Source organism: Protopterus annectens, chromosome 5.part1 (assembly GCF_019279795.1).
Source record: "Protopterus annectens isolate FY-2018-M chromosome 5.part1, PAN1.0, whole genome shotgun sequence".
In the NCBI taxonomy this organism is placed as follows: domain Eukaryota; kingdom Metazoa; phylum Chordata; order Ceratodontiformes; family Protopteridae; genus Protopterus; species Protopterus annectens.
In genome coordinates, this window is record NC_056736.1 from 504063063 (window position 1) to 504135151 (window position 72089).

Below are 72089 nucleotides of genomic sequence, written 5' to 3' on the forward strand. Positions count from 1 at the left end.
CCTTGCTCAACATTTCCTAGAATTTATAAACTCAAATGCCCTGGATCAACTGGTCAACACTCCCACCAGAGGTGACAACATATTGGACCTGGTCATCACCAACATGGGCGACCGGTGTTCTACACCAGAGGTCAACCCCTTGCTGGTTAGATCTGACCATAAACAAATTACTTTGGATATCCACATTCCACCCCCACCCCTGGACAAGGAAACCACCATGAAAAACCTTTCAAAAGCAAACTTCACTTTACTTACGACTGAGGTGGAAAGTTTCAAAGCCTGCATGCTAAAGGATAATGCTGTCCAAGCTGCAAAATCTTTTACTAATGCATTCTATGGGCACCTACAAGAATGCATGGATCATGCTATCCCAAGCAAAACCAAGACTCACTCCTCCAAGAAAAGGAAACGAGTCTGGTGGACCCCTGCCATAAACAAGCTAAACAATAGAAGGAGGAAACTAGTACAGAAAAAGAGTAAAATCCCAAGATGGGAAGACATCACTGATCAGAATCAGCAAGAAACTATGATCCCTCATAAAACCATCCAAGGCAAGCTTCAAAAGAAAAATTGCCAAGGACTCCAAAGATAACCACAAGGCATTCTTTAGCTATGTCAAGAATCTAAGTGGCAATGCTCAGATCTGCTCAGAGTTAGTGCAGAATGGCACAAAATACACTGAACCAACTAATATCACCAACATCCTGGCAGACAGGTTCAGTGAAAACTTCACAACCCTCTCACCCCAAAAAGGGCCCATAACCATACCAGAAGAATGTAGAGCCCCTGAAATCACAGGCACTCAGGTTAAAACAGCCCTCCAAAGCCAAAAACACAGCATCAATGGGACTGAACAGTGTCCCAGGCTACATCCAACATGAGCTCAAAGATGAACTAACCCCTCACCTAAACACATTGTTCAAACTCAGCCTCTCCACAATCTACATACCCATAGAGTGGCATACAGCAACAGTTATTCCACTCCACAAAGGTGGAGCCATAACAGAGCCCAGGAACTATTGCCCTATAAGCCTGGCTAGCTTAGTCTGCAAGGTTATGGAGTGCATCATCATGGAACTCATTAACAGAGACATTGGGAACCTCCAAACACTGGACCCTACCCAGTTCGGCTTTGTTAAGAGCAGATCATGTCTCCTAAACCTGGTGTACTTCTTTGTGACAGTTACCAAGGCTATAGACAAGGGAAAGGTGGTACACACAGCCTACCTAGACCTCACAAAGGCCTTCAACACCATTCCCCATTCTGGTATTACAGACAAGCTCACCAGCCTGAACATAAACCCCTACATCACAAGATGGGTTGCCAGCTGCCTCATGGACAGCACCCACATGGTGAGAGTTACAGGAGCTAGGTCCGACTCTAAACCGGTTACAAGTGGCATTTCCCAGGGCTCAGTCCTAAGACCCCTCTTGTTCAGCATATACTTCTCAGAGGTACAGGCAAGCACATGATAACTATGACTGACCAAGTTCACAGATGACTGCAAACTAGGGGCTATAATTGCCTCTCTGGCTGACACAGACATCCTCCAAAAGGGTCTCACTGAGATGGATACCTGGTGTCAAAATCATGGCCTCAAGCTAAATGTGAAAAAGTGCATAGTCATTCCCTTCAGAAAAAACAAAGTACCCACAAACTACCACATAGGTGGTAGTCCCCTAAATATGGAAAATGTAATAAGGGATCTGGGGTCCCAAGTAGATAGTAATCTCTCCTATCACATTGCCAAAGTGGTTAGAACATCCTTCTATGTGGCCCACCTAATCACAAAAGGGTTCTCATTCAGATCAAAAGAGGTCATTGTGCCCCTCTACTCATCACTCATCAGACCCATCATAGAGTACAACGACCCATTTGGGATGTACCTTACAAGACACCTGCAATAGCTGGAAAGACCACAGGAGTACCTCACCAAGAGGATCACTAGCCTCAAACAGATGCCCTATGCTGCTCGACTGAAGACACTCCAGCTGTACTTGGTTGCATACCATCTACTCAGAGGTGATCTCTGCCTGACATACAAGGCCATGTCCAACCCAGAATTGATGGACATGCTCCAGCTAAACAAAACCTTATCCCCTTGAGGCACATGCTCTAGGGATCTAAACCTCACCACAACAATAAATAGGACATGCTGGAAGGATAGATTCCTGTCCCAGAGACTTCCCATGCTTTGTAACAAGATCCCAATCTATATTAGGCAGAGCTCCTCACTAACACTCTTCAAGAGAAACCTTGACGAGTGGATGGGAAACAGAAAGTTTACCCCGGAGATCACTTCAGTGGCTCTGCTGGACAGAGGCACAGGGAACTAATCTAAGGGGGCGGTGAAAGCCAATACATTCTGGTTAGGCTTATAAATGCCCTCAGGCAGATAGCCTAGTACTTACCTATGAACCTATGAACCTATTTGTTGAATATGACCAGTGTCGAATTGCAGGGTGTGCTGATTATGAACTGCTGCAAAGAAATGTCTTTATGTACAAATGTCATCATACCTAGGCAATATCTATATTTTAACAAAACATCCAAGCTGTTGTAGGCAGATGCAACACCAATGTTGAACTGAAGGGCATGACACATAGCCTGCAGGCAGCAGTGCAAACACTGACACAGCAGACGTCCATATATAGGTTCATAGGTGCTTACAAGACTAACAACCAGAATGCCTTTTTTAAGCCTAGCCATGCATCCCAAATTTTTGACAAGTTCTGGTACCCTTGATAAGTGCAAACAGGGGCTTCTGAGATGAAACACCCCCAAGCAAGGGTCTGGGAAATGAACCATTTATAGGTTGCCTGTGTCAATTAGAGACATAGGTGCCAAACCAGGGATGAATCTCCTGTCCCCATCCAATTGTACAAGTCTTTCTCTTTACTTTCCCACTGTAGGATCCACAGTACAAGCCACAATGTCTCCACAGAGGGAATCTGTCAGTAGTATGCTAATGACTACATTTCTGCTAGTGACTATGTTTCACACATGTCATTGCTGCTAATCTTGTTGTTGTCCTCCATTAGTACTGTGTCTATTTTCCCAGTCCAAAGCCAGTCTGCATCATTTTCATCAAGTCCACAGTGGTATGTGTATGTCAAACCTTCTGTATGTTTTAACTGTGTTCACATGGTTAATGATGGCAATGATGTGATCAGTAATGCTGCCTTTTTTCCGTATAATAGTTGAAGTTCATTCCTCAACAACAATAACATCTTCGCATGACGAGTTGTTCAACAAATGTAAAATAAATAAAATAAAAATAAATATGTGTTTTGTGCACCCCTGGATGTGTCCAGACATCTGAACTTAGCTTTCAGTATGACAAATACATGGTCTGTGGTGTTTCTGGTTGTTGTGTGTGCTCTATTGTAGGCCTCCTGTGCAGGGTCAAATAGTTCATGGTACAGTGTCATTCATGGTATAGTGTCATTAGCCTACTGCCCAAGTGGATAACCGCAGTCACCTGTTGTGGAGAATGAAAACACATTTGGTCAGAATGGATATTGTTGTGAGGAGCATCCTTAGCTTACATCCTAGCTGTGCTCCTGTACTTACCTAGTAGCATTCCCTCATGCATTTCATCTTGCTGGAATGTAGTCTTCAGTCCACTTTCCATCCATATGACAGCCACATGGACACTTTCAGGTTGTATTGATATGATGTTTGTTATACCTGCCATCTGCAGAGCACAGCACACAGCAGTTGATGTGTGTCCAGCCCTTTCTGTTTATGTATACTCTGCTTCAGAATGTACTGGTGTCTTGACAGGTATATGTGTGAAATCTACTGCACTGAGTACATGGGGGAAGTTTGTGATGCTGTAAAACTAGTGCATTACTCTTCTATACTCTGTGGGGGGTAGATGGGAAGTATATGTAGTCATCCATCTTGCTGCAAATTACTTCCAAGTATTTTGTCAGGATATGGCTGGCAGTTGTCTGTGACACTTACACAGCATCCCCATGTGTCTCTGGAATGTTCCAGATGCAAGTGCAACAAGACTGAGGTACACTTTGGTTTCAGGGGGATTTTCCTTGCAGGGTCTGCACATTTGTGTGGGACACAAATGTTGCAGACAGCCTGTAAAAGTTGTCTGTCTAGCCGATACCTATCAATTATTTGTTGGTCTGACAAATGCTTTGATTGCAGCCTTGGCTTGACTCTAGCTGGCTGCCTTTTAAGACACACAGCCACAGCCTCATTTATGGTTTGTATTACTGCAGCCTGTTACAATTCATTAACAGCAAGATGCAATTTTATGTATTTATTTGTTCTTTTGCTTTGGAATTTGGCAAACTCCATAGTATTAACTTTTATTCCTCGGAGTCCATAAAGTATATGTGAAGGATTACAAAAACAGAGTTGGCATGGCAGTTTGTTGCATTTAAGTTGTGTTGTGTGCAGCCAGTGTGTTTTGGAATCAGACATGCAAGCATGGCATCTGTAATTATCCGTAATTATCCTTAATTATCCAGCTCTGAATAGCTAAGTACTCAGACTGCCTTCAGTATGTCTTCTGAAATTGCATCCACAGCATGTGCACTTTTATCTGTTTATTTGAAAGAAAATACATTTTCTTCAGGCTTTGTGGTTTGACAATTTTGTATTGAATAAATCATTAATATTATTTTACATTCCTGAGAATTTTTAGCTAAATAATGAAAACTGTGAACTATTATGGTCTATTTTGGCTATGACAAGAAAAAAATACAACCAAAAAGATGAAAGAAATCCTCATTACCAACATTTGAAGAATGCCAGACATTTCTACAAGAGGTAGCTCTGATATAGATCTCTATCAGTAAAAAACAGGATATTTCCCAAACCTCTCAAAATATTTCCATGGATTAAAGTTATTTTGTTGACTGAGAAATATCTAAATTTTGACTCCGCTATGAATTGTAAAATGTATTATCAGCTGTAACACACTGAGTATGTATGGAAACATTTTGGTTTTAATTTCATACTTGTGTTGTATCACCTCGCATGCTTTGTATATATTTTATATAGTTAACTTACATGCTCTTTGAAATACCTGTAAATTTTCAAAATTTTTAGAAAAATCCTCAAGCAAAAAAATAAATAAATAACATAAAGAGGTCCCAACATTCCTAAAAATGAAAGGGAATACCAGGGGAACAATGGGATAAAACATTCCATATAGAAGAGAATTAGTAGAATAGAGGGAAACAGTACCTACAGATCAAAACTCAGGTAGGTTTCAGTAGAGGTGCTATAAAAGTGAAATCATGTATGAGATAAACAACTGTGTGTCTTACACGTATGGTTTTTGGCCCTGGAAAGAACTGCACAGAATGAACAGGCTGATAGAAAACTTGTGCTAGATTTGTGATAAGGGGAATTAGGGTAAAAACATATGTCCATCTCCTGGTGTTTTTCCAAGACATTCAGTGTATATGGAAAGTGATTGTGAGGAAAATCCTGATGAATCATTGCTTTGTATTTCAAGTGTCATCAAGGCTAGTGAAGATGTCAAGAAGGTGAAATCTGAGTAATCAGACCTTGAAAAATGCTTAGAAGGGATAATTAGAAGAGTTAGATGGAAAAATTAAAATAATGTATGCATTTATTATTTATTTATTGGCATTTGTTTACCAGGAAAGTCCTCTGGGCTGAACAGAACCCATTTTCAGTGGAGGCCTAGGGAGAAAAACTACAATGCACAATACAACAAGTTAGTTACAAGACAAAGTAACAATACAATATTTTCAAAAGATGGTTACAATATTTATAGGAGTCATTGCAATGCACAGATGACAGTGAGATGATACAATAAAACAAAAAAAAAGCAAATTCAAACAATGTAAAAATATACAGATTCAAGCATTAATGAAAGTAGCTGGAGAATCCAGTTAGACTGAGCAAAATACATCGATTTGAGTGAAGAGCAGCTATAGATTTTGTAGAGTCTAGGGAAAGGGGAGTTAGGTGATAGCATTAGACAGTGTAGAGCAGTTGCAAATCCAGTTGGAGAGAATGTGCTTATGTAGGGCAGTTTTAAATTTAACTGGGTGCTGTTCAGTACAGACGGAGGAGGGGAGATTGTTCCACAATCTAGCAATAGTCCAGGAGTATAAGAGTTTACCTGCAGGGTGATTAAGTTTGTGAACTTGTAGTAGGTTTTGGTTTCCTGATCGTAATGATCTACTAGGGGTATAGGGGGAAAATGAGCTGAGTGCAGGACAATCTTGGGGTTTGAAAATTAGTCTATGCAAGGTAGATAGTTGAAGGTGTTTTTAGTAGTGTGGGAACTCAAGCCATTGGAGATTTCTAAGGGCAATACAATGATGGGTTGAATGATGGCAGTTAGAGACAAATTTGGCAATCTTATTATAGCAAGACTCTAATTTTAGTTGGAAGGAAGACTGAAGATTGATGAGTAGTGGAGCACCATAGGTTAGAGAAGGAAGTAAACTGGAGATGGCTACTGCTGGTTTTGTTGATGGGGAGAGGAAATTGTTATGCCTGTATAGAAGTCCAAGTTTTTGTGGGCTTTTGAGATATTAGATCGGATATTTAAATCAAATTTGAGATTGTCATCAATTATGACTCTTAAGACTTTGGTACAAGCTACGATTTCTATTTGTATTAAATTGAGTGACAGAATGTTAAAGTCTTATGAAATTGATAGAGGTAGTTTTTTTGGGCGTAAACCACATAAGTTTGCTTTTTTTTTTTTTTGACATTTAAGGAAAGATGATTTTTGTGATGTCATGATTCAACAGTGGAAAAGGCTATTTGGGTCTTTTGTTGAAGGATGCTAGGGTTGGGTGCATAGTATAGTTGAGTTGTCTGCATATTGTACTAGGGAGGATTGTGGTAAAGCTTGGTGAAGGTTGTTTATGAATATGTTAAATAGAAGGGGTCCAAGGATTGAACCTTGTGGGACACCAGTAGGGTTGTGGAGGAAAGGAGAGGTGGAGTTTTTCCATTTGACAGCATGTTGCCTGTTATAGATATAGCTTTTCAACCAGTTGAGAGACTGAGAAGGCAGGCCTAGAGATGAGAGTTGAGAGAGAAGGATATAATGAGATATTGTATCAAATGCTTTAGACATATCTAAAAATAGAGTGGATGCTATATAGCCAGAGTCACGGATTTTGTTTATGATATCTAAGAAGGAAATTAATGTAGTAGAGGTACTATGCCCAGGCCAAAATCCATGTTGAGTTGGGGAGATGATGTTATTGTTTTGGAGGTACTGGACTAGTTGTTTTTGTTTACATTATTTGAGTATTTTAGATATAGGGGATAGAAGAACAATGGGTCAGAAATCTGAGATTTCAGAGGAAAGACCCTCTTAATGGAGGGGAGGAATGATGGCTGTTTTCCAAAGAGAGGGAACATAGGATTCTTGGATTGATCTGTTGATTAGAATGCTAATAAGATAGGCTACTGCATCAGCAGCAATCTTAAGGAATTTGGCGGGAATATCATCAGATGCGTTAGAACAAGGTTTTAGCTTTAGCAAGAGTTTTTTATACATGAAGTTGGAATAGGGAGAGGTTGAATTCAGTTTGGGAGGGAGGTTTGTCACAGTTTTTCATGGATGCATTTAAGGGTGTGATATTGGGAGGTAGATGAACAGAAAAGGAAGGATTGAGGTGATGCATATTAGGTGAATGGGGAGAAGGAGAGGAGAAATTGAAGTGATGATTTCTAGGTAGAGGGATGGAAAAGAAGGCTGCAAGATTGGCTATTGTGTCAGTGAAATGTGAGTTACATTTGGAGGCTATAAGGTCAGGTGACATATTAGGGAAGGGACAGGGGATGGTTTCAGTGCCAGGGTTCAAGAGATTATTGATGGAAGGCCAGAAGAGTTTGGGGTTGTTTTTCCTATTTGCTTGCAGGTGTCAGAAGTATTATTAAAATTTCTCTTTATGGATAAGTTTTTTTTTAAAGTTTGTGTAGTTGTTTATACTGGATGAGGTTGGCAGGATTATCAGAATTCAGCCATTGCTTCCAGGCTTTGTCCCTATTTCTCAAAATTTGTTTAGTCGAATTAAAAAGCCAAGGGGTATGATTGGATTGAACTCTAATCAATCTAGTAGGTGCCAGGCTATGGAGAGTTTTAAGAAAGCAGTTGTTGAACTAAAGAAGGGCATCATCTAAAGGTAAAGTTTAAGACAGTTTCAGTTGAAGCTGCTAAGGATAGTATTAAATTTATGAGGACAGAATTTTGATAAATTTTGTGTAATCCTAATGTTATGGACTTTTGAGAGAAATTTGTAATTGCATATGGTGTAGGCTGGGAGATGATCACTAATGGAGTTTGGAAGGGTGCTGGAAATTGTATATTTAGAGGGGTCTGAGACTAAGATCTGGTCTAGAATTGAGCCTTTATTAGTTTTGAGGTTACATCTGGTAGTAGAGTTGATTAAATATGTAAAGTGGAACAGATTTACACTATTAGGGGATCTGGTAGTAGAGTTGATTAAATATGTAAAGTGGAACAGATTTACACTATTAGGGGATTGGGTAGGGGAGGCAGTAGCCCAGTCAATGTTCGTGTCACCTAATATAATAGTTTCATTTTTTATCGTATGGAATATCCAGGAAAGAATGTCTTCTAGAACATGGATGTTATTTCCTGGTGTAACATAGATGACTATAATGCAGAGTTTTTTGGAATTGTTAATGCCAAGGAAGGAAATTAAGATCTTGGCATTAAGGAACTGTGGGATTGAGTTTGGAAAGATGGCTAAATTAAAGGAATTATGGTAAATTAAGGCAACACCACCTCCTTTTTTATGTTGTCTGTCGGCCCTAAGTAAATTAAAATTAGGAGGAAGGAATTCAGAATCTTGGAAGTTTGGTTTTAGCCAGGTTTCAGTAGTAGTTAGGATGTGTGTTTTATTTAGGGTTAGCCAAGCATGGAACTCGGAGGTTTTGTTGAAGATGCTTTGAAAGTTAATGGTAGTTAAGTGGAGGTTTTAGAGAAGGAGGGACCTGGGTTAGGATGGATATCTCCTGAACATGGAAGGAAGAAAAAGAGTAAAGTAACTTTGTGAAGAGACTCTTTCAGCAAGGAGAGGAGGATATGAGGAAGCTACACCGGCTGTTGTGATTGTACAGTAAGGTATAATTACAAGAGAGTATAAGGGATTTGCTATATAGTTGTGGAGATAATGGACAGACACTAGCAGTGATATGTAAGTAGGATTGTTCACTTGAATTTGATTGTGAGTGTGATAGGCTAAAGGAAGAGGTTAGGGAGTACTGGCTTAGTGCTGTCAGGTTAGTGATCAGGAGGAGATAAGTGGTGAAAGGAGTAGGAATGTTAAATGTGTAGTTAGGGAAGACATTGTAGGGGTCAGACTAAGATGAGAAGAGACTGGAAGTATGTAAGGAGGGAGAAGGAGAAAGTAATAGGGAGTTACATTTGAATGGAGGTAGGAAAATAGACTTGTGTGTGAACTGGAAAGAATGGAAGGGAATGTGACTGTAAAGGAGAGGATATGGAAGTGGTAAGGAGAGGAAGTGGGAGTGGTACTGAGAGGAAGCGGGAGCGGTGCTGATAGAAAGTGGGAGTGGCAAGGAGACAATAAATGTAATTTATGTGGGGTGGGTGGGAATGGGGGTAGGGTAGAGGAGCGGAGTGATCCCAGTGTGAAGCAGAGGGTGAATGGATTGGGATGCACCCAGTCCCAAATAAGGGTGGAATATTACCTGAGGGAAAAGAAAAACTATCTCCACAATTAGTGACAAGGTAATTTAGAAAGAAAGTGGCCAAACATAACTAAAAACTATAAAGTAAACCAGATACAGGGAGTATAGAGACAGGGTACATAAATCAGCCTAGAGAAGCATGAATAAAATTAATAGAGATATGCTCATTCTTTGGAGATTGTCTGCAAGCTAATCAGGATTACAAAGTATGGTTTAGCAGAGGTAACCTGGGGCAGAAAGTGCAGAAAGAGTAGTTGAGGGGCTGGCAGGATGAAAAAAGGAAGGTTGAGTGGAGCTGGGGACAAACTACAGGGAAAGATTAAGAAGTGCTTAGCGGGGGGAGCAGACATGGATTAACTAGAGGAAAAATAAGGGGAAAAAAGAAGAAAAACTCTATACAGGTAACTGAGAGTGAGCTCTAGGAGGGTGCTCCCAAAAGTAACAGCTAGGGTTATATGGAAGTTAATCACTAATTACTACAGAGGCAAAATTACATACTCTAACCTTATTAAATGTGGCAAAGTAAGTGGGAAGAGAATGTGCCCGAAGTATGCAGGAAACCTTGTTGTGTTAGAGGCATGGCAGTAGCTTCCAGAGGGGATGATGTCAGTATAAACCATCAGGTTACAGGGCTAGAGAGATTTACAAAATGAGAATAAAGTAAGAAGCTGAATAAAACAAGCATAGCCAGAATACAAAGGTACAATTTAATGCATTATGTATGTCTAAAGCAGTATTCACTTAACATCGCATCTTTATAGTACTTAAAGCATTAAAACACAATGTATGTTTAAAAAACAAATGCACTTAACATCAATGTTAAACAGGTAAAATAAAGCAATGTTTTTGTACTCTAACATTCACTAGCAGTCTAGCATTATAAGATAAAGAGTACAGAAGCTGAATTTGAATTTAAGGTGAGGGAAAATTCAAAGGTTAGAAGTGACAGATATGGCCATTCATTGAGAAGCGTGCCAATAGCACAACGTACCTCTAAGGCAAAATAGCAATGAGCTTTCCCCTTTATTTTTATATTTTGCATTTGAAAACAAGATTTAACAAATAGAATGAGACAGTATTAGAGTAATTTACCATGCTTTAGCAGTCTAATACTATGGCGAAACAGAAAACAAGACTCTATTATATTGTTGCAATAATACAATCTGCAGGGATTAAAAATGTCAGATATGGCCGTTGGGGAAGTAACACTTTTACAGTAGTACTAGAAATGCAAACAACTAGAAATAGAATTTGCTCTCAAATAGGCTGACACAGAGTATCTCAGAAACATTATAGGTAAATTAAGGCCAAGGGGCTGAATGCCGGAATGACCATTAATGAAAAAAAAGCATTAAGTGCAGCACTGAAAATGTGATACAAAGTAATGGCTACAAATACAAAATGTGTGCCGAAAAACAATAAAACTAGTGCAATTAAGTAAAGTAGTAGCATGGGTTGTAAGTGCGTATAAGGTGTGTTAAAGAAACACACATGCCGTTTAAGCAAAGAGAGAGGCATTTTCCTTAATGCAGTTTGGTGCACAACTAATAGGATCTGGTTCGAGATATGTTTCCAAGATGTGTAGTAGCTAGGGAGTCTCAATTAAAAATGTTAAAAACAGTACAGAGTGACTCAAACATCAAGTACAGCACTACTCCTGACAGTAGCATCTACAGAACAACCATTAGGTATTATATGTACAAATAAAGCTACAGTTCAATACATTTCACTATGTAATGAATGAATGCACATTTCTCATCTTGACAGAAAATAAGGCAAGAAATATATTACACTATAATGTCCTTTTCAATTCTCATTTTTCCCATGTAGTAAAAATCTAATACAGCATAAAGAAAGAAAATAAACATGCAAGGGAGCACGCTGCTGGGAGAATGCCCAGTACCTGATCAGTGGGATTTTAAAAATGGTGCCCAACAGATACCACAGGCTAAATATACTCAGATGGGGAACAGAGTCACGTGAGCTAGCAAAGGGGCAGTCTGTTGGATGGGGTATGATGTACAACCCCTTTGGACTTGGGCTTAGTCCCAAATAAGGGCAGAACATTTCCTGAGGGAAAATAAAAACTATCTCCACAATTAGTGACAAGGTAAGTAAGAAAGAAAGTGGCCAAAGATAACTATAAATTATAAAGTAGACTAGATACAGGGAGTATAGAGACAGGGTACAGAGAGCAGCCTAGAGGAGTGTGAATGCAATTAATAGAGCTATGCTCGTTCTTTGGAGATTGTCTCCAAGCTAAGCAGGATTGCCAAGTATGGTTTAGGAAAGGAAACCGGGGGGGGGGGGTGCAGAAAGATTAGTTGAGGGCTGGCAGGATGAAAAAAGAAAGGTTGAGTGGAGTTGGGGAAAAACCACAGGGAAAGATTAAGAAGTGCTTAATGGGGGGGGGGGGGGTAGATGCAGATTAACTAGAGAAAAATAAGGGAAAAAAAGAAGAAAACCACTATACAGGTAACCGAGAGTGAGCTGTAGTAGGGTGCTCCCAAAAGTAACAGCTATGGTTATATGGAATAAAGAAAGGTAATCTATGAAGTAAAGTGAATCTTTTGTAAGGTTATGTGGGAGAATATAACTCTTGGGGGACTCAAGAAGGTACCATGACATATGCACCTCAGTATAGTGCAGTTCAAAGGTACTAAGAGGGTTTACGAAGGCACTGTAATCAGAAGAATAGTGGCAGGATATCATTTTAAAACTAGTAAGAGAAGAGTTTTTGAACAATGTAAATCCAATAAATCCCACTGAATGTGCTGTAGCAAGAGGGATTGTGGGTAAATGTAGCTGGATAAGGGCAGTTAGAATCATCCCCACTTTATTAGCAGGAAACCTGTTGAGTTACTTGATAACTATTGAATCATGCTTTACACTCATTGTTGCTTTGCCCTGTTCTCTGAGGTTGTGCAATATGGTGTATGGTGATACAAGCTGGGGTGTGGGTAGAAACTTCCACTAAAGCAAGTGCTAGCTTTCTTACTTTTAAGTAAAAAAGATTATTTTGATAACTTTCTGTTGTGATAAGTTGAGCCCCTGATTATTCATTAAGAAGCCCTACTACTGACATGGCATTGTCCCATATGGTCATGAACTTTGGGAATGATGAAAGACAGGCTGTTTTTTATGCAGTAAAATCTGTAAGAGAAGCAGTACAAGTAATGCTCCCCCACAAGAATTGCGAGAATTAGCACTCTGTTAGTATTTTTTGAAAAATCCTGTTTCCTCACTGACTCCCATTGCAGAATGTAATTATATGGCCACTATGGTAATAACTCTTATAAAAATTTTCAGTGTAATTCCAGCCATGTCTTCATTAGGTGTCAATCAGTTATGCATAATCTGTATGCAAGGCTTGTCTTGTTTACCTTGAAAACTGACTCCTGCTTTTCTTCCAGAAGGATGAGCACAATAACATTGAAAGCATATTACATTCCATTAAGGAAAGGTGGATTTCTTGAAGTATTGTAGCTAGAGACTCTTGCCACAATCACCTGTGCAACTTTGCTTGCTTAACAAAATGCTACCATTCACATTAACACTGATAAATCTAACAAAAATTGAAAGGTATCCTCCATTTTAACATAGAATTGTGAGGGCTTCTATGCTGTCTTTGAGGCCATGGCATGTTCTTCTTACACTTCCCAAAATATTTCCCCTTTCCCCAGGCAATTGAAAATAGTAAACACAGAGCAGGAGAAGACTACACCTACATAGAGAATAGGAAAAAGGTAGTTATGAAAGCAAAACATTCCACACATATTGTGTTAGTAATAAGAAAACCATTACTATATACATGACTACTATCAAGCCTCACAAATTAATGAGTGTGATACAGCCTCATCCACAAATGTATCAGAAACAAATGTAAAAACTTAGAAAAAAAAAACAAGTCCAAAGGAGTTGGCAGATGCCACAGAAGATTAAGGCTAGTAAAGAGTTGCACCCTTAAGACCAAGGTTTGATTCCTTCATTCTCTGTTTGTTAACACTGTGACACTGAGCAAGGCACGAAACTAGACTGTGGTTTGGGAAACTGTAAAATATGGTTAGTTCTTGAACTGCATGTCTAGTAACTATTTAAAGATATCTAAAAGTCAAAATATGCTTCAATGTATGATTAAAATGCTTGAGTTAAGATTTAGTTTATTATAGTAAGTTTATTTAAGATAAACATTCTGTAGCCTACAAGCTTTGCCTGATATTACAACAAGAATCCAAACAGCCATTATGAGTGCCAGTTGACAAAGGCTTATAGAGTAGACTGATATCCTATATTGGTAACAGAAAGAGGCAATAAACCAAATTTTATGGGATCGAGTGTTTACAAAATGTCTGACTGAAAAAAATAAGTCATAATCAGTAGTGCACAATAATATAACTCTGCAGTACTAATGCAGTAAGAGTTAATTGCTATTAGTGTCTGAGCCACAGAATCAGAGACTGCCCTTGTAATATCAAAGGTTAGCCTACAGCATTAAGTAGCATCTGCATAATTTCTGTTATAGTCAACAAACCTCAGTAAGTTTCAGCAATTAGCAGGCTTTAAGTGTAGCATTCATTAAGAAGCCACTTCATAGCATTAGAAATAACACTCCGACTGATGCAGAAAAACTTCTGAGAAAGTCAAACTTAAAAAAGCAGGTACAGAGTTAATAAAGTAGATGCTTTGAAAAAAACATCAGAAGATAGAAGGAGAAATAAAGTTAAAACCCAGAAGTTGTTCACAGACAAGGGACAATATGTTGACCACACTTGAGAATAGGTAATCATATCTGTGCAACTGCAAATCAGTGCTGCAATTTTAATCACAACTGAAGAGGCAGGAGTCAAGGATTAGAGATGTCCATTCAAGAGCAGAAGTGATAAGGCTGGAGAAATAGATACTAGGGTAATTTTCATTATTGATAGGTAGAGTAAGATAAAAATAGATATCCAGAAGGCTGAGGTTAGAGTAAAATTCAATTTAATAGTAGTATAAAACAGCAATGAGAATTGGTCAGCGCTTTCGTGGCAAATCCGCTTTTTCAGACCATGACTAAAATCACATTCATTGAAAACCTAATATACAAATGACCAGACATCCAGATAAAATATATCAAATCACATGATGTCAATTAGTGATGCAAGCCTCTTTTCTTTAAGGCAGGTTTTAAAGACACAGCATTATTAAGACCTGGGTATACATTAGCCCTCATGTCTAGTATCCATCTTAGCTCTATATACACTGTTTCATTGACTATATCACCTTCTCTAATATTAGTGCCAACTTTATGCAAGACCAGAAACTTAAATCGGTGGATGTCAATAAAGTCAATCACATGTTTGGCCAGTGCATTACTTACTTTCTTATTATGGATATCATTAATGTGTTCAACCACTCTTTCTTTTAGTTTATGATTGTTTTTTCCAATACAGAACCCTTCACATGCTGTGCACTGTGCCCAATAAACTATATTGTTATCAGTGCAATCAGCATAGAAGTGAAACTCAATATTTTTCATAGACCTAGGATGCATAACTGAGGTAGCTGTCCATATATCTCTGCAGGTACTACAGGATCTACATGCATATGTGCCTCTGCGCTCAGAGTATGTCATACTATGATAGTTTTGTTTATAGCATAAATGTTGCTTCAAGGTTTTATTATTTTTAAAGGTAAATCGTGCATGGGGGCCAACTACACTGCTTACACTTGGGTCTGTTATAAGTATTGGCCAACTCTTTTTCACTACTTCACAGATAACATTAATATTATTTGAATAAGTTAAAATGACCTCACTTATGCTACCTTCATGGAATCATGTGTCCATTACTTGTTGGTCTAAGGGGTCAGAAAAGTAAGGTTTAATTTTACTCCAATTAGAGGTCCTAGCTTCATTAATAGCCTTATGTATAACCCATATTCTACAGCCATGCTCTAACAGTTCTACTCGTAAGATATCTAATGCCACATAAAGTGAGGTCTCGTTAGTTTGCGATCTCATTACTCTGAGCACTTGATTTTTAACTACATTCTTTGGAATGTGCCTTGAGTGCATACTAGTGTTGTGAAGGATGTTGTTCTTGCTGCAAGATTTCCTGTACATGCTAGTTGACAAGTTACCTAATTCATCCTTATTAACTGTAGCATCAAGGAAGTCTATAGTCTCAGCAGAATAGTGCATAGTGAATGAAAGAAAAGTGGTTGTATTCTCTAAATAATCAACAAATTCCAACAATAAATCCATTGGTCCTTGTCATATAAAAAACACATTGCCCACAAAACATTTATAGAATTTCACATGTTTTAAATCGATTATCAGTGAAAATAGATTGCTTCTCCCAGTATGCCAATACAATATTGGCATATGAATTGGCACATGCCATGCCCATTACTACTCCCAATTTCTGTAAGAAATATTCTGATTCAAAAATGAAAACATTGTTCTCTAGTATCAATTCTAAGAGTACACATAATATCCCCACTTTCAAATTACAAAAGATACTACCTGATGTCAAAAACAACAATTCCTGTATCATTTGGAATGACCGTAAAAAGTGAATTGACTTCAAGTGTCACAAACAATACACTTTTCATATCGAGAAAACCCTTTGACCATTGGTATAGGTCTTGCAGACATTGTTTGGTATCTTTCAAAACAGTAGTAATAGTATCTAAAAATCAATCAATGTTGCTTTTCAACATATATAGAAATAGGCTTCGTTAACCACCCTCTCCCTGAAACAATAGGTTGAAAAGGGGAGTTAGCAGCATCTTTATGTATTTTCAGCAAACCGTAAATAATAGGGATCCTAGGATGGTCAGCTGTAAAATAGGTATATAGGCCGTAGTCAATTTGGTTAGTCATCAGCAAGTCATACAGGTAAAAGTTAACTCTATTAACAATTCCAGTAACCTGAAATCTAAGTAGCTTAATAACAACCTGTTCATTATTTAACATACTGGACATTCTTTCAATGTATAGACTCTTCTAATATGACTATGCCCCCTCCCTTGTCAGCTGGTCTAATCATTAGTTGTTGTGCCTTAGTCAATCACTTAAAGCTGCCATTTCTTTAAGTCAAATTATAATAAGTTGCGCCATTCCACTTGTCTGCAGAGCATTTCCTTAAGTCATTCTCGCACATATTTAAAAATGCTTCTAAGGCTGGTGAAAACTCAGGGGTAAAAACACTAGGTTTCATAAAGGTATCATGTGACAAACCTTTGTCCGGAAATATCACATTTAACATGACATTCCTAGCAAATAATTTCAAGTCCAAAAAAAACTTTTGTTAAATCGGTTTCGACTGCTGGTACAAAAGACAGTCATTTATTTAATATTGCAATCTGTTCCTCAATTAAATTAAATGAAGATAAATTAAAAACTAAGTCACCTTCTGCCAGCCTCTCTTGTCTGTTTTCCTCTGTTTCACTGAACTGTCTGACTGTCCTGGGTCTTAGCTGTTGGCTGTGTGAGCGTTCCTTCTGTTTCTCCTGCCTTATAGGCACCGCTGTCTCTAAAAAAATGGAATGCAGGGAATGAGGGCATGTTGGAGTTGAGGCATTTTCTGTAGCCTCATCTTTTTTGGCTGCTCATCGTACTTTGGGTTTCACCACCAAAGCCTGTTAATTCACCGACATATTATTGTCGGATATACATACTGCAGTTGATGTAATGTGTCCTTCAACATTTGGCTGATTTAGGGTGTGCTGATTGAAAGTATTATCATCAGGAACTGGCTCTGTAGATATTTGGGTACTTCCCAAACCAAATATATCCTAGTTACTGCTGCCAGGGTTTGCAGACTCCTTCCTGTGATGTTCTTCTGCCTGGGAGTTCCCTCCCTGGCTCAGCATTCTCACTACAGGTTGGCTGCAGCTGTTACAACCACCCTCATCATGCCTGGTATGTGCATTCTCCCTGGACCAGGAGAGAACATAGCCACTTCGAAAATCTGATGAGTCCCTTTTAACTTCCTTAATTTATCACTCTACAATTTATGCTCATATAGCGAGATATTACACAGCAGTTCTTCAGTCAGTTCAGCATATATTTCACCCTTATAGATGATCCGCAGTTTGATAAGCATCTCATTGATCTCTTTAGCAAGTGATTCTTCTTCGGGATGAAAGAACTTGCTAAGTAGGTGCATATAATTAAAACTAAGCTGCAAATTCAGTCTATTTTACATGCCAAAATATGGTATAACCAGATGTGTTGTTGCAAATCTCACTAAATAACACCAAAGAACACATGGTCACAATACCTCACTGTAGGCATGTAAGCCGATCTAATTGTTATCACAAAGTATTATTGTTGTCCTCACCCCCACCCAGGGGTGAGAGTGTCCAAACCTACCTCCAAACGCAGTGTATATACACAGCTGTTGCTGTAGAAGAAATGGCCATCTGTGGACCTTCCCGTCAGCCTTCCTGCACATCCCTGGATATTTCCCCTACTATCTGTCCCACTTCTTGCCCCATTAACACCACTTACCTATCAACCCCTTTTTCATTACTATTAATGTTCACAGTTACAAGTAGGTGACACCCTCTTCCCCAACTATATTGGCAGAATCTGGAACCCCCTACCCACATGTATTACCTCAGCTATCCCACACGACACATGTAAATAACACATGAAGGAACACCTCAAGCACACTTGGATCAGCACATGCTCACCACCTGGTGAGATCCCCCCCCAACTTACACTCTATACCCCTACATCAACTAGTGAAACCGACACCTCCTGTCCTGCCTCGCATACAAATCCCAACATCCTTCAAACCTTCCCTGTTGCTCCCCACTACCAATCATTCCAACAGCCTACTATACAGTTACAATGTTCCCCCTCTACCTACCTACCTACTCCTTTACTATTCTCTTCTACTCTACCACACAAGTATACCATAACTAAACCTAACCCGAATACCTGAGTGTAACCTATCCAGAACTGTTAAACTGGAATCTAACTTCGCCTTAAACTGACCTTTGTCAACAGTCATACCTGACATGTAAACCTGACTGAAGCATGTATAATACCGACATGTTAATGTAAACTAAGCATGAAGAATGAGGTATGTACCTATTTTAAGTCTGTTACACTCTGTGAATGTGAACACCTCTGTATTACTTGTAATGAGTAGCTGGGTTTACTGTGGAGCTCCACTCCCGGGCCACCACTGACAATGGAGAAGCATCCAGTCGAATTGTCCCAGTCAACAAATGTGAACTAAATACATGAAGGAGCGCAGGGGTATGTGGGAGCAAGCGGGTTTAACCAGATTGGGTGGCGGTAAGCAATGCCCACACCGGTTAAGCAATGTAGAGGCCAACTCAGAGTAAGATGCCATAACCGGAGGTCAGCAATGGTGAGCCTCGTGCAAACCAGCGCATACCCATCTACACTTCCTCTACAGTGCCTTAGGCACTCTGTATCCAACAGCTCTCATCGTGCCCATTAACAAAATAATCTGCACTCCCAGGTTGCAACCCCCTTGACCATGCACACTATAGTCTAAGTGAGTTACCACTAAGGCATGGCAGATACACATTCAGATGCTGTTATCACAAACATATCATCCAACACAGTCATTCAACAGTATAGGAAATGTATGTAAGTATGTAGACTAATACCAGCAAACATGTGTACATTGCTCAACCACAGTATTCTGAGCAGTCTATGTGCATCAGAGAACAGTGCCTGTCCAATCATACTGTGAGAACAGTAGTCTTGCATAATACTGAAGAGAATAATGAAAAATAGTGCAAGCCATGGTGGCGTGTGGGTGTGCTTTATGCACAGAATGTCACACCTGGGGCATCAGTTTCGCGGAACCAGGAGATGAGGCTGGCCCGGTGTGTGAGCAAACCGCTGTTTCTCAAACCCCTGGCAGGATGCTACCAGTGGGAGAAACAGTGTAGACCAGCTAAGTCTAATGATAATAAAATGAGTTGGCCAAAGTTTAAAATACGGATAAATAATATATATATTTTTATGACATATATATTTTTATAATAATGAACTTGATAATCAAAGTACAGTATGATTATATATGTATAGACATAGGTATTATGCAGGTGTGAATTGCATCTAATGCGTTTTTTAATAATAATAATAATAATAAAGTAGCCATAAGGGTGTATAACGCTTGTGCAATTCGTTGTGGTATAATGCTTCTGCAACTTGATGTTGCATTAGTATTTGATGTCAAGGCTTTTAATAATAAATAGTAAAATTCATTTTATTTATTTTGTTTTTAAATAGCAGTGTCTATAAATTGTTCATATCAGCTGAGGAAAGATACATAAGTATGAACTAATACTTTTGAACTTGAACCCACATTTCAATGTTTTTAACAAAGAAAATTTTGCTTATATAAGATAATTGAGTTAGATAATTGAATAATTAATTGGTGAACGAATGAATATATAAAGACAGGATGTTAGAGTTGTTTTTTGTCTGATGAAGTTGGGGCACTGACCCCTTCGAAAATGCTCATAAAATTGGAACTTTAACATTTTAATTACCTGCTGAGTTACCTTTCTTTGGATTACACTTGCCTTTTGTGTGTTTTTTCACTAGTTTATTCTGCCAGTTTTGTAAGCCAAGTCTACTCTTGACAGGTCCGTCCCTGGCGGGATGAACCAAAAATTGTGAGTCACATAGATGTTTCCACCAGTATCAGAGGAGGATCAAGGGAAGGCTTGTATGTACATGGAATAAATGGATGAAGAGCGTGCAGAAGCTTGGGTTGAGACAGTATAATGGAGGAGTACTGACACGTGCATTGACGGAAATGTGTGGAGGTGTGGTATGGCTGGGCTAGCAACTAGAGAATGGATGGATGCTGTGTACGTGGAGCACAGGGGCCGGGGGGGAAGGAAACATGGGTATTACATAGATCGTAGAAATATGCAAATGAAGCAGAACAGCAATAGTGTAGTGGGTAGAGCATCTGACCAATGAGCAGGCATTCCCGGTTCAAGTCCCACTGTAGCACAGTTTATTTCACATGGCAAAGCAAGTAATAACCAATATTTTTGTTCCAAAACCCACTAAATAGCTTATATATATATATATAAACTAGAGTACCACAAGAAATGCACATGTGACGTATCAGTGTCAGATGAAATAAGGCACTAGTAAGCAGGTGTAAGCACAAATAAGCAATAGTAAGCATATGTATGCACTAGTAACCGAGCTTCAAGCCTTAAAACTGCTTTAAAGTGCCTTAATCACTCCATATCCAATGAGATTTTGTCAGCCCAGCAACAAAATAAACAGCCATGCAGGTCATGAACCCAGGAGACTATACACCATTGTGCCAGTAGCTATCCACCAAGCCGTAACAGAAGTACAGAAAAATGGGGTAGTAGTAGTCATGTCCTCACCATAGTATAACCAAATTGAACCTGTGAAAGGCATCAGTATATAGTCATATGTGCCATAACTGACTACAGAACATACATATGTGAACTGGAGTGCTGCAGTAAGTCCAGATGTGAGGTGTTATTGTAATTAAGTATAGAAGTTCCCAGGACCCCATACAGTGTACGTACACATGTGTCAAGGATACATGACACATATATAACATGTGATGAAGGGGAAATCAATACCAAAAGGCAAATATCATGAAAATCTAATAATACGCACCACTAAGAGTAGCACAGCACTGGCTCCCAGACTACTGGCAGGATACTACCAGTGGGAGAAGTAACATACCATGCCTCAAAGGATAGCAAAGATGGTAACGTATGTTCGCGGACTAAATGTGTGGGAAGCCAGAAGATCCCCCGAGAAGTGGAGAGTAGGCAATGTGTAGTGGTGTGGTTAGATTTGGCTGGAACCTGTAGGAAGAATGACTGATGTTGAGGGGGAATGAGGGGGAGGGGTGATGGATACAACATTATGGACCGAGGCGTGCCGGGGTTGGATGAACCCGTTCTAATGGGACCGACCCGTGGATGTCAGCGAGAAAGGAGGGGGGAGACACAGGGAAGGTACTGGGACATACCATTTCCCATGGCAAGCCACATTATGGGTAATATGTATGTTGCATAACACACGGAATAACATATATATATATATATATATATATATATATATATATATATATATGAACTGGAGTACTGCGGCCACGAAATAATATATATACACACACATATATATATATATATATATATATATATATAGATATAGATATAGATATATCTATATAAACAAAAGTACTGCAGGAAATGCACATGTGAGGTGTCAGCAGTAGTTAGGTTAAGCAGCAATAAGCTGTTGTAAGCATATGTCAGCATTACTAAGCAAGTTTACGTTTACAGGCTCAGCAAATCTGATGCAAACTATCTGTAGGCATATGTAACCAGAGGTTTGTGTTGGCATGATGATGAGCACTGCGTACACAAAGTAAGCAATTTTGAGGCTAACCTGGTGTAACTGGATGTTGCCTGCAGTTGGCAATGGTTACCATTGTGCAAACTGCTTACAAGTGCCTTAATCACACTGTATCCCACCACCCTTGTTCAACCCTGCAACATAATTGACAGCCACTGTATGGCCCGAACCCAGGACCCTGCATACCACAATCATAGTGAATTAACACTACACCATGATGGATATACATACATCCCATGTATTCCCAGATATATCATGCAACACAGTCAATCTGCATAAGGGGAATTGTACTAATATCATAACACTCATCCTCTTATTGCAAACATTCTGGACACAGTGTGACAAAAGTGGGGTACAAATTGGGATAAATGTGAAATATTGTTCATATACATGTAAAATGTCGCTAGTTAAACAGTTATCTGTTGTAATACACATAATCTGAACAACATGACATCTGCAACTGTAATGTATCGACATTCCTGACTGACCACATGCCTGACATCATCCACGTCAATTGGCCAGACAAATGTGGGACAGGCCAATATTGTGAGCCGATAATGCATGGACAGATGGACAGTTATAGATCTGTAAATGTAGAGAGATGCACAGGTACATATAAATGTATGACTCACACATTCATCATATCACATCACTGGTATATAAGTAGATGGATAAATATGTCCACATATATTTAGATATATATATATAGATATAGATATGCGCATATATATATATATATATATATATATATATATATATATATATATATATATATACGGATAGATTTGTGAACTGCAGCACCAAATAGGAATAACAACCAGAACTTCCACCACAAAATAACTGTCCTTATGCACAGTTAATGGGGGTGGGGGCTCAAATGAGGGGTACCTGGTGATGACTGCTATGCCCACCTCCCCACCACAGCCATAACAGATATGCTGTGCAATGCAATATCCAACACATGCAGTTCTTGACCCCAGGACCCTCCGCAACAAAGGGTCTAACAGTAAGCCACTACAACTGTATAAAGTCAGGGCAATATCTGAAACATATCATCCATTCCAGTCATGCAACTGTACAGAGAATGTATACCATCATCTAGATGTATCTGTGTGTAAATATATTAATATCTACACTGATACAACATATCTATATATGTATATATATATATATATATATATATATATATAGCTTTCTAACACTATATACATATATATTACTATATATGAACAGATATACATGCTAATGCCTACATCGACACATATATGTGTCTACACCTGGATGTCTACATATACACAGCAAGTTTCATATGTGTATGCAGATACACATCTATGTAGGTATATACAGACATAGTATTATATATGTCAGCAGATCTATATATCTATATCTGTATAGATCATATATCTGTAGAGATCAATTGGCAGATAAACAAACACACATATGTCCACATGCACCATTACTGGGGTTGAGAGGCCCCACACACTATATGTCTTGTACAACTAGGCATCCCCCCCACTACGGCCAAACACATCTGCCCCACAATACACTACCAAGTGTTGCAGATCCTGTAACCAGGACCTGACATGACATGGGCCCAGGAAGTTAACAGTACAACATCTCACCTGTATGATGTCAGGCTGGTATTGTTGACATATCATGCAGTACAGTCTGCCTCCCATAGGTAATGTAAAATGTGGTAGCCATCAACATCCCCAGGATACAGATACACAGATATGCAGACACATATATGCTTATGTACATATATGTACAGATATATATATATATATATATATATATATATATATATATATATATATATATACATATATATGGATATACATGTGACTACACATACACACGCAGATATATGTACAGTAAGATACATATTTAGAAGGTGCACACAATATAAAACAGCCACTATGCCTACAGTTAACTCCTGAAAAACTGGACACCGTATGGGCCACCCATACAAATGACAATCGTTGCCTGCAATATATACCCACAGAGAGGTCATAGGGAAAATACCACACGCAGGTTTGCAGACATGGAATACCTTTCATTGTGTACTATTACAGTGCTACATGCCATGTCATATAGCTTTTCAGACACTGACATCCATATAAACAGAGGAATGCAACCGTGAAACAAGTATACTAACAGTAGCCTGGGAAGGTTCACAACTGTCACTGTCCAGGCCAAGCCCTTAAAATTGTACAATAGTGAGGACAGACTGGGCCACAGGATGCCAAACCATCAACAGTATGTAATGCAAGTGCATAGTTCAGCAGCCTCTATCTACACTCTGTACAACAGCAGTGAGTTGTAAACATGTCATGTGACCAAATGGGTTGTAACTGTTACATAACAAGGCATAACTGACACCATCACATGTATACTGACAAAGAGAACAGTCTGTCTGACAGGAGGCAGTAGGCTTGCAGTAACCAAATATATGTAAGTAATGTAAATATAGGTGAAGTATACGGCACTTTACATCCAGATACCTTAAGGCAGCTCACCCCTGATACCCCCACATATTTAACAGTGTAGGTCATTTATGTTGCCCCCTCCCAGACTCAATAATACAGGGCCATATACCACTGTTACATACACTGGCCTCTGGAGTGCATAAGAGCACACATGTATTGTGTAGGTGACACCCACACATATATGGCCCCAGCCCCACCATATGTGTGGGGGTACAACAGAAGGGGACGAATGGCAGCACTGGCAGTGTGATATACTCACAGCCCACTAAGGAACATCCCCCCACAGCATGTCATATGTGCAAAGCTTGATATGTAGGTCATGTACTGATAGCATTCAACACACACACTGCCAGTGGAATATCTGACACAGGACCTGTGTGGTGGACAGACAACACATGATAGGCACACCTCTGGCCACCAAGAAGATAGGCCCACAGTTGAGCGCTATGCAGACAGACTGCATTCCAATGTAAAGCAGTATGTACACACATACCCTGTAACACCAGTACTATACAAAGCATAATACAACTCTACTCACAGTCTGTCTTTAGTTCTTGAACCTCCTACAAATATGTAGCTGACCTGACTGTGCCAGTTCTCCTGTAAGAGGTATTGTTACCTGCTGTCTGTAACACTGATGCCCACACACACATAGGATTGTACAAACATCCACAGAATGTCCAGGTTATGTCATCAAATATAACCTCTACTGAACATAATATGTGAAGCGGTTTGATATCTCACTGGCTTGTTAGCGGATATGATGACACTAATTATGGTGTACAGCACATACGCACCACATCATGCATGACATATGTACAAAGGTTGGCAGAGTTGTGGATGGCAGGACATACACAGGGCCAATAATGACATGTTGCTGTGATAACCTCATACTTTTACTGTTGTAACAGGGTTTGTGGCAACATATGTCCTATGAGGGATAAGAAGCCAGTAACTGTCACGGCTTTCACCATCTACAGACTGCAATCCTCACACTACCGTCTGCAGTCCACAGATAGATGCTACATTGGTAACACATGAAACCAAGGGCACAACACACTGCCCTGTCTGCAGATGACCCTGCAGATGGGGATTCCACATAAACATGGAACTGACATGGCAGGTATGGAGACACATAGGAAAGACTTATCCACACACACACTGTTAAACCAACAGTTTGCCACATGCAGTATAGAAGCACTTACAGTCTGTAGGCAGGTCAGGCACATCCTCCTCCTGTGTGTTGCCCTGTTTCCACAGTGTATGTTATTAGAGGTAAATTCCCAATCCATCTCAGATGCTGGTTGCCAGCTAACAGATCTAGTTCCTGCTCACAGTGAATGACAAGGGCCAACACCAACATGATGTTCCTAGATATCGGAGTGTGTTTCTATTCAATTAGCTATGGGAATGTTACTGCAGCTGTTCCACATGCAATCAGCTAGGGGAGGGCTGCGATTTGTGCAGAGGCCATCAGCTGATCATGAGCATCAGTTAAAATACACATGCTGCTGCCTAAGCAAAGCAGGTGTAGATCTCCACATCCACCAGAGAGGGAGTGGTAGAGGCAGACAGAGGCAAAGACATGTCAGGAAGGGGTGGGAGAGTAAAACTGCAGCTTGTTTGTGTCATACACCTACCAGCAGAGGGTGTTAAACCCCCTGACAACTATTCACTGCTATTACATTTCGATGCAGTTATTGGATGCACCACATGGGTTACTTGTTGTAGAGCACTCAGAACATATCTGTGATGGTGAGTGACATTTGCAACAGGGATACGGTAGCGATACATTTGGTGATGTACACATGTCTGTTCGCATGATCAGGTGCCAGCGTCAACACAGCCACACTCTCACATTGACAGGCACACATTGATACACTTGGCAGGGCCAGAAGTACAACTCATCTGTAGCAGGATTGCCACAACACATCACTGTGCAGGTATCACATGCACCACATGGGTCATATGGAGGTTTAATGGGCAAAGGGTATGAGGAGTTGTCTGACATCAGACAGCATGCTTTAGTATGCCCATGAGGGTTGTAGTGAGTGTGGATTTGAACATACGCACCATGCAACACACAGACAAACACACAGGGTGCCAGTACTGACATGCATAGGTGCATGTCTGCACAGGTGTGTGGTGGTCAACTGTGGCAGCAGGCTATACAAGGGTAGGCGATGGGTATACCTTGGCATCAGGCCACATGACAATGGTCTGCACTGTGTCTCAGGGATGTAGTTTCAGCACTTGCCCACACAGGTGGGTACTGTATCCCCCATCCAGTCACCTGGGTGACTATTGTTTGTGGCCAATGCTGTGCATCACTTGCCATGTATGTGTTCCTTAGTCCATGACATGGATGGTGTCTAGGATGTGCACACCTCCCACATGCATGTACAGTGACATGCGGAACTTTACCTGGGGTGTCTGGCCCATGTTGTGAACGCAGATTACCATCATATGTGCCAGTCTTGCCCACCTGTGGTGGGGACCAGTAATGGGCACCAGGTTTACTCTGCACCTACATTGATAGCATGCTAACATCATTTCCTGGTGTCAGTGGCATCTGTCCATACAGGTAATGTTGTTAGGCATGGTATGTCCGGGGAACATGGGGGAGGTGCACTGTCAGCATGTACGTGCATATTGGACAGAGTGACATGCCCCCTGTAGCCCACTGCTATCACTCCATAGTTACTATGAGTGGCCAATATGCAGTGTACTACCCACATATTAGCTGTTGCCTAGGCATGTATGTGTGTATGAGACATGGGTTGAGAGTGTGGTCTAGGTAATACTGGGGTTGCTAAATGTGATTGCCTGGCCTTGATGTCACATGTATGGGTATGGCTTTGCACCCCAGCCTCTCAGCCATTTCACATCTGTTATCCCTGTACAGTGGACATAGGAGAAATATGCAAAACCCACTCCACATTGGCCACAGGTGTCAGACGCTCATAACCACCTCTACGCAGGATATGAGTTACGAACACAGACACACACACCTGTCATGTCTGGGAGTAGAACCCCTACCTAACTAGTTTATTACACCAGAGCACTATGCAGCTATAGTACTTGCCATGCACATTACTAAAGTACTCCTTCCCCAAAGGTGTATTTCACAATGAATGACATCAGCAGGACTGCCAAAGTAGGCCATTGAAATGTACTGCTGGTGACTAGCCTAAAATGCATTGCTTCCTACACAGACAATGAGACACACACAAAACATCCACAACCAACATGTGTGGGTATAGAACTCCTGACAGAAGTCTATATCGCACTACAGCTGTTATAGGATGCACCACGGAGATTACTAGAGAACTCCTTTCCCAAAGCTGTATTTCACAATGAATGACATCAGCAGGATTGCCAAAGTGGGCCATTTGAAATGTACTGCGTGTGATTAGCCTATAATGCATTGCTCCGTATATAGACATTGACACACACAAAACATCCAGATCTGCCATGGGTGGGGATGGAACCCTACCACAGTTCTAAATCACAATCCAGCAGTACACAGCTATAGGACACGCTATGGAGATTACTGGGCTACAATCTTCCCAGAGGTGTATTTCTAGGTGAGTGACATCAGCAGCCTTGCCAAAGTCAAATATATGAATTGTAAGGAGTAGCTACCCCAAAAAGCATTGCTCTCTACACAGACAGACACACACACACACAGTTGCCACATCTGAGGTTAGAACACCTAATTAGCTACTTTATCACACTGCAGTTACAGGACATGCTATGGAGATTACTGGTCTACAACCTTTCAGCGGTGTATTTCTAGGTGCGTGACATCAGCAGCTTTGCCAAAGTTGAGTATAGGAATTGCAAGTAGTGTGGCTACCCTAAAAAGCATTGCTATCTCCACAGACAGACATGCACACTAACACACACACCTGCCAAGTCTGGGGTGAGAACACCTACCTAGCTACTTTATCACACTACAGCAGTACGCTGTTACAGGATGTACTACAGAGATTAGTGGGCTACACTTTTCCCAAGGGTGAATTTCAAAGTGAATGACCTCAGCAGGATTGTCATAGTAGGGCTATGGGGAGGGCACTGTGTGTGTATGGGCCATAACCCATTCATCTAGAGGTTGACACACCACATGCGGTGCGGGCACACGCAGGGTTATATTCCACAGGTACACATATACAGCTGCTAGATGACTATTTCCCTGTACAGTCATGTTACACAGCTAGCACTTGCACCACATAGTCTGTAATGCTGACAGATACTGGTGGCTACCGGTGGCTAATGTCTACAGTGAGTGACATCTAAGTCTCATGTGGTTGCAGCCAATTGGCTGTGTGCTGGGTGGGACAAGCATCATAATGGTTGGCTCCTTGTCACAGTCACTCTCTTCCACACATCTATGTATGTCTATGTTTGGCTTATTATAGTGTACTGTCCTTGGATATATGCCTATATTCCTGTCCACTGTGTGTGCAAAGCATGAGTGGTGCATACTGAGAAGTGTCTAAACTAACATCTGCAACTGCCAGATATGTCCAGTCCACTGTTGTTTGCAGATATGGGCTTCATTTGTTCAAGTGTGTGAGCATGCCCAGTATGATCTTTCAGTATGTTGTTGACTGACATACCCTTAATTTCTCTGTGTGTGAGCATGCCCGGTATGCCCTTCTGTATAGAATGTGTGGATCAATTCCAGGTAGTTTGCACTCCAGTGCAGACCTTTGCATTGTACGTCTACAGGTAGCAAAGTGTTTCTGCAGGGTATCCGTCGATCATATGGCAATATGGGGATAAACTGTGCAGGGGATAGTGTGTACTGTAGGTGATTGTGTCTGTGCTGCTTCAGCTGCATGGTACTGCTGTTAGCAGAGATATTCAGACATGAGTACTGTTATACACAGCGATGTTTTCTGTCTCCATGTACTGTCAGGTAGACATTCTTGCTCACAATGATGTCTTGGGGGACAAGGGGACTGCAGCTGTGTCAGGTACTGTGGGCAGACACTTACATATTCATGGTAAGTTATGCCATTCTGGAGGAGGAGCTGCAGACACTTGTTGCTGGGTCTGTGTATCTGGTTCAGCACCCAGGTACAGTGCTGGCAGAGGATCCCATACTTGTATACCCATTGACATGACAGTATGGGCTTATCTTGCTGTGGCAATGCCTCACAGCTTTACAGATTTGCACAGGTTACCCAGAGGCAGGGGCCATGGGTCAGGACATTAACCCTATTGTGGTATACGGGCAGGTGTGTAGCCACCCATTTATGGGTTTGCAGCCAGGGATAGTGTGTGCACACAGCTTGGTGTCAGGCCCTGCACATTCCATGCTGCCCATGCTCCCACCCCCCTCTGTTATTCTGACCTCTTCCATACATTATGCATATATTCTCTGATACTTTCCCTAAGAGTATAACCCCATCACAGGTGTGTATTAGTGTTGGTCCACAGTTCATGCAGTGGGACATGGTGAGCATGTTACTGTAGTTTACCCACATAGCCTTGCATATGGCTTAAGCGGAGTGTGTTATGTTGTTATTTAGGTGTCCATGACATAACATGCATTGGCAGTATGTGTGAGACACATGCCTTTGGCAGAGGCCTGTGGGGCATTAGGTGTTACTGCAGACCACATGTGACAGGCCGTTGCATTCTGTCAGTCCTACAGTCTCAGACCACCATACAGTATATTCCCCTGGGGTGAGAGGGTAGGTGTGATAAGTGTTCATGCAAATGCCTTCTATCAGTCTTGATCAGGTGGTGTGGATGCTGGCAGGGTGCTACGTACAGCTAGAGACACACCTGCATGGGACACCTGCAATGCATGCTGCATTCTTCCACAATTGCCATATACAGGTAGGGTCATACTGTACCCATTCTCCACAGCAGGGATATGACCAGAGAGCTACCTGTGGGTGGTGTTTGCGTGAGCTGGGTGCATGTGTGCTGTGGACATTACTTGCATCTGACACACAGATATGCATGGGGCATTTCAGGTATGCTGGCATGTGCAGGTACATCAGCTGTTTCCCAATACATCAGTCCTACCTTCTTTGTGATCTGCAAGTGTTTGGGCAGACATCACCGGTATCCCCTACTACAGGACCAGTTACTGTGATGCATACCTGTATGTACAATTCCAAGGGTGTCTCCATTTCACAGTGACACAATATATACTGTATGTCTGGGATACTTTCCCCCTGTGTACTGCTTGTATATCTAGCTCAACAGCCATGCCATGTCAGTCTCTCAGAAGGTGACATATTACCACCATACATTTACAATGGCTTACTGCTAGCAAGTGTTATACTGGTGGGGATTGTCTTTGGCACTGCAGTTGTGAGGGCTTGTCCCTGTCATCAGCAGTAATGGGCAATGGCCAACAGGTCTTACCTCAACATGCATACATACTGACCACTCTCACACAATATGAAACACACACCATCCTAACACACACAGACCTGCATATTGTGCAAATGCTACAATCTATCCTGCTACCTTGGCCACCTTTGGGCATCTCTGCTCCACTTGTATTATACCAACTCATAAATGTTGAAGAAAACAACCAGGCTCTCTCACCACGAAACTGTATAAAGTCCTGATGTATCCAATCCGGACTTAAAGCTCATATGAAGTGCAGCGGCAAAACAGTAAATCAAGAGCAATAACTTCACTTACTCAGTATGCAGTAAGCATATAAAGTGCAACAGCAAGTCAATAAATCAAGAGCAATAAATTTCACTTTTTTGCAATAAGTAACAGGTAATCCAGTATACGAAACACCAAAAACGTTTATTGTAAGCGCTTTCGCGTGGTCACCACCACGCTTCATCAGACAATGCATATAAAATTCAAAGCATCTATTTATACAGATAAATCTAAAAAAGAGCGCCAAATTAAAACAAATGAATCATGCAATTTTCCAATTAAAAAGTTAATAAAGACTAATTAAGAAGTTTTTGGTTACTACATTCCATTTAAAGGGAGCCTGAGTTTTTAGAAGGGCTAAAATGTTCATATACCATGCTACAACTAGTTGTCAGTATTAATGGTAAACACTAAGAGTTGGTGCTGACGACGAGTGTTTTCAGAAATAATAATAACTAAATTAAATTAAACTACCTGATATTCAATGTGGAAAAGCACATTTAAAACACATTTAATACAAGAACAATAATGACGTATGTATTAAGCATTGCTCTATACAAGTTGCTCTATAAAAAATTTTTTACTTTTAAGTAGATAAATAAATAGTTGAATAAGTAAATAGGTAAATAAATGAATAAATAAATATCTGTTTCATAGAATGTAACTACGATATTAATGGCACCAATGAATTTTATTATTAATGTTTGTTAAATTCATAAATATAGTAATAGATTCAATTATTATATCAAGATCATAAGTTATTATTGTTCATAAATATTTGAAATACATATCTAATATTTAGAGTAAATGAATCTGATATAATGTAGAACATATTAGTTAAAGTATGGTGCATATCAAATAGTTATAAATAGATAAATAAATGAATAAAAGAACAATGTCATATATCTAAACAAGTGTTAATATTGGTAATTATTAAATATTGAATAATAAATATTAAATATTAAATATTGAATGTTAAATATAAAAGGTTAAATATATATACATACATGTAATTACAATGCAAATGTATAATGTATAAGTATGATGTATATAAATATATGTAAATATGGTTGTTTGTGAATTAATTTGATATATAAGAAATAAATGCAAAAATTATTGATGAAAGATATTAAATTATGCATATTAAAAAGCCGAACAATGTATGTCATCAAAATGCTATGTGTGTTATACATCTTTCATAGATGAATAAATAAATAAATAAATAAATAGATAAATAAATAGTGATAAATGAATAGGTTTTGTATATGTAATATTTAAATTGAATAAACAAAGTAAGCATGATACAATATAATGAAACTATGATATTAAGTGTAAATACATAGATAAATACAGCTACTAAAGTACAACTACTAGATTACTGAAGAGGACTTTTAAACATTTGTGAGTGGAAAAATTGGAAAAGTGATTCGACAAAAGACAATATACATGAGGTACAAAATAGAAAAAATCAATAGAAAAATAATAAAGTTAATAATAAAGTTAAAAATGTTACTACATTTCTTCACAGGATTGGGGGGGGGGAGGCACACCTGACCGTTACTACATTTCTACACTGGGTTGAGGGAATGGGCAAACCTGACTGTTTCTACATGTCTACATACGAGTGGGGGGTGCACACCTGACTGTTACTACATTTCTACATAGGATTGTGGGGGGACACACCTGACTGTCTCTACATTTCTACACAGGATTGGGGTGCACACCTGATTGTTACTACATTTTATGCTGGATTTGGGGTGGGGGTACACCTGCCTGTTTCTACATGTCTACATGGGAGAGGGGGGGCATACCTGACTGTTATTACATTGCTATGCAGGGTGAGGGGGCACAAGTGACACTTGTACACATTTGCTATGACTTTACTGGTATGTCATGTACTTCATTTCATTCTGCATTGCTAAGTATCATGCTGACTAGAGGCACACCAGTGTACTACAGATCGTGGCTTTGGTTGCCCTACATATTATTGTCTGACATCCTACCCTTCAGACCTAACATCCCACTGCCTGCCCTGCTATGGTCTGTCTGTGTATGTCTGGGGGTGGGGTTAACCATAGCCATCATTCTGGGGCCATGGCACAGACCCTGTTTGGGTTTGTCTCCACCTGTCCTGCTGGCTGTGACTGTTGTTGGGTATGTGAACTGTCCTGACTGGCATGTGTAGGTCATACGGACACACATTTTGCTCAGAACATTTCCTGCAGTGGTTTTTGTCACCCTGTGTAGTACTGGCTACTGTGGTGACTCCAGTATTTGTTACACACGTCAGGGTGCCACTATGGGTGTCTGCTGTCTGCTGCCATAACATTCAGCCACCCAATTCCCTTGCATGCTCACATCCATACCATAGCTACAAGTGACAACACATTCTACTCCATTTAGCAATTGGTAGGTTGATTGACTTACCTTGTGGGTGTGCCAGACTTGCGGATGGTGCTGGAGGGCTGCCTTTGTCGGATGCACATAGTACACTCCCTACACATGGTTGAGCACAGGTGGTGGCATGTTTGGCATCCCTTTTACTGTATGTGCGAGTCGGAGAGGGGTGTCATTCCCTGGGACCCTACTGTGTCAGTGCATGTGCTATGCATTGCCTCTTTGCCAAGTCCAGGGCATACTGGGCATGCCTCATTCTGCCTACTGGGGCAGGCTCAGGTTCTTCCTCCTCCGGGTCACTCTGTGCCTGTGCATTCCTTGGCATTGGTGGGGGACTGTGTGGCCCTGGACCATGTTTTTCCTGCTGCAGCTGTTTCAGCAGGATCATATTGTGTAGCATAACACATACCATAACAATTTGGGTACATGCAGCTGGTGAATACTGCAAGGCTCCACCGGATGTGTCCAGACACCAGAACCATGACCTGAGCATCCCAAACACATGCTCTATTATATGTCTGGCCTGTGTGTGTGATTACCTGACTGTTATTACATTGCTATGTAGGATGGGGGGGCACAAGTGACACTTGCACACATTTGCTATGACTGTACTGGTATGTCATGTACTTCATTTCATTCTGTTTTGCTAACTATCATGCTGACTAGAGGCACACCAGTGTACTACAGATCATGGCTTTGGTTGCCCTACATATTATTCTCTGATGTCCTACCCTTCAGACCTAACATCCCACTGCCTGCCCTGCTATGGTCTGTCTGTGTAGGTCTGGGGGTGGGGTTAACCATAGCCATCATTCTGGCGCCATGGCACAGGCCCTGTTTGGATTTGTCTCCACCTGTCCTGCTGGCTGCGACTGTTGTTGGGTATGTGAACTGTCCTGACTGGCATGTGTGGGTCATATGGACAAACATTTTGCTCAGCACATTTCCTGCAGTGGTTTTTGTCACCCTGTGTAGTACTAGCTACTATGGTGACTTCAGTATTTGTTACACACATCAGGATGCCACTATGGGTGTCTGCTGTCTGCTGCCATAACATTCAGCCACCCAATTCCCTTGCATGCTCACATCCATACCATAGCTACAGGTGACAACATATTCTCCTCCATTTAGCAATTGGTACGTTGATTGACTTACCTTGTGGGTGTGTCAGACTTGCGGATGGTGCTGGAAGGCTGCCTTTGTCGGATGCACATAGTACACTCCCTATACATGGTTGAGCACAGGTGGTGGCATGTTTGGCATCCCTTTTACTGTATGTCCGAGTCAGAGAGAGGTGTCATTTCCTGGGACCCTACTGTGTCAGTGCATGTGCTATGCATTGCCTCTTTGCCAAGTCCAGGGCATACTGGGCACGCCTCATTCTGCCTACTCGGGCAGGCTCAGGTTCTTCCTCCTCCGGGTCACTCTGTGCCTGTGCAGGCCTTGGCATTGGTGGGGGACTATGTGGCCCTGCCCCATGCTGTTCCTGCTGCAGCTGTTTCTGCAGGATCATATTGTGTAGCATAACACATACCATAGCAATTTGGGTACATGTAGCTGGTGAATACTGCAAGGCTCAACCGGATGTGTTCAGACACCAGAACCATGACCTGAGCATCTCAAACACATGCTCTATTATATGTCTGGCCTGTGCATGTGCCTCATTATGGCATTGTTGTTCAGGTGTGTGAGAATTTCTGATGGGTGTCATCAGCCACAGCTCCAGTGTGTACCCAGCATCCCCCACTAGGTGAACATAGGGGATGTCCCCATTGGCAAATCTCTGGTACAGCTGCATCAGATGCCATATGTGGGAATCATCATAGCTTCCAGGGCAGCCAGCACACACATTCATTATAATGCCCTGGGCATCACATATGACCTGGCAGTTGATGGAAGGGATGCCCCTGCGGTTGATGTAGGCCCTACCCTGCTCACCGGGTGGTGCTTTGATGCATATGTGCATTCAGTCTATAGCATCCACTACCCCAGGGTATTCTGCTATTTGGTGGAAGAGATGTATTTTGCTGGTCAACACCTCTGGGATGTTGAGGAAATATACATGCTCAGTGGCGTGTGCTGACATAGCATCCAGGAACTGGTGGAATACTCTGGATGCTGAAGCCTGTGAGATCCCCATGATATCTCCAGTTGTGCTTTGGGCGGTACCTGTGGCTAGTATACCTAGGCCTACACATACCTTGGAATCCACTGGGATGGGTTTCCCTCGGTCAGTTTGGTGTGTCAGGTGTGGCCGGCACAGCTCAACTACTTGCTGTAGGAGGTCTCTCTCTACCCTATAGCGCTCCACTATCTCCAGCTCATGTAACCCCTGGTAGGTTACCCTGAGTCTGCACACTCTTCTCCGTCTCCTCACTGTGGGTTGTTCGGCAGCATGCACATTCTCGCCACCTTCTATGTTGTCTGTTGCAGCCCTTCTCATTTTGTAGGTTTGTTTGCTAAAATTTCCCCGCTTGTATACACGGGTGGTGTAGAGTGTGGGAAAAGACAATGGGGAAGGTGTTTGCTTGGTTTATAGTGGTGTTCTGGGCTGGGCTGCTGCCTTTGTAACTGGCTGCTTCTGATACATTTCACCTGCCAGATAAGCTAGTTCTCCTTGATTATCTTCCCTACTGCTGTTTTCCCTTTCCATTGCCCTTCTGTTTGGGCCTGGGGCTGCACCACTCAAACAGAGTACTCAGATGTGCACACTGCTGCTGTTTACTGGTTTAAATTATTTTTTCTTCCTGTAAAACCCGGTGCATGGTGTGCACACCCGCTTACACTTTGTAAAGAGTGCTAGGCAGGTTTAGACACACCCCCTAACTTAGCTGTGCTAAGCTAATAGAATACCCGAGCCACAGGACTCCAATCTGCTTGCAGTATGCCTGACACACCCACCCATGATGTCACCTACCTCCTAGTTTTGCACTCAGCTATTCATACTCTTACACTTTTGGGACCTGCCTCACATGCTGGGGAAAACTGGGATTCACTATCCTTCCCCTCATTTGCATAGGATTGCCTGCTGATGCATAGTTACATGTGTCACACTGTGCCTCCCCCCTTACCAACCACTATTCACTGGCCAGGTTGTCTTTTGCCTGCCACTGACTTGCATGGCAGTATACTGATTTTAGTTAGACTGCTTGTTTTAGGTATTTCTTATTTTCTCACCGATCGCATTTGCGCACCACTGCCCTATGCTTAAACAGCCGTGATCGGTGGAACTACAATAAAAGTTGTATTTTTTACTGTTTGTATTGTTTGCAATGCCAATGGCCTTATACTTGGCAATTGGCATGCTTCCTCCATGATATGCAGCCTTTATTTGGAGCTGTCATTCTCCATTTTGGATTTTGCAGACCCGTACTCGGTTACTAACCGAATACATTTCTGCAGGTTACACTAGTCCTGCATGGCTTGATTCCAGCTTCGTAGATAGTGGATTTGCCTCATTTGCATGGTTTTCACTTGCAAATGGGGTAATTTGCATATGGGGCTGGGAACGTGCAGGTCTAGTGCAAGAGTGCTCATGCATGTCAAACGAGCATGTACGTGGATCACTCGGCTGCCGTATTACCAACATTACCTCTTAGACTAATCATGCACGTTGTGCAAGCTTTTGAGAATCCAGGGGAGTATATTTTCTAATTTGAAAGTGGGGCTATTATGCACACTCTTAGAACTGATACTAGAGAACAATGCTTTCACTTTTGAATCAGAATATTTCTTACAGAAATTGGGAGTAGCAATGAGCATGGCATGCACCAATTCGTATGGCAATATTGTATTGGCATACTGGGAGAAGCAATCTGTTTTCACTGATAACCAATTTAAAACATGTGAAATTCTATAAATGTTTTGTGGGCAATGTGTTTTTCATATGGCAAGGATCAATGGATTTATTGTTGGAATTTGTTGATTATTTGCAGAATGTAACCTCTTCTTTCGTTCACTATACACTATTCTTCTGTTCGTATAGACTTCCTTGATACTGCAGTTAGTAAAGCTGAATTAGGTAACTTGTCAACTAGCATGTACAGGAAACCTTGCAGGAAGAACAACATCCTTCACAATACTAGTATGCACCCAAGGCACATTCCAAAGAATGTAGTTAAAAATCAAGTGTTCAGAGTAATGAGATTGCACACTAAAAAGACCTCACTTCAAGAGGCATTAGATATCTTACGAGTAAAACTGTTAGACCGTGACTATAGAATAGGGGTTATAGAGAGGGCTATTAATGAAGCTAGGACCTCTAAATGGAGTAAGATTAAACCTTACTTTTCTGACCCCTTGGACCAACAAGTAATGGACACATGATCCCATGAAGGTAGCATAAGTGAGGTCATTTTAACTTATTCAAGTAATATTAATGTTATTTGTGAAGTAGTGAAAAAGAATTGGCCAATACTTATGAAAGACCCAAGTGTAAGCGGTGTAGTTGGCCCCCACCCACAATTTACCTTTAAAAATAATAAAACCTTGAAGCAATGTTTATGCTATAAACAAAACTACCATAGTATGACATACTCTGAGTGCACAGGCACATATTCATGTAGATCCTGTAGTTCCTACAGATATATATGGACATCTACCTCTGTTATGCATCCTAGGTCTATGAAAAAGATTGAGTTTCACTTCTATGCTGATTGTACTGATAAGAATATAGTTTATTGGGCACAGTGCACAGCCTGGGAAGGATTTTATATTGGAATAAACAATCGTACACTAAAAGAAAGAGTGCTTGAACACATTAATGATATCCGTAATAAGAAAGTAAGTAATGCACTGGCCAAACATGTGATTGACTCAGGTGACATTCACCAATTTAAGATACTGGTTTTGCATAAAGTTGGCACTAATATTAGAGAAGGTGATATAGTCAATGAAACAGAGTATGTAGAGCTAAGATGGATACTAGGCCTGGAGGCTGATGTATACCAGGGTCTTAATAATGCTGTGTCTTTAAAACTTGCCTTAAAGAAAAGAGGCTTGCATCACTAATTGACATCATGTGATTTGATATATTTTATCTGGATGGCTGGTTATTTGTATATAAGGTTTTCATTTAATGTGATTTTAGTCATGGTCTGAAGAAGTGGATTTGCTGCGAAAGCACTTACCAATTCTCATTGCTGCTTTATACTACTATTAAACTGTATTTTACTGTAACCTCAGCCTTGTGGATGTTTATTTTTATATTATTGCTACTTTTGACTTAGTCTGGGTTCCTACTATGCTTTTTACTTCTAGATAGAATAAGATATCTTGATCCATCACCACCTCTGTAATTTTTGAAGGGGCCATCATACTTTCTATTTCTCAACCCCTTGCTTTGGAAACACTTTCTCACCAAAGATTTTCCTCCCAAACTCAGTCTTAGAAAAAAATTTATTTCCAAGATGCCTTAACTTTTTCTTTACCCAAGCAACATCAATCAACTATTTCTTCTTTTTGTATATAAGATAAGAACTTGACAATAACTGGACTTTGCTCTCAGGAGATAGAAGCAGAGGTTGGGGACAGTGCACTCTTTTCAACTTAAGCTTGTTCCTGGGTATCTTGGGAAAGTACGGGTTGGCATTTTGCTCAGCTGTCTTCTGTAGACCAATAGTCTTGATGTTTCATTGGCTGCCTTGCTTCTCTTGCCTTTTCCTCCTTTCATTCAGTGCTGGCATCCATTGCAATAAGAAGGTGTAAGCCAATGAGAGTAAGAGGATGATCTAGGGTTCAGTCTAACATTTGCTGATATGGTTGGGTGCCATTTGAAAATAAACAAAAGAGAAAAACAGCAGTGACATTTGACCTTTTATTAAAACAATGACCAGCAAATCTTTCAGGTTTCCCCTTCCTCAGTGCTTACCTAAGCACCGGGAAACCCAGAAGCTTTGCTAGTTGTTGTTTTAATAAAAGGTGCTCTTTTTCTCTTTTGTTTGTGTTGGATTTTACAGAAGCACAGTTTACAGCAGTGGTACTCTTTGTTTTTGCTGCCATTTGAAAATCCCAGAGCAAATAGTTTCTATATTTATTTATAGAACATATTTGAACTAACCATCCATGTGTCTGGCAACAAAATTGTTAAAAGCTAATATAGCTATTTAATATCCTGTGCTGCAGTTTAAGTGATGTGCTGCTATGACCTGCATCACACAGATTATTCTGTTTTATTTTTTATCTTCTCTTCGCTTTGTGTTAGGCATTTCTTGTTCTGGGTGATGCTACTGCTGCCTGAGCTGTATAAGGATTTAGGACACTACTCTAATGGGGGTTATACTGTAATCTGGGTGGAATAGCTATCTGACCTCCTATTATGCTGCTAAAGTGAGCTGCTGATTGAAAAGGTGCCACACTTGTTAGCTCATTGAATTAGATATGTGTAGTTCTGGGGAAGACTATATCTGTCTGAGTTGTATAGGGATTTAAGGCACTGGTGAGGTGAGCAGGGAGACCATAATATAGGTGGTGCAGCTGTTTCACCTTATGTCCTTAAGCACCCTGCTACTTAAGAAGTGCACCACACGTATCACTTCATTTCTTTTTTAGCTTAACATCTTATATGTGATAAAAAGTTCATGCTATTAGCATTGCTTCAGTCTTTGATATTGGCCAAGAGTGCTCTGCTCAGCACCTGCAATGTACCCAGATTTGCCTCCTTCTGTAGTTCATATAGACTCAGATGTATTAGTAGCACATTGGAGTAAGAACGAATGCTTTGCAAATATTTCAATGTCTTTTATTACATATTGCTCTGGTTTTGACTTGCAAATCCTGGTATTATATGATTTAATATCGCTCAGGACACTACAATAATTATGGTAGCTATTTCAATGATTAATGTTAATTTTGTCCTGTTTTATTCTGATTAGTGTTTGGTTTTTTTCCCTTTAGTTTCTCATCTGTTTGGTAACAGATGACCTTATATGATCAGAACTTCTACATTTTCAGTAATTCTTTGAGATTCATATATTCCCAATTTAATTTCTCCATGTCTGTTAGGTTTCTAATAGGTTTATAGGTTCATTAAGAGACTACTAGGCTAGTCCAATAGCCCTTAATAGCCTAGTCAGCTTTATCCAGATTTTACCCAATTTTCTATACATAGAGGAAGGAAAACAAGGGTTAGCTATTGTGGTTTTGTTCATTTTTACAGAGTACTTCTGACCATATGGGACATGGACGCCACCTCAGGAGTGAATTTGTGATTTCCCATACAGATTGCAGATGAAGATGGTCAGGAAAGGGCTTTACTTCACATGAATGGGAAGCCTGCTCCTGTGGAGGGGCAATCTCTGGGAAACATATCTCTCTCTCCAACATGATTTATTCATATCAGAGATCAGGTTTAGATCCTTGACAGGAATGGACCCCATTCCTAAATCAAGGAATGATTATAGCTCATGAAATTAATATTGCTTCAATCTTTGACATTAGCCAAAAGTGTTCTTCATAGCACCCGCAATGTGCCCAGAACTGACTCCCTCTGTAATATATACAAAGTTACATATTTTGGTAGCATATCCAACTATGACACTAGATTCTTTTTTATTAGCTCTATTGCCCCTACAACTATTAGAATGATCTGTGTTTCTTTCTTCCACAATGCTGTTGTTTCTGACTACAAATCCTGGTATTTATGACTTTTTGTCTCTCTGTATGTGTGTCTTTTTTTCATGGGATATTCTATCTGGATTTCTTGCATCTGTTTTTGAACTGTTGGTAATGGGTAATCACATATGGTATATACTTCATCACTGTTAATAATGCTTTGTGGTTCATGTTTCCAATGCTTTGCTGCTTCCATATTGTAGTGTTTACACAATCCCTAGTACAACACTATCTGGGATAATAATTTGTCTTTTGTCATGGCTTAATTGCGAAGTGGTTTACCAATTTTCCATGGTCATTGGTCACTGTAATGTACCAAATAAATGGAACACCTTTATTCATGGATGTGGGATGCTATCAAATGCTTTTTTTCTAATATATGCATACCATGTTTGGATTCTTTTCCTTTTTACAATTCTCCATTATGGCTTTATTTAATATCTAATGATCCTTTTTTTTACATATGACTTTCTTTACCTTTTGTTCTATTGCCATGTTGAGTTTCCTTCTATATGAATATATAGTCTGTCGAGATCAGTTCCAGTATATAGTTTATACATCTTCAGAAGGCAAGTTGTTGGTCTATAGTTTTTAAAATCACATGAATTTTTGTTAATAGTCTTGATTAAAGTGTTCATCTGTTTTATCAGACTAACATTTTGGGTCTTAATTACTTTATGCATCTATTTCTTTCATTGATCTGAATATATATATCGATCTCTACTAAATCAAGCAACTCTTCCCTTAGATCATTTTCTTTAACGTCTTTGTGACATATTCACTTAGCTGCACCTTGCATCATATGCTGTACCTTCATATGGGAATTCATTAGCCAATCACTTCATGACATTGAGTGCATCAGAGATGTCACTGTTTCTTGCTCCTTCCCTTGCTATGTAACTCCAACTGAACTTTTGTACTGGTTTCTTACTAAAGAAAAATTATTGTAATTTAAATTTCTTAAGAACTGTGAATATCCATTTTGGGGACACATTGTTCTATCATGCTGTGAGGTAACCTGAGTTGGATTTTCAACACTAAAACCTTCACTCTGTTGTCAACCAGGCTGTCTGTCACAGCATGATGTGCATATAGATAGTTCTTACTCTGTGATATATCTTTGTGTAAAGATGTTAATACTTTTAGCCAGAAGTTGGGTACTGCACCTGGACCTGAGGTTTTCCAGTTAGGAGCTTTTCTTAATTTTGTTTCAGTTTCTGTGGGTGTTACTTCATCCCATTTCATATCCTGTACATTTGAACTCCTTGCCATTTCTTTTAATTTTTCTACCCATTCAGCATCTTTGTTACATTCCACAGGGTCATCATAAATATTTCAACAAATTGTGCCCATTTCTTCTTTTTTTGGTGCTTTTATTCATTTTGCCTTGTCAGATCATCAATGAATTGTTTATTTTGTGCTTTTCCTTTAATGTATCTGATTTATCTGCATATCTTCTAAGTATTTCTGCCTGTGCTGATATCTTTAATTTAATATTTGCAATACTGTATGATAGATAATGGTCTGTTCTGATACTGTGCATTGCTTTTAGCCCATCTATCTTTCTCAGTATTTTTGTTGATCTGTTCCCTTTTCTATACTCTTCTAATAGTGATTCTTCTTATCTTAATTGCTTTATAGTTTTCTCTATTTGGTGTTTCATTTATGGAATTGTATTTCTTCCCTTCTTGCTCTGCATTTTTGTGGTAAGACTTCATCCGTTATTAATTTAGCCGCACAGTAATATCTCCTATTTACTTCTGTTATATCTCATGAGTTTCTGTTAATAATCTTGATTACTGTGTTCCTCTGTTTTTATCAGACTTCTAACATTTTGGGTCTTGTTTGCTTTTGGTAACCTATTTCTTTCATTGATCTTAATATGTCTATCCATCTCTATTTAATCAAGCAACACTTCCCTTAGATCATTTTCTTTAAAACTGACAGCACACTCTTTGCTCTCTGTTTCCTGTGGACATTCTAGAGAAAGTTCTAGAATGTTTTCCTGTGACATTTCATCAGCTGCATCCTGTGTCATCCATTGCTGTTTAATAGGGGAACTCTTTAACCAATCACACCACAACATTCTGCATCAGGCTTACCACTGTTTCCCACTCCTTCCCTTGTTGTAGAACTCCAACTGAAGCTGTATACTGGCTTCCTGCTGAAGATTCCAGAACATCTTCATGTGGAATATGATCAGATGCTTCCAATTCCACCTGTTTCTCCTTAATGTGGGAGCTCATTGTTTCATCATGCTGTGATTTTACCTGAGTTGGAATTCTACACTAAATCCTTCACTTCGGAAGTAATTCAAACCTTCAGTTTCTATTTCTTTAACTTCTCCATTACTAATCATCTTCTCTATTTCCCCCTTGGTTTTCTTATTTTTTTTGTCTTGTGAAACTTTCCATATCCAAAAGTCTTTGCCTGTATTTCTACTGCTTCTTCTCTTGCTGTGCAGCTTCAACTGATCTTCTGTATTTGTTTCCTGTTGAAGGGTGCAGAGCATCATCATTCAGCGTGTGGTCAGATTCTTCCATTTCTGCCTTTTTCTCCTTAGTTTGAATACTCATTAATCAATCATGCTGTGATATTACTTGTGTTTTATTTCCTATACTAAATCCTTTTCTTTACACGTATTCCATAACTTCAGTTTTGGCATGTGCTCCCCCAATTTAATTTTTCTAAGACGTTTGGGTTCCTAACACCATGACAGGAATGGACTCCATTCCTTACTCAGGGTATAATTAAAGTTCATGAATTTAGTATTGTTTCAGTCTTTCATGTTAGCCAAAGTGCTCCTCGCAGCACCCTCAATGTGCCCAAAATTGACTCTTTCTGAAGTTCATATGGTGTTACATGCATTAGTAACATACCTAAATATGACTGTAAATTCTTTTTATGAGACCCACTGCTCCTACTATTAATTGAGATTGTCTGGCTATCTTTCTTCTACCTTGCTCTTGTTTCTACCTGCAAATTCTGGTATTTTATGACTTTGTGTCTCCGTACATGAAACACTGTTATCTCTAGGTGTAGCAGTTTCAATGATCAATGCTACTTTTGTCTTATTTTCAAGTAATAATATATCTGGTTTTCTCTCATCTGTTTTTTTTTAATTGTTGGTAATGGGTGATCCCAATGATGTACACTTCATCTTTCTTTACAAGACTTTGTGGTTCATGTTTCCAATGCTTTTCAACTACTTCTATGTTGTAGTGTTTGCACAATCCCCAGTGCAACAATCTTATCACATTCTTGTGCCTTTCAGTGTACAGGCTCTCTGACATGACAGTATCACACCTAGTAACATGATGTGTGATTGTTTCCAATTCTTTTTTTACAGAAACTACATCTGTCTGTTTCTCCCACATGTTCAATGGACTTTGTAAACCAGCATGTATACAGTACACTATCCTGTACTGCCATTATTAACTTTTTAACACTTGGTTTCAACTCTCCTCTCAACCATCCCTGCTTCAAATCTTCAACAATATGAGGTTGTTCCAGGAGTTTTCTGAACTTATCACAAAATGTATGCCTTTTCCACATTTCTTACCTTCACATCTGATCCTTCTCTTTATATTATTTTTTTGTTTGATTTTTTGCACATTCAGTTGCTGCCTGATGTTTATTTACTTCTGGTTTGATTTTCTTTTGCTAAACTAAGCAGGGAAATAATCTTAGACTTCCTCTCCTCATGCTTTAAAACTTTCACTGTGTTTGGGTCTTGTGTGGTCAGCAGATACGTATACAGTCTAATGACTGCAGATCTGTATGTATAATCAATTTTGAGGATGCCCATGCCTACTTTAGAATGAGGAATATGTAATCTTGGTAGACACTGATTTTATATATCATTTGATAAGCATGAAGACCTTTTATTTTCCTGTCCAACTGATCCAAAACCTTTTGCGGCTAATCAATCATCTGAAAACTATAAGTTAAAACGGGAAGATCAAATTGATTTATAGTTTGGACTTTGCTCCTAAATGTCATGGATGTTTTTAATATTTGCTTTAGTTTTCTAAAATATTTTTTTCTGAGTTTTGTTCATATTTGTTCATGTTTTATTGTTGATCCTTCATCAATTCTCAAATATTTATATACTCCCTCCTGCCCTAGTTCCTTTATATCACATTTCAGTCCTAGACTGATTTTTTCTTGCTGCTGCAGTTTTCTTGCTTTAAATGTTTCTTGTTTTTTTTTTTGCACATTTATCAAGATCAAATGACATTCTTATATCATCTAAGAAAATTTTAACCACTTGTAATTGTGCTTTCAAGTCCTCCTCTGATGAACTATACAGTTTGAGTCATCCAGAGAAAGAAAATGAGAAATGGGAATTAGTTGTTTTCTGGGAACCAAGATGTAACCATGGCCTAATCTGTTAAGTAGAGAATTAAATGGATTAAGGACAAGACAAAAGAGCAGTGGTGACAAAGGGTCAACCTGGAATATTCCCCTTTGAATTTTTATCCCGGTATAATAATTTGTCCTTTATCATGGCTTAGATTCAAAGTAATTTGACATTGTTTCATGGTCACTGTAATGTGATTTTCTGTTGTTAACCTGGCTGGTGTCTGTTCAGGATGTCCATATAAGTAGTTCTTATTCAGGGCTAAATCTTTGTGCAAAGATGTTGATACTCTTAGCCAGAAGTTAGGTACTTAATTTTGTTTCAATTTAACTGGTCATTACTTCATCCCATTTCATATCCTCTACATTTGAACTCCTTAAAGTGTCTTTGAATTTTTCTATCCATTCAGTATCTTTGTTAAATTCTACAGGGTCATCATAAATATTTCTTCATAATGTATTTATTACTTCTTTTTTTATCGTGTTTCTGTTCCTTTTGTCTTGTTTCCCATTCTGTATAAAACTTTTTCGGTTAACAATGAATTGCTTATTTTGTACTTTTCCTTTATGTTTATCTGCATATCTTTTAAATGTTTCTGCCTGTGCTGATATCTTTAGATTATTATTTATAATAGCGTATGATAGATAATGGTCTGTTCTGATGCTGTACATTGCTTTTAACACGTCTATCTTTCTAAGTATTTTTGTTGATCTGTTCCCTCTTCTATTCTCTTCTAACAGTGAAACTTCTTGTCTTAGTTGCTTTATTTATTTATTTATTTGACATTTATTTTCTGGGATAGTCTGACTGGGTCAGCAGAACCCATTTTCAGTGGAGACCCAGACAGAAAAACTTCACATACAGACTTTTAAAACATTGCAAAAATATACTCTGTATACAAACATTTAAGACATTGCAACATTCTCTTGGCATTAAAATTCATTACAATAAATTTCTTGCAAGATCATGAAAAATCAACAGACAATGTAACTTGGGACTTGTGATCATGGCACTTAATTATAATGCAATAAAGTTCTTAAGAGTTAAAATTAAACAACTACATTTAAATTTATAGTTTTTGCTATTCAATATTTCTATGATGGCATTTTATTTTCCCCTTCCTTATCCTTCTTGGTCTACATTTTTGTGGTAAGACTTTATCTGTTATTAATTTAGTAACATGTTCTATTTACTTCTGTTATATCACACGAGTTTCTTTTAATAGTCTTGATTAGTGTGTTCATCAATTTTTATTAGACGTCTTACATTGTGAGTCGTGTTTACTTTCTGCAATCTATTTCTTTCATTGATCTTGTCTATCCATATCTTTTAAATCAAGCAGCTTTTCCTGTAGGTCATTTGCTTCTAAACCAAGGGGGATGTTTTTGTTCTCTGTTTCCTGCAGACATTCTACAGAATGTTCCAGAATGTTTTCCTGTGAAATTTCTTCAGCTGCAATCATATCTCATCCATTGCTCCTTCATATGGGAACTCATTAGCCAACGTACCTCTCCGCTGTCCAGATTTTTGTTTTATATTTTTGTCTGTTCCTAATTAAATTTTTGGTTTTCTAGCAAATCATTGAGGACTGAAATAATTAAATAGAGGCAGTCATTCAGTTATTTGAGATTCAGACTTTATATCATTCAGAAAATACATATTAAAGCAAAATCTGTTATTCCAGCAACTTTCAAAGTTTATCAGGGTAATATTTAAAAATTGTCCCTTTTTTTAGCCCTTTATCTCCCCATTATTTTTGGCTTTGTCCAGAATTTTCTCATAAAGAGGTTGAGAGGTATGTTTGTCAATCACTGTTCAATATTTCCTGCATCAGAGTTACCACTGTTTCCTGCTCCTTCTTTCGCTATGCAACTCCAAATGAACTTTTGTACTGGCTTCTTACCGAAGATTCCAGACCATCTTTATGCAGCATGTGATCAGATGCTTCCCATTCCACCCATTTCTCCTTAATTTTGGAGCTCATTGTTCTGTCATCCCATGACATTAACCCAGTTGGATTTCTATACTAAATCCTTCACTTTGCAGGTATTTCATAACTTCAGTTTCTATCTCTTTAACTTCTCCATTACTGATCCTTTTTTTTACTTTCCCCCTTTATTTTCTTATTTTTTATTTTGAAAGTTTCTATATCTGGGTGCCTTTGCCTGTATTTATCTTCAAATATTTTTGGTGCTGCTTTTTTGTATTGATTAGTTTTGCTTTTTCCTTTGCATAGATATAGAATCATATCAGATCTCTTTTACTTTGCCATGTCCATATTTTTTCTTCAGATATCTCCCACTCCACCTGTTTCTCCTTAATTTGGAACTCATTGTGCCATCAGACTGAAATAACCTGTGTTATACTTTCTACACTAAATCCTTCACTTTCTATTTGTTTAACTTCTACCTTTCTTATCCTCTGTTCTACATCTCCCCTTTGTGTTCTTATTTTTTGTATTGTGACATGTTTTATATCTGAGTGCTCTTGCCTGTATATCTTTTTAAATATCTTTGGAGCAACTTTTTTGTATTGATTAATTTGGCTTTCTACTTTGCATAAATATTGCACCACATTAGATCTCTTTTTCTTTCCCATCTCCATATTTCTTTTTATACCTTAAACTGACTTCAATAAGTGTTATTCAAATGGGATCCAGTTTTTTTGCCAGAGATGGTCTACACTTGTTGCTACTAGGCTTTTGAATACTAAACAAGGTATAACCCACTCCATAGTGCATTTTTTAGGAAGTGCCAAACCAACAGACCTACCAATGCAACAAATTCTTATAATGCCAAGCTGAAGGTACTACTGCTCAATGCTAGGAGTCTTAACAAGAAACTACACTTCTTGGAAGCTCTCCTCACCCTGGAGAATGCTGACATCTGTGCAGCTACAGGGACATAGTTTGAGGCTGCGGAAAGCACTTGGCAGTGCAAGGCTACAATGCTTATCTCACATTCAGACCACCCTCTGAAAATGAATGAAATGAAAGGTAGAGTTGTTTCTATTTACATAAAAAACAATCACACCTCCAGACTGGTAAAGCAGGATGACTTGCTTGATCTACACCATGTCCAGCTGACCACAGGCAAAATTCCTCACCATATCATTGCTACAGGTCCCCAACCATGAATCATGAAAACGACTCTGCATACCTGAAGTTACTACAATCACTTACCATTCATCCCAACATACTACTCATGGACAATTTTAACCACTCATCCATAAACTGAGAAACATACATGACCTCAAATATGGAGGCTTAGAGATTCCTAGACTTTATTAATGCAAATGTTTTGAAATTGCTAGTCTACACTTCCACTAGACGCTCAGATATCCTTGATGTAGTACTCACAAACATAGTGGAGTATTGTATCCCCTATCATAATACCCTCATTGGTAACATCAGATCATAAATAAGTATTCTTTGTAATAAATGTAATGGTAGAACTCCCATCAAATCCTAAAAACCTAAGTAGTTTTTCCAAGGCAAATTACCTTCTATTAAGTAATAGCATAGGTAATTTTAAAGCACTCCTAACCCCAAAAACACGGAGGCCAATGCAGAAGTATACACAAATGCACTGTACAACCACTTAAATAACTGCATAGAAACAGCAGTACCTGACCAATCTAAATGTAAGTCTAGCTGGAAAATCAAGTTTGCCTGTTGGAGCCCTGGCATAAATAAACTAAACAACAGAAGGAAGAAATTGTTATCAAGAGGTAATAGGGAAGGTGCGCAACAGAGAAAAAAATCCTGAATTAGCCTCACCAGGCAAATCAGGGAAATAGTCAAGTCTTCAAAAGCTAACTACAAGACAAAAATAGCCTCCCAAGCAAAGGATGACAGCAAAGTAGTTTTTAGTTATGTCTAAAATCTTAAGGGAAACACTCAACAGAGTGCTTAGTTGGCTGTAAATGGCATGAACTATGCTCAGCTAGAAGAAATAGCAAACCTGCTGGCCAATAAATTAAGCTCATATTTTACCCCCGCATCACCTCCAGTCACTCCCCATGAAATATCTCCTACCATTCTTTACCTGTTATCACAAAACAACAGGTCATCACTGCACTCTCCAATAGCATCAGTGGCCCTGATGGAATCCCAGCGTGCCTATTAAATAGCTTGAAACATGACCTAGCAAACCAATTTGGATCTCTATTTAATCAGTCTATAGATAGGCTTTGTCCCATTAGAGTGGAGGACAGCAACCATCATTCCTCTGCACAAGTGGGGCCATCAACAGACCTAGTAAACTAATCTGATTAGTTTCATAAGTAAGGCTATAGAAAGGCTAATCTTGGCCTTGATTAATGACATAGGACATTTTCGGACTCTAGACCCAACCCATTTTGGCTTCATCAAGAGCAGTTCCTGCCTGATCAGTCTGGTGGACTTCTTTTAGAAGGTCACCAAGGACATGGGTGAAGGTGCATGCTGCCTACCTTGACCTGGCCAAGGATTTGGCACAATTCCCTAGTCGGGTATTATAGATAAACTCACAAAATGGGCATAAACCTCTATGTCACCAGATGGATAGCCAACTGGCTCACAGATAGGATACATGTTATTAGTGTGGGGGGAATATGCATCTAGCAAGAGGCCAGTCACCAGTGAAGTACCGCATGGCTCAGTGCTAAGTCCCCTCTTGTTTGGGATATACTTCTCAGATGTCAAGGCAAATGAAGATGGCCTTTGACTGACCAAGTCTGCTCATGACTGCAAGTTGGAAGCAATTATTGGCTACCCAAATGATTTTGATATCCTACAGAAAGGACTGAGACTGATTAATGATTGGTGTCAGAGCCATGGCCTCAAAACAAGTACAAAGAAGTGCATAATAATAATATCCTTTGGGAAATCAAATATCCATGCAAGTTACAACATTGATAGCACCCCCTAAAACTGGACCCAGTGGTGAGAGATCTGGGTATTCAGATAGATAGTAATCTGAACTTTGACCACCATGTGTCCATGGTGGTAAGGAAATCCTTTTATGTGGCTCAGTTTATATGTAAGGGCATGGCATCCAGATCTATTGATGTCATAGTACCACTGTACTCAGCCTCATCAGACTGATAATTGAGTACAATGAACCCTCTGCCATGTACCTCACCAGGCACCTGCAAAAGTTAGAGTATCCTCAGAGGTGTATCTCCAAAACAATACAGGGTAAAACCAACAGGTCATATCTGGATGATTAAAAGCCCTATCCCTGTATTCAGTTTTCTATTGATTACTGAGGGGTGAACTACGCCTGACCTACAAGGCAGTCTCTGATCAAGTCCTAATGATGATAATGTTGCATATTCACAAAACTAACTGTACGAGGGTTACCTGCTCCAAGGATTTAAACCTGATCTCTGGCATGAATAGATCGTGCTGGAGAGACAGATATGTGCCCCAGAGATTGCCCTTCCTCTGGAATAAGCTTCTTTTTCACATGAAGCAGAACTCTTCCCTGACCATCTTCAAGCACAATCTGGGCCAAAGTATTGGAAATTGCAAATGTACTCCTGAGATAGTGCCCGTTTCCTTATGGACAGAGGTAGTCTGTAAAATTTGTCAAAACTCTGCTCGCTGAACCTTGTTATCTTTCTTCTAGGGATAGAAAATTGGGTAACACCTGGGCAAAACTGGTTAGGCTTTTAAGGCCTCTTGAATTGTTAACCTAGTATTCTCCTATGAAACTAAAAATCTCTGGATTTTGTTCTTTATAATGTGTTCCCCAATATGTTCTTTTAGCATCTTGTTTGAAATTGCCATGAGATCTCTAACCTTTTCTAAAGTAATAGAAAAAAAAATGTTCATCTCTGAGCCCCGCCACACTAATGCTTTAATGAGTAACTGCTGTCCTACTAGAATGTATACTCCATTTCCCTTGAAGAGTGATCAGATAACTCCTTTTTAACAGTTAAACTTTAGTCGCTTTGATCAGGCAGGAAGACCTATGCTCTTTGCATTAAAGCTGCAACACTACTGCAAAGGGAAAAAATCTGTCCTAGAGATTTGAAATGCACCCACCAAGGGAAGTACGGGAGCTTTCCCTCCATATTAGTCAACATTTCCTACATTATCCCCTCTATTTTTCCCTGAAAAAGTCAAAAGGCCCAATAGGATCTACAAGGACAGAAAACTGAAAATAATAGTTTAAGTTTTCTAGGAACTGTGACTATCTATGTTTGAATAGGAATGTATGATAAATATAAGATCACCTTGCATGCAAGAAATCAGTGAAAGCTATTGTACACTATAGAAGAAAAAATATCTGGAGAGTAAAAGACCAGTAAATATATATCTTTAATGTTGTTGTGTCTTTTGGCTTTTCCCGGTTAGAGGTCACCACAGTGGAACTCCGGTCCGCTAATAATTGGCAGTAGATATTTTATGTGCTGAGTTGCCAGCTCTGACGCACAACCTTCAACGAAGGTACGCCCACTCACGCATGTCTCCAGACAGAAGACGCTTTTGCTGAGAGTCGAACAGGATAACGTCTTACTGTGAGGTGACAACGCTACCGCAGCATCACCACCGCAGTTTAAATATCACATGTGTTAACAAGCATTCATTATGGTTATCAGAGCATTTCTGCAACTCATTAAATATCTATCTTTAATGAGTTGCAGAAATGCTCTGATAACCACAACGAATGCTTGTTAACACATGTGATTCCTTCTCTGTGCCAGGTATTTATCTATTCCTGAAAAATGTGAAGAAATGAATGCTATACATGTAACTATGGAATCAGTTTCAGGGAATGTCAACCACTCCTGGATTGCATGCGGGTTGCTACATTAACCAGGCTAACATAAAATACTTAAATAAATGTTCTCTGCTATCTTCTATCTAATTTTGAAGTATGTGCTCATTAGCAACAAAAGAGTATTGCAGGAATATAATGCAGTCCCATTTTTATCTTTCTGTGCAAACTGAATGCAAATTCTGAATAACCAATTGTCAGGCAAACTAGGCAAAGTACTCCTGCAGTGATTACTTTGTTCTGCAAGATTCCCACAGTGAAACTTGACAATGACCGAAATAATGATTCTCACTCTTACAGTGTCTCCAGTAACAGCTGACATTGAATATTTTTATTTCTAAATATACAGCTACTCATTTGATTGATGCTATTAATCATGCACTTCTCTGTTACAGTATTTACTATAACAGTAAATTAAATTAGTAAATCTGGTATATAAAAATATATTATGTAAACCAAAACACAAGGCAATTGCATACTTTTCTGTGTACATTTATGAGACTGGTTTTATAATGCTAGAAAATCTCTGCAAAAAAGTTTTACTGTCAGCTTTGGAATGACTCATAGCAGTGCAGTGACTTTTGTGAACTTCATACAGAAGGCCTAATAAGGCGCACATCAAATTTACAATTACGCCAGCTGTGAGTTAAACAGATGCCTTACTGACATTCATTTGCTTGTAGTCGCAGCACTGCTTATTTGAACAAAGTAACATGAACACAGAATGTATGACACAAAATAATAGGTAAAGCTTTGTTACCTTCTCGTCTGTGCTTCAGATGCAGAAACAGCTGCCAGTCAAAAATTGTATGTTGTCTTACTGATTGCTACCAACGTCAACCTCATGTTAGATGTGCAGCTCAAAAGGTGACAGTGTCTGAATGCCATTAAGGACAGTTTTCACGAGAAAGAATAGAATGCTTGCCTGCTGGCTATATTTAACTTACAAATAGGCACACGCACCTTGATATGTCAGAAATGCAGTGCCTCCATTTGCAGGTACAGGTATTGTAAGATCATTAGAGCAATGATCTAACATCACATTTTGACATGTTTAAAACTATGATAGGCTAGAACTACAGAAATGCATGTGTTGCAAAATAATTATAAAAAAGAAAGGTTTTTGACTACAGCACAAGACTATTAGGTATTATAAAAAGAAAATTGATTAATTTGTGGTGTATTGTTTAAATGTATGCTTTTAAGATGTTGTATAATGAGCTAACGAAGATGGACTTGCTGAAAGCATGACTTCCTTATCAGGCTTTATATGGACAAAGGAAAACAGATAAAGGCTGTAAATTAAACTAGTAGATGAGATCAGCATTACAGGATATAATTAAACATCTCAGATTGTTACAGATAATGAAACTGCATCAAAGACTGTATTTTCAGCTAATTTATTCCCATGTAAGCCATCAGTCACAAATGCATTCTCCTGTCATGCTTTCATCAAACACTGGCAAAACTATGGTACAACCTACTTTCTGATCACAGTTCCAGCACATATGACAAGAACTACATTATAATGTTACTAGAAAGCTTACTTTCACAGTTGCCTGCCGCAGCTTGTCAGAGCTGGCAACTCGGCACATAAAAATCTACTGCCAATCATTAGTGGACCAGAGTTCTGCTGTGGCGACCCCTAACCGGGAAAAGCCGAAAGACACAACAACAATGTACTCTAATTACCTTAATTTATTCTGCATAAACTCTTTTCTTCTCCAAACTATTCTCCTGTATTTACTATCTACTTAGGAAATACTGCTGGGATGACTTTCCAAGACTTTAGTATTTTTTGTAAATAATGCAGATAACAATGTCTTTCAGCTTTTCTGGGTTAGGCATCACCACATCAAATCATCAGTCCACAGATTGACTGGCAGTGGTGTTTTTATAGTGTTGAGCTGCCAGTCCACCACCCAACCTTCACAGAAGGCACACACCTACCTACATGTCTTTAAATTGTAATTGCAGGGAGGCCATGTGGACTCCACACAGAAGGAGCTCCAGCCAAGAAACAAATCGGCAAAACTCTTGTGGTAAGATGACAGCATTAACCACTGCACCACCATGGCTGACCTTGTAAAAGATGTATATACTGATCTAAAACTTCTGGCCTGTACCAGATGTGGTGTTTTGGCACATGTAATTAGACCAATAGAGTTCTTCCTTAATGTGGAACACATCTGTTGTTAAAATTAAAAAAAAAAAAATCTAGCTGCTTTGCGATCTGAACTACATTGACAAATGCATGTCTTTGTGGCTTGAATTGTCTTTATTAGTTAATATTTCTAGCTGGGTTTACAGTGAAGTTATTGAGACATATTCAATTACAAACCAGTCCAACAGCAGAAGTGATTATTTTTATTTAATATTTTGTTTACTGGGAAAGTCAGCCTTGGAACAAAGTCAATTTTCAGCAGCGGCATGGGGAGAAACACTCCTGACACATATCTTTGTAACATGGGAGGATTCCCACATGAATGCAGGGAGGACACATAGACTCCATACAGAAGACACCCCAGCCAAGAATCAACCTCAAGAACCTCTTGCTGGGAGGCAATAACACTACTGCTGCACCACTACACCATGGTTAGATTATAAGCACTTCTGCTACTGGTCTGTTTTGAGCTACAAGAAGTAGAAATAGCAGCCCACTAGTGCTATCTTCTGCTGCTCAGTATTTCATATACTAACTCATTTGCACATCTCTGTACGTGGTGAGAATTATCTGGTACATGAAATACAAGCAATGTCTTTCATTTACTAAAGCAGCTGGTATATGAAACACACACACACAGCTGTATGAGATGCCTGATATTGATCTTTGTCTGTGTGTGTGTGTGTGTGTGTGTGTGTGTGTGTGTGTGTGTGTGTGTGTGTGTGTGTGTTTGTGCCTGGATGATTGGGTGTGTGTCAGTGAGTATTCTTGTGTGTATGGAGGGTTGGATGATTGGGTGTGTGTCAGTGAGTATTCTTGTGTGTATGGAGGGTGAGCTCATGTGTCTGAGTGTGGGCACATGTGTAATTCTGCTTGTGTGTGTGTGTGTGTGTGTGTGTGTGTGTGTGTGTGTGTGTGTGTGTGTGTCTGTCTATGGGTCTTTGCGAGCCTTTATGAATTTATTTTTTCAAAATGTCTCTTTGGCTTTTTTTTGGTCACCAGTGTTTAGTCTGTGTTTTGTCTGAGCAGACACATTTCTCCTCACAGCCCCACAAACACTGATTGTGTTTCAGACTCCTGCCTCATCTATGCACATAAAATGTAATGTTATTCCCCTTTTTGATTAATACTCCCTTTCCTGCCTTTAGCATTTTGTATTCTCTCACTTGACTTTTCTTCTCTGTCTGCCAATCCATTTAACTCCTCTATCTCTTTCTCTGCCTTTCTAGTTAGATGCCATTCCAGTGGAAATAATTAGTTTTAATAAGGAATTGTAATGTTCAACATGAAATAGATGTATTCTGATCCAAACCTATGGCTGTAGGAGACAATAATTACCTCAGTAAACATACTATCCAGAGACCTCTCTTTCTGCAGTTTAAAATTTTGAGGACTCAGAGGGTATATTGTGAATTTGTGTAGAACATTCATTTCCCCTGCATATGCTGTCTTCTCCTACAGTGCCAGTAGGTATGAAGTGGCTTAAGAAAATATCCACGTGTTATATCCACGTGTTTGTATGTATTTCTTTCTTAATTACTCTTTTAATAGCACACAATCCAGACTTGCCAAATAAAAGAAAACAAAAGAAACTCTACTCTAGGACCACAGTGCTAGAATCATAAGCACTCCTGGCAGTCCGACACTTAAAACAGAAGTACACATTACTGCCAACTGTGGCTGAGCGCAGCTAATTTTCTCAATAATGGTAAGAGTCATTCATTATTAAAAATAAGCATATCAATAATAAGCATAGGGCTGGAGGTCCCCATTCAAAAAAAAAAAAAACACAAAGCAACTTGCTGCTTATTTTGTTGGGGAACTTGTAGCTTTCTCTCTAAAGGTTACAGTTGTCCCACCTCATGCATTTTGGTCTGTTATTTGATTGCTGGTTGTCAGGATCCAGTACAATGCAGATAACCACAGATCCTGCCCAGTCCCACTTCACAGCTAATGTGCCCACAGCACACTCTTCTTCTACTGATTATTTAACTCCTCACACAGTTCACTTCACATAAACTAAAGTATCCTCTACAGTCTACTCTTTTACCCCATTGTCATTTTCTCATTAGTTTAAGGGTGTGCACACATGCAAACAGCGTATTGTACGTTTTTTATTTTTTATATTTTTCCCCCAACAGATTTGTTTGTTTTTCAATTGAATTGTAAAGGTTATAGGTCACATTAAAGGTGGTAAAAGTTGTGAAATGATTTATTGTGGTTTAATTTTTTATGTCACAAAAACTTGGCATTTTAACAGGGGTATGTTAACTTTTTATATCCACTGCATAGTTACATGTACCAAGTCAAATTATCCTGGTAACCAAAGACAAATAGATAAAAGTTATGTGGTATTTTTTAAGTTTGACTCCAACCTGATTTTGATATGAAATCAGTCCATACATTGCAGGCACAACATTTTCTGATTCCTAGTTTAATTTAGAGAAGAGACCCCTCACATTAGCTGAGGCAGGATTAGGCCAGAGCTATTATGATGGCTGAGGGTCTGAGATACAAACATATACAAAGCAGTCAAGTCTGATGTCTTGGAAATTAAGTGACTGGATAAAGTATCTTCTGTCAGTTGTGAAAAAATGTGTTTCACAACCTACATGACCAAGTCAACTAGTTTAGATGGCAGCATTTGCACATACATGTTTGACCCCTATATATTCTAACTGCACTTGCTATTTATGCCAAAATGTACCCAGTCTTTAGACTGAAATTGGGAGGCTTATTTTGATAGCATGGTTCTACGTCTGTATAATTCCTTGTCTTCTGTTTTACCTTAAAAACATTGCTAAGAACTCCTAAAAATGCATATGATAAAAGCAAATAAATATGAAGCTCATAATGTGCGAAAATGAAAAGGGAACCTGGAATTAAAATACAGACATGAATATGTTAGCCATACTAAAAAATGTGAGTTAAGTTCTTGTTTGAAAGTGAAAACTCTTTAATTACACCATTAAACTTTCAGGTCAGTGTAATTCACAATTCTTGTTTAATATATCCAACTTAGTTTAAAGTATGGTCCAGGTTTAGCATAAAGAAGAGATTCCCATTTGTTCATTATCCAAAATCAGTACTAGTTTGAGCAATACAAGTGGATGAAAAAAAGAAAGATGATTAATGTACTTAAAGGTAACGGGCAGTTCTTTCTACTAAATGTCTTCCAGGACTAAATGCATAATGAAGATAGTGGAGAAGTAGGACTTCACCCTTTGGTGATTACTGTTCTTGAAATAAGTACTAATATCCAACAAATATTATATTGACTGAAAAGCTTGATGGAACCGCTGTATTAAATAAACCCAGTTGTTTTGAAATAGCAATCCTAGAAACCCAGAAGAGACTGATGTGCATTTTCTGTATATGATCAAAAGTCTTTCAGCAGCAAATACTCTAAAATTAACATTCTCCATGCCAGAGAGGGATGGACTCCTGACTGTGACACAGTTGCCAGGGATTTGATTAGCAGAAGAAGAAGCCAGGTGGGGAGAGGAGGAGGAGTGATAGGGTGAGTTCTGCTCTCCTCCTGTGGAGAATGCAAAAGTCTGTGCTTAATTGGTATACACAGGATGCTTATGCCTTGGGGGAGGGGCACATCTACTTGGAGGGAACACCCATGCAGAACTGAAGCAACATCACCTGCAGTGAGTCCATGGCATGTGCCTCTCCTTGGTGCTGCACTGAGTAAGTCTGGTGGATAGCATGAAAAACTAAAAAAAAATAGATAAATAAATCAAAGTAACTCAAACCCACCCTTAATGGCTGATTAAATAATGACCCCATCCAACTCCTTGACCACCTCTACCAGCTCCTTCAACATAACAGACTGTACACCCCTGTCAGTGCAGCCAGTGAGCAACCACCTTATGCCACAGAGGAAGTAACCTGCAAGCACGAGGAAGACCAGGATGAAGGTGGAGTGGTTGCAGGAGAAGGTCGGAACTAGTGTCAGCAGCCATATCACTTAAACAGCCATGGCAGACACTGTTCAGAACAGAAACAGAAAAGGAGAGATATATAGCAACACAGAGCAAAAAAAAGAGATAATGACAAACAAAGCAAGATAATGGTGAGAGATAATAGACATAATTATTATATATGTGACATATGACCTATCTGGACAATGCAGAGACTTATTAAGCAAGCAGGAAATGTAATACTGTCACATATCACAAACTCCTACATGGCATTATATCTTTATAGTGTGACATGTAACCATGTGTACAGTGTCACAGCTTTCATTATATGAAGAGCGTGTGTGCAATTGTGCAGGAAGTGGTACAGGCAATCTAGTCTTGTGTGGGAAAATTCATGTTCTCTTTGTGGACTAACGTATCTGTGGAGCCCCCTAAAAGCATCCCATGTGAAGCAATTGAAGAAGACGCATTAAAATTAAACAGAGATACAAACGTGTGTATTTAGGGGGAACCACTACCAACAGTTATGGCTGCAGGACTGAAGCATGTGAAGGTTGCTGTACATTTGAACACACCCAGCAATAAATATGAATCCACAACCTAACAATGTAAAATCCCAACCTTCTATTTTCTACATATATAAAATAAACTGCTACCCACAGGAAATGGCCATCCATGAAAAACAGAGTTACCTTTCACCCTATACATAAATATTGTTCTCCTCTAACAAAAACTACGTCCTAAGTTATGCGATGTGCTATGTTGCTGCATGCAACTACACTTGTCTGGTCACTGATCATGTTATCAGTACACCTTGACAAAAGGGCCAATGTTATAATTAGAGAATGCTAATGTACAGTATGCCTGGGTCATATGTTCTACCCCTAGGTGTATGAAGAGCATCATATCTACAAATGCAATGCTTTCTTTTACTGTCTTAACACATTACCTCATTAAGATGTTATAATGATGCAATTATTATGATAACTATCAATGCACAGTTCACTTCAGATTTCTATGAAATGCATAACTTACTAACATACACAGAATTAATTTCACATACATCATGTAACAGGCATTGTGACAGAATGCTAATACCTCTAAAAGTAAGCATTCTGGCAATGGACACATATAACTTCCAGCTATATAATGGATACTAGCACTATATGCCAAGAAACAGCAATCTGCACCCCTTTACCTAGAGATGTGCTCCATTCTTATCCCTTAAAGGATTATGTTCTTCAAAATAGCTGATTGAGCTATAAGAGAAAAAAACAAACAAAAAGTAAATCATAAAATATACATCCAAGAGTAACATAAAGAAATTACAAGAGAAATTAAAAAACAGACGACATTCAATTAGTAGAATTACTTTTAGTGCATATGAGGGGTACTTTCTCTGACCTCTTCTTCTCAGCAGTTATGAGGGTGAGGATGGCAGCTCCGCAGGTCACTGTAGTTGTGCCAGTATTGCTCACCAGATTGGGGTATGCCAGTGGCGTCAGACAATACCCTGACAAGAGTCTGCCAGACATCCAGTTTATATGAGGAACCCCATAAGTGTCCCAAATCAGATGGTCCTGGGGGTATCTGTGTGGCAAGTACGGAAAGCCCCAGATTTTTTTCCTGCACCATAGCAGACCCTTGACAAATCAGTGTGTTTGAAAGCCTGGACATTCATCAGGTCATATTCTAGGGAAGTATGACAGCCCTGTCATGGTCATGCACATTGAGGTTTTTCACCACATGATGCACAATGTCAGGCAGCTAGTCAATGTGACCAAGCACAGTGCGTCCATTGCTTAGTGCACAAAAGGACAGTATAGCATCATGATGTTAAGGTGTGAACATTGGCACTGAGGGTGTGTACTAACTACGTGCTATTTAGATGTATTTATGATTTGCTCCTTTAGAGTCTCTGTAGGGCAAAAAAGTAAAATGCATTTAATCATATCCCTGCAGGGGTCATTGATACACTCTGGCCTGCTCTGCCCACTTTGCAAGTGTTTATGTAAGTACACATAAGTGAGCAAAATTCTTAGCACAGCACTGCTCATTGCTCAATGAGAAAAAAATGTAATTCAGGCATATTTATTAATTGGTGCCTAATTACCATGATTGCCTTGTTAGAAGGTTTGAAACTGCATGATACAAGTGCAATGCTTTGTATTACTGTCTTAACATATCACCCTACAGAAGACTGATTAGGAACACCTAATTAAACTTGTTGAAAGATTTCAAAGCAGGACTTTGAAGTGCAATATTTGTGTTGAAAATATGCTATTGTGACACTATTTCTGCCTAAGGATTTTCCTGAAAGTATGCAATTGTGCAAATGTTGTTTATGTTGTTTTTAAAGTTGCATTCATGCTGCTAGTGCAAGGGGTGTATTACTTTGACTGTTTGTATACACCACCATGTATGTTTGTACAGGGTAGCACATTGACATGCATTGTAGTTAATATTGCCATGTGTGTAAATACAGTCCATGCATGCCTGTAGGCCAAGCATAGAGTTGTTCAATGTTTACTGACATGAAAGTTGTCAGAGGGCATGCACAGCAGCACTTGTTATGCCATGTACTGTCATTGCTATGTGTGTGTGTGTGTGTGTGTGTGGTGTGTGTCTGTTTGTTGGGGGAGTGGAGTGGGTTGACATGTATTCTTGAACTGTTTTAAACTGTTTAAAGTTGTTTTTGCACCTGCACTTTTAAAGTTTGTCCTGTTTGTTGCATTTACCTGTTGAGGCTACACACTCAAGTGTGCTAGCCTGTGTTACATATTTATTGCATTTTCCTGCTGTTTGCTGCAAAAAAGAAAAAAAAAGTATCCTTGTTTCCCGTCTTTCCTGACCTAGAGTAGTCCAAATACAGGCTTTGCTGTATTCTGGACTTTTGGAAAGTTCCTGTGTTGCTCATTTCCTTTCTTGGATAAAGGGAGGCTTCTTTGTTCACCAGTGGCAGTGGGGAGCTTAGAGCAGCCTATCTATCCCTGGAGGAGTGTTCCCAGCACAAGAATCTGGTAGTCTATTGGCCATTTTGGGCCAATTTCTAACTCTTTCAAGTCCCCCTGTATAAAACCCGCTTTGGCCCGTTTTTTGCGCTTGTTACTACTCAGCCAAGCTCCTCGTGGTCCTGCAGAGTGGTGCTAGCAGCAGAGAGGCTAAAAGAGTGACTACTAACCTGATAAAAGTGGGGTTTTTTGCTGCTACTACCTGGGCAACTGTCCAATCTAGCTAAACTGCAAGTATTTCTGCTTCTTGAACTGTTTTAAACTGTTTAAAGTTGTTTTTGCACCTGCACTTTTAAAGTTTGCCCTGTTTGTTGCATTTACCTGTTGAGGCTACAAACTCAAGTGCGCTAGCCTGTGTTACATATTTATTGCATTTTCCTGATGTTTGTTGCAAAAAAAAAAAAAAACAACAAAAAAATTATCCTTGTTTCCCTTCTTTCCTGACCTAGAGTAGTCCAAATACAGGCTTTGCTGTATTCTGGACTTTTGGAAAGTTCCTGTGTTGCCCATTTCTTTTCTTGGATAAAGGGAGGCTTCTTTGTTCACCAGTGGTAGTGGGGAGCTTAGAGCAGCCTATATATACCTGGAGGAGTGTTCCCAGCACAATAATCTGGTAGTCTATTGGCTGTTTTGGGCCAATTTCTAGCTCTTTCAAGTCCCCCCTGTATAAAACCCACTTTAGCATGGCTTTGCGTGATTTTGCGCATAGCGCAGCATCAGGCAACGCCGCTTAATTGGGTTTAAACCATTCTCGGCTCCACAAAGTCTGCTCTTCACTTTTTCCCTTAGAACTGATCTAGTTCTCATAATAAACACCCTATTCCTACTCTAAAGCCTGGTACTTGCTCACTAAAGCAATTATATGTCAGCACTAAAAAATTAAAAGCACTACACCCTCACAAACTCCCCTTTAGTACCTTGTTCCCCATTGGCCCTTTTTTCAATTATAAAGGAATTCCCAATACTATACTAGCATGTCCAAAGGTCAGTTGTCAATCTCCTCTCTGGTCTAGCTGGTGAATCTGGGAATCTTGAGGCAATGTTACAACTGCCTTATATACACAGACAACCCTCTCCTCCTCCCAACAAATTCCAACACATGTGAGAGATGCAATCATATAGCCAAACTGGAGGCTAAGCTCTCTCAACTCAGTACTGGCGTAACCAGTCAGGAGGAGAAGGAAACCACACTCACTACAATTCCAGTCTCACATAGACCTACCACGACAGAAAACCAAACACATGAACACACAAAAACATACTCGGAGACTCTAAATAAAAATCTGCCTAAGCAACAGAGACCTCCAAAGCAGACAACCAAGCAACCGCTACCCCAAAACAAAACACATGCAACACATAGCTCACAAAGCCAGTGTGCCGAACAGTCACAGCCCTTAAGGCTAAACAACACACCTGATACACTTGTAATAGGTGACTCTATTGTCGGGCACATTGACATCCCGCTCACCAAGCTGAACAAGGAGAAGGTCATGGTGAGCTGCCTGTCGGGCGCTAGGATCCGCCACATAACACAAGCACTCAGGTCACTCCAAGGTAAGTACAAATATGACTCAGTCATTGTCCATGCTGGTGTGAATGACCTGAGACGTACCTCCCTGGACTACATTAAAAGAGACATAGAGGAGCTCTCTGAGCATGTAGCCCAGGCCGGTATGACCCTGACCTTGAGTAGCATCATACCCTCACCAAGAATGATGCCATAATATGAAGACAAGATGATCAATTTCAACAATTGGCTTAAGTATTGGTGTCATTCAAAGGGGATCCAATGCCTGTCAGCCTGGGATGATATGCTCAACAAGCCACGATGCTTCGCTAGGGATGGCTTGCACCTGTCACCCCTGGGCTTTCGGATATTGGCAAAGGCTCTTGCCACCCCCATAGTGCCTTTTCTAGGCAAGGCTCAGAAGACAAACCCACCTCCATAGGTATCACAAGGGATAAGAAACTAAGAGTAATGCTACTTAATGCCAGAAGTCTAAACCTCAAGATGCATGCATTCAAAATTCTCCTTAGCATGGAGAACATCGATATCTGTGCAGTAACAGAAACCTGGTTCAAGGCTCCCGAGAGCACCCCAGTACTACTAGGTTATACCTCATACCATGTTTTTCGGCCCCAAAACTTGGACCGAACCACAAAAGGAGGGGGAGTATCAATATTCATCAAAGATACCCACACCTCCAGGTTGGTGGCACAGCACGAAGCATCAGAGACTATCCATGTGCAACTAACAGTGGGTAAAACTGCCTTCCAGTTTATAGCCTGCTACAGACCACCCTCCCAAACCCAGGAACCCCACTCAGCCTTCCTGAGAACACTGGAAAATATGAAGGTCTCTCCAAACACCATTATATTGGGTGACTTCAACTACCCAAACATAGACTGGGAGCATTACTCTAGCTCCAACAACCTAGCCCAAAGGCTCCTAGAATTTATAAACTCAAATGCTATGGAACAGCTTGTTACCACTCTCACAAGAGGGGAAAACATTCTGGACCTGATCATCACCAACATGGGGACTCTATGCTCCAGACCAGAAGTGTATCCCTCACTGGTAAGATCAGACCATAAACAAATTTCACTAGATATTCACATCCTGACCCCAGCACCTACCCAGAAAACCACAGTGAAAAACTTCTCTAAAGCAAATTTCACACTCCTCAAAACCGATGTGGAATCCTTCAAAGCTCCCGGGCCTGTGGAAAATATGGCCCAGACCGCAGAATCCTTTATAAACGCATTCTATGAACACCTTCAGGAATGCATGGATCATGCAATCCCAAACAAAACCAAGACCCAATCCTCCAAAGGCAGGCGTCCTGTCTGGTGGACCCCAGCCATAAACAAACTATACAATAGAAGGAGGAAGCTACTACATGATAGAGCAAAATCCCAAAAAGGGAAGGCATCTCTAATCAGTATTAGCAAAAAACTACGGGCACTCATGAAATCGTCTAAGGCCAGCTTCGAGAGAAAAATTGCACAGGACACTAAGGATAATCACAAGGCTTTCTTTAGTTATGTTAGAAATCTGGGTGGGAATTCCCAGATATGCTCAGAATTAGTCCAAAATGACAAAAAATACACCGAACCCACAGACATTGCCAACAACCTAGCTGACAGGTTCAGCGCAAACTTCTCCCCCCCTTCCCCACCAAAAGGGCAATTATCTAGCCCAGCAGAGTGCTGCCCCCTGACATCTCAGATGCTCAGGTATGAGCCGCCCTCTCCAAAGCAAAATACACAGCATCAATGGGACGGTGTCCTGGGCTGCGTCCCACATGAACTCCAAGAAGAACTAAACCCAAACATAAAACTACTGTTCAATCTCAGCCTTACTACAGGATATGTACCCAAAGAGTGGCATACAGCAACAGTGGCCCCTCTTCACAAAGGTGGTGCCTCAACGGATCCTGGAAACTATCGCCCCATAAGCCTGACTAGCTTGGTCTGCAAAACTATGGAAAGGATCATCATGGACCTCATAAATAAAGATATTGGGGACCTACAGACACTGGATCCTACCCAGTTCGGCTTTGTTAAGGGCAGATCCTGCCTCTTAAACCTGGTCAATTTCTTTGAAACAGTCACCAAGGCCATTGACGAGGGGAAGGTGGTCCACACAGCCTACCTGGACCTCGCAAAAGCCTTCGATACAATACCCCACTTGGGCATTATAGATAAGCTCACCAGCTTAAACATAAACCCCAGTGTCACTAGATGGGTTGCAAACTGGCTCAAGGACAGAACCCACATGGTTAGAATTGCTGGAGCCATGTCAGACTCCAAACCAGTTACAAGTGGTGTCCCACAAGGCTCAGTCCTGGGACCTCTCTTGTTCGGTATATATTTCTCTGAGGTACAGGCCAACACGGAAGGACTGTGGCTGACCAAGTTCGCAGATGACTGCAAACTGGGTGCCATAATCAACTTTCCAGCCGACACAAGCATCCTACAAAAGAGCCTCATAGAAACAGACAACTGGTGCCAGAGCCATGGCCTCAAGCTAAACGCCAAAAAGTGTATAGTCATCCCCTTTGGCAAAAACAAAGTGCCCACAAATTACCACATAGATGGTAATCCATTAAGTACGGAAGAAGTAATTAGGGACCTGGGGACCCAAGTTGATAGCAATCTCTCATTCGATAACCACGTGGCCAAAGTGGTTAGAAAATCATTTTATATAGCCCACCTAATCATGAAGGGATTCACATCTAGATCAGGGGAGGTCATTGTGCCTCTTTACTCATCCCTCATCAGGCCCTTAATTGAGTACAATGCCCCTTTTGGGATATACCTTACCAGACACCTGCAGCAACTGGAAAGACCCCAAAAGTACCTCACCAAGAGGATCAAAGGGCTCTAACAGATGCCATATGCTGCTCTACTCAGTGGCATACCACCTGCTCAGAGGCGATCTGTGCCTGACGAATCCCATCGAGTTACACGCTCGAGAGACTTGAACCTCAGCACTGAAATAAATAGGACATGCTGGAGGGACAGATTCGTAACCCAGAGGCTCCCTTCACTCTGGAATAAAATCCCAGTCCAGGTTAGGCAGAGTCCCTTATTGACTCTCTTCAAGAGGAATCTTGATGAGTGGATGGGAGATCATAGATTTACTCCGGGTATCACTTCTGTGTCACTGTTAGACAGATGCACAGTATACTAACCTCGAAAAAGGGCATAGCAAAATTCATTTTAAAATGGTTGGTGAAAGCCAAACACACTCTGGCTAGGCTTATAAATACCCTAGGGCAGATAGCCTAGTATGAACCTATGAACCTATGAACCTATTTGTATATACTAGTTGGCAATACACCTGGCAGATGGCATAGGAGAGAACACTCCCCTGCAAATGAATGCGATTGGTTAAGCTTAATGCTGGGGAGAAGGTGGGGGAATATATACAGTAGATCTATGACAAGAACTGTAAACTCTGTAAAAGCATACATGTAGGCCTGAAATATTTATGTTTCGGTACCTCTGCAACACACTTTCTAAACTAAAAGCCAACAAATTCCCAATACTTAGCAAATCCTCTCTGGTATTACTGATGCATTTCTGCCCCTTGGTAGGATACACTTCAGTAAGGTACATGACCTGAAGGTATATTCTTCCAGTGACATGTCTAACACTTATGGTATTCAGCTGTGGAAAAATGTGAGAAGCCATTACATGTCATCTCCATGTGGATTCCACCTTTGTGGGAAGAGTTGGGGGGTTGGGTCTGGTATGTCCTATATGAGCATACATACCCATGCATATGCCATACCTGTGTGACTTTCTACACATACATATATAAAAGGCATATAGTTCCAGCACCTCACATTTTAAATTTGTGAAAACATATATCTTGGTAGGAATGGAAGTATTCTCACATATGTATTTTGTTTCTATCTCAGGGCACTATGCCACAATGTGGTAAACAAACGGAAAGCATGTTCTCCCTTGCAGAGAATGACATCTTGCTAAGTGCCCTCCATCTCTCCAGGTGGTGAATGATCAGCCATGACAAATTTGACTGGTCTTTTCTTGATCATTGCTGGCAGGGCATACTTAATGTCAGTACTACTGGTGGCCTGAACAGGGTGTACAATCAAGTGTGACCTCAGTCATTAACAAGAGTCCACCTCTACAAAGAGGCCAGTCACAAGTGGAGTCTCTCAGGGATCAGTCCTTGGACTGCTCCTTTTTGATATTTACTTTTCAGAAGTCAAGGCCAATTTCATTCATCTCTGGCTGACTAAATTTGCAGATGATTGCAAATTAGTTGCTGTCATTGAATTGCTCACCAACACAAATGTTCTCCAGGAGGGGCTGTCACAGACAAACAATTGGTGTCAGAGACACGGACTAAAACTAAATGCCAAGAAATGCATAATAGTATCCTTTGGGAAGTCTTCCATCCTTGGTAACTATCATATTGACAACACACCCCTTAGAATTGACCCAGTAGTCAGGAACTTAGGAATACACATAGTTAGCAATCTAGCCTTTGATCATCATGTGTCTGCAGCAGTGAGGAAATCATTCTATATTGCACAACTTATAAACAAAGGTATGGCATCTAAGTCCAAGGAAGTCATTGTTCCACTGTATTCGGCACTTATCAGACTTATCATTGAGTACAATGCCCCCTTTGGTATGCACCTAACCAGGCATATCCAACAATTGGAAACATCCACAGAGGTTCCTCACTAAAATAATACAGGGAGTAAGTAATATGTCCTATGTAGACTGCCTCAAGGCCCTATCCCTGTATTCTGTCTCCTCCAGGCTTTTGAGTGGGAGATCTATGCTTGGCATACAGGGCATTGTCAGACCCCACTCTAATGGATCTCCTGCACATCCACAAAACAAACAGCACCAGAATTACCCATTCTGAAGACTTAAACCTTGCCTGTGACATAAATAGGATGTGTTGGAAAGATAAGTATGTATCCCAAAGCTCTCTCCACCCAAGATTGTGCTAAACAGTCAAAAGGAGAAAGTTAACACCCACACTACACCTCAAGCAACACATAGCCCTTCTAAACCCGCACCACCAACACCCACATATAGCAACACTAAATCCACATATGCAGTGGCCCTTAACTGTAACCTGCCCAAGCAACAAAGACCTCTGAAGCTGAAACGCAAACAAACACCAATCACAACCAATGCGTCACATAGTTCACAACACCAGTGTGCCACCCAGCAACAGCCCTTAAGGCAAGACAATGTACCTAACACTTTAGTCATAGGTGACTCTATAGTCCGGCACACTGATGTCCCTCTCACCAGATTGAATAAGGAGAAAATTACAGTCAGCTGCCTGTCGGGTGCCAGGATCCGCCACATAACGCATGCACTCAAGTCACTCCACAACAAGTACAAATATGACTCTGTCATTGTCCATGTTGGAGTGAATGACTTGAGACGTACCTCCCTGGACTACATGAAAAGAGACATGGAAGAGCTCTCGGATCATGTGGCCCAGGCAGGTATGACCCTAGCCCTGAGTAGCATCCTGCCTTCGCCCAGAATGATACCACAATATAAGGATAAAATGATTGACTTCAACAATTGGCTAAGCTTATGGTGTCATTCAAAGGGGATTCAGTATCTGTCTGCCTGGGATGACATGATTGACAGACCACGATGCTTTGCCAGAGATGGTCTGCACCTGTCGCCCTGGGATTCAGGTTACTGGCTAAGGCTCTTGCCACCCCTATAGTGCCTTTTTAGGCAAACTTCAAAGGACAAAACCACCACCATAACAGGTACAAGCATGCAAAATCTGAAGGTAATGCTACTCAATGCTAGAAGTCTAAACCTCAAAATGCACTCTCTCGAGGCACTCCTAAAAATGGAGAACATCGATATCTGTGCAGTAACTGAGACCTGGTTCAAGGCTCCAGAGAGCACCCCTGCAATACCAGGCTACAACTCTTACCACACTTTTCGGCCACCAAACCAGGACCGAAACACTAAAGGTGGAGGAGTGTCAATATTCACCAAGGATATTCACACCACCAGGCTAGTTGGCCAACACAATGTGTCTGAAATTCTCCAAGTGCAACTAACACTAGGTAAGACTGCAATCAGAATTGTAGCTTGCTACAGATCCCCCACCATATCCCAAGATTCTCACTACACCTTTTTAAACATACTGGAAAATATTAAGATAGAACCAAACACCCTAATACTGGGTGATTTTAACTACCCTGCCATTAACTGGGAAAACTACTCATGTCCCAACACCTTTGCGCAACGGTTCTTGGAATTCATAAATTCCAATGCCCTGGATCAACTAATCCATAGTCCCACCAGGGGCTCCAATATCCTAGACCTGGTCATTACCAACATGGCAAATCAATGCTCCATACCTATGGTCACCCCCTCGTTAGTCAGGTTGGACCATAAGCTAATCACCCTTAACATCCACATCCCACCCCCACCCCCAGTAAAGAACCCACCATAAAAACTTCTCCAAAGCCAATTTCATGCTACTCAAGTCAGAAGTGACAAACTTCATGACACCCATGCAGACGGGAACTGAAAGTTCAACTGCTGAATCCTACACTAAGGCACTGTACGAGCACATCCACTCATGCATGAATCGTGCCATCCCAAATAGAACCAAAATGCTCTCATCCAAAAAAGGAAGCCAATCTGGTGGTCCCCTGCCATAAACAAACTTTACAACAAAAGGAAGAAACTTTTGCAGAAAAGAGGAAAATCCCAGGATGCAAAAACTCCCTTACTAGCCTCAGTAAGAAACTGAGATGCCTCATAAAATCCTCCAAAGCTAGTTATGAAAATAAAATTGCCAAAGATTCCAAAGACAACCACAAAGCATTCTATAACTATGTCAAGAATCTAAATGGCAATGCTCAGATCTGCTCTGAGCTAAAACAGAATGGCAATAAATATACTGATCCAAAGGATATTGCCAATATCCTGGCAGATCGATTCAGTGCCAACTTCACCCCTCTCACCCCTAAATGGCCCATCTCAATACCGGAAGATTGCCAAATTCCAGTAATAACAGCCACACAGGTACAAAACGCACTCTCTAAAGCCAAGAATACAGCATCCATGGGACCAGATGACATCCCGGGCTGTGTACTACATGAACTACAATATGAACTGGCACCTCACCTAAGTGTCATGTTTAATCATAGCCTCACCTCAGGTTTTGTGCCCACTGGGTGGTGCAGAGCTACAGTTATCCCAATCCACAAGGGGATCCACCTTGGATCCTGGAAACTACCGTCCCATCAGTCTGACAAGCCTTATCTGCAAGGCCATGGAGTGTATTATCATGGAACTTATAAACAAAGACATTGGCAACCTTCAAACACTGGACCCCACCCAGTTTGGGTTTGTGAAGGGCCGATCTTGTCTCCTGAACCTGATTGACTTCTTTGAATCAGTCTCCAGAGCCATGGACAAGGGTAAGGTGGTCCACACAGCCTATCTAGACCTTGCCAAGGCCTTTGACACCATCCCCACTCTGGAATCATAGATAAACTTACTAAGTTGGGTATTAATCCCTATGTCACCCAATGGGTTGCTAAATGGCTTACTGATAGAACCCACACTGTAAAAGTAGCCGACTCCAAATCCAGCTCCAGACAAGTGACAAGTGGAGTACCTCAGGGTTCAGTCCTGGGGCCGCTCTTGTTTGGCATCTACTTCTCTGAAGTACAGGTCAACACTAAGGGACTCTGGCTAACAAAGTTTGCAGATGACTGCAAACTGGGAGCCATTATTGAATCCCAAATGATGTGGATACTCTACAAAAGGGCCTTACAGAAACAGATGCTTGGTGCCAGAGCCATGGGCTCAAGCTCAATGCCAAGAAATGTATTGTTATCCCCTTTGGGAAAAAACATGTATCCATGAATTACCATATAGGTGGCAGTACACTAAACACAGAAAGTGTGATAAGAGACTTAGGGACACAGGTGGACAGTGGTCTCACCTTCGATAACCACATCGCCACAACAGTCAGGAAATCCTTCTATGTGGCACACCTCATCACGAAAGGCTTTTCATCCAGAAAAAAGGAGGTCATTGTCCCACTGTACTCATCCCTCATTAGACCCATTATAGAATACAACGCCCCATTTGGTATGTACCTCTCAAGACATCTGCAACAACTGGAAAGGCCTCAGAAATACCTCACTAAAAGAATCACAGGCCTAAAGCAGATGCCCTATGCTGACCGCCTTAAAAAACTCCAGCTATACTCTGTCGCATATCGTCTACTCAGAGGCGATCTCTGCTTAACATACAAGGCCATGTCAAACCCAGAGCTGCTGGACATGCTACACTTAAAGAAATCCCAATCCCTCAGAGCTACACACTCCAGGGATCTAAACCTTGTCATCACAATAAACAAAACATGCTGGAGGGATAGGTTCCTGACCCAGAGACTCCCCAGACTCTGGAATAGATTGCCCATACATGTCAAGCAGAGTGCCTCTTTGGACCTCTTCAAGAGGAACCTTGACGATTGGATGGGAGAATGGAAATTCACCCCAGGGATCACGTCAGTCACCCTGCTAGACAGGGGTCCAGGAAAGTAAATAATGTGGGAAGAAATAGCCAGGGAATTGTTATGGCTAGGCTTGTATAGGCCCTAGGGCTGATAGCCTAGTACCAACCTATGAACCTATGAACCTATGGAACAGGCTTCCCATCCATGTGAAGCAGCATTCCTCCCTAACCCAATTCAAATGCAACTTAGACAATTGGATGACAAACTGGAAATTCATCCCTGGTTTGGCATCTATGTCTCTAATGGACACAGATAACCTGTAAATGGTTTATCTCTCAGCCCCATGCTTACACTTATCAAGGGTATTAGAACTTGTCAGAGATTGTAGTACATGGCTAGGCTTAAAAAGGCCCTTGTTGTCATTAGCCTAATAAACACCTATGAACCTATAAGATAAGTGCTGCAAAAGGTCAGGCTACTCATCTGGAGCAGGAAAAAAAGGCAATGATAGGCAGTTTATCAACCAAAATTCCATTAACAGGAATGGAAGAGTTCCAGCAACTCTGCATAGGGGATTCAGATA